General features: G+C 37.7%; 2 protein-coding genes, 1 long non-coding RNA gene, 1 other non-coding gene and 1 pseudogene across 4 annotated transcripts; 3 read left to right on the top strand and 2 right to left on the bottom strand.

Annotated features, from left to right (window-relative positions):
- Positions 1-32,739: 32,739 nt before the first annotated feature.
- On the bottom strand, positions 32,740-34,236 carry LOC133779898 (uncharacterized). The gene is made up of 6 exons (XM_062219796.1): positions 34,153-34,236; positions 33,743-34,068; positions 33,498-33,662; positions 33,165-33,237; positions 32,925-33,026; positions 32,740-32,829 (listed from the first exon to the last, which is right to left on the bottom strand). The coding sequence occupies exons 1-6, from the start codon at positions 34,234-34,236 to the stop codon at positions 32,740-32,742; spliced, it is 840 nt and encodes a 279-aa protein (XP_062075780.1).
- A 7,363-nt stretch (positions 34,237-41,599) lies between these two features.
- Positions 41,600-46,004, top strand: LOC133833938 (serine/threonine-protein phosphatase PP1-like; annotated as a pseudogene).
- A 12,001-nt stretch (positions 46,005-58,005) lies between these two features.
- Positions 58,006-59,334, bottom strand: LOC133833937 (uncharacterized). The gene is made up of 2 exons (XR_009893220.1): positions 58,673-59,334; positions 58,006-58,288 (listed from the first exon to the last, which is right to left on the bottom strand). It is a non-coding gene; the product is annotated as an uncharacterized LOC133833937 (long non-coding RNA).
- A 630-nt stretch (positions 59,335-59,964) lies between these two features.
- LOC133778085 (uncharacterized) lies at positions 59,965-63,527 on the top strand. The gene is made up of 2 exons (XM_062217907.1): positions 59,965-60,687; positions 62,828-63,527. The coding sequence occupies exons 1-2, from the start codon at positions 60,118-60,120 to the stop codon at positions 63,476-63,478; spliced, it is 1,221 nt and encodes a 406-aa protein (XP_062073891.1). The 5' UTR covers positions 59,965-60,117; the 3' UTR covers positions 63,479-63,527.
- A 165-nt stretch (positions 63,528-63,692) lies between these two features.
- Positions 63,693-63,764, top strand: TRNAG-UCC (transfer RNA glycine (anticodon UCC)). The gene has a single exon. It is a non-coding gene; the product is annotated as a tRNA-Gly (tRNA).
- Positions 63,765-72,089: the final 8,325 nt, after the last annotated feature.

Here is a 72,089-nt window from a genome sequence, read left to right as displayed (position 1 = left end):
GTTCTAGTCCTAGGTCTGATTGATACCTGTTCACTACTCCCACTGCACAGCAGATATCTGGTTTAGTATACAACATAGCATACATCAGACTTCCAACTGCAGATGCATAAGGAACTTTTCTCATTGCATCTTCCTCTTCAGGAGTCTGGGGAGACTGCTTCTTTGAAAGATGAATTCCATGGCGAGATGGTAAATGTCCTTTCTTGGAATTTTTCATTGAGAACCGTTCAAGCACTATATCTATGTAAGCTGCTTGAGATATAGCTAAGAGATTGTTCTTTCTATCCCTGATGATCTGCATACCCAAAACATAACTTGCTTCACCCAAATCCTTCATCTAGAATTGAGTGCTAAGTCAATTATTCACATTTGATAATTTCTTAACATTGTTTCCAATGAGTAAGATGTCATCTACATCAAGAACCAGAAATACCACTATTTGATTTGCCTTCAGTTGGTAAACACAAGGCTCATCAATATTTTGTTCAAATCCATAGGTTTTGATTATTTCAAGGCCATAGATTCCAGGAACGAGAAGCTTGATTAAGTCCATAAATGGACCTATTCAACTTGCAAACTTTTCTTTCTTGTCCAGCTACTTTAAATCATTTTGGTTGATCCATATAAATGACTTCGTCAAGCTTTCCATTAAGAAAATTTGTCTTGACATCTATTTTCCAAATCTCATAGTCGAAAGCAGATGTTATGGATAGGAGGATGCGAATGGACTTCAGCATGGATATCGAACTAAAAGTTTCCTCATAGTCCACGCCTTCTCTTTGGGTATAACCCTTTACCACTAATCGAGCTTTATAAGTTTCGATATTTCCATCAACACCTCGTTTCTTCTTGTAGATCCACTTGCACCCAATGGCCCTAAAATCACTAGGTCCTTCCACAAGATCCCAGACGGAATTTGAGTACATGGACTCCATTTCCTGTTTTATGGCTTCGAGCCATAGTTCCTTTTCGGGCCAGCCATTGTCTGTTTAAAAGACAACAGATCATCGTCACTAGTGTTGCCAACAATCATATTGGTTTCACCATCCAAACCATAATGAACTGGGTTCCTAGAAACCCTCCCACTACGATGAGGCTCCATGACTGTTTGCTCAGGAACAGTGGCACTTTCTTCATTTAAATCGACTTGCATCAGTTGGACATGAAGAGTGGGAATTTCATCATCAACTCACGTTGATGATGACGAAACATTGGTTGGAGTCAATTCTTCAACCATCTCCTCTAAAACTACTTTGTTGTGTGGTTTGATGTTTTGGACATAGTCATTTTCCAGAAAAATAGCATTCGTAGAAGTAAACACTTTCTTTTTTGAATGACTATAGAAAAGTCCACCCCGAGTATCTTTAGGATAGCCAACAAACATGCAAACTTCAGTTGACGGTTCTAGCTTTTTTTCCTTTTTTCTTAGGGCGTGGGCGGGACACCCCAGATTCTATAATGGCGTAAACTAGGTTCACGACCATTCCAGTGTTCCAAAGGTGTTTTAGGGATTGATTTAGATGGCACGACATTGAGAATATCATTTACTCTTTCAATTGCATGTCCCCAGAACGAAGTTTGTAGAGTTAAGTAACTAAGCATGCATCTAACCATTTCCAATAAAGTTCTGTTCTGACATTTTGCTACACCATTTTGTTGCGGATTACCCAGGGCAGTAACTTGTTATAAAATCCCAAGTTCAATTAAATGATATTGGAACTGCATATCCAAATATTCTCCACCCTTATCAGATCGTAAGAGCTTTAACATTTTACCTAATTGGTTTTGAGCCATAGCTAAGAATTCTTGAAACTTTGAAAATGTTTCTGATTTCCTATGCATTAGGTAAAGACATGAGTATCTAGAGTAATCGTCAATGAAAGTGAAGAAATACTCAAAACCACTCATGGCTTGTACATTCAAAGGTCCACAAAAATATAAATGCACAATTCCAAGTGGTTTCTTGGCTCTATCACCATTTGCAGAGAATGGACGCTTGGTCATTTTGCCTTCTAGACAAGATTCATAGACAGGTAATTCACCTAAGGTGAGTTCCCTCAAAGATCCATCCTTTGTAAGTCTTTGAATCCTATCATAGCCAATGTGACTTAGTCTCAAATGCCATAAATATGTCATGTTGTCGTTATCGGTCTATTGACGTTTATTGGTCCTAGGTTTAGCTACTTTGAATAAATCATTGTTAAGAGTGAGGGGTTCGTTAGGTTGCAGAATATAAAGCCTGTTTTCCAAACATGCAATACACAATTGTGATCCATTGAAAGAAATAGATATATTAAAATTTGTGAAAATCATAACAAATTGTTCTAATTGCAACATGGAAACTGAAATTAAACTTCTACTAAAATCCAGAATAAAAAATACATCATTTAAAATTAAAAATTTATTTCCAAAATTTAGATGAACTCTTCCTCTAGCTTGGACTGCAACGAACGCTCCGTTCCCAACTCTAAGCTTTAAGCCACCTTCGCCCATTTCATCCCACAATTCAAGAAGCTATAAAGAGTTACAAACATGGTTAGTAGATCCAGAATCAATAATCCAAACAGATTTGTCATTCTCTAAAACACATGTTTCTAAGATAAATGAACTATAATCATTACCTTTGTTTATAAGATAAATGAACTACAATCATTACCTTTGTTTTTTGCTGCTAGAAACTTGGAGCAATCTTGTTTCCAATGCCCTTTCTCTGGAAAACACTTACCTTTACCTTTCTTGATTTTCTTGTTCTTCCCCTTAGGCATCTGTGCACTCGTCTTTGCAGCCTTTGTATACTTGGGGTTGTTTTTTTGTCCACCTTTCCTCTTGTTTCCAGCTTTTGAAAACGAAGCTTGGTTAGCTTCAGCCTTAGTTGGATCAACAACAGTAGTAGTAGTTGTCTTCTTTTCTCCTCCCTTACTCGTTCCACCCATGATAGACTCGAAAGTCTGAAGCTCGTTCATGAGCTGTGTCAGACCATAGTTAAGTTGATCATGAATGTGCGAACACAGTGCCATCTGAGCATTGGCGGTGCCATCACGAACGTGCAGGGACAGTGCTCGTTCTGGGGATTCCTCAGGCCTGATGAACTTGGAGTTGTCACCAATCAACACTACGCTAATGTTCTACTTCCACTTAAGGAAGTTTTCTCCATCGAAAGTTGAGAAAGGATGGGATTAGACACAGCCATACTCTACTTATTATCAATAAAATAGAAATCAATCACTTTTTCTCAATAAAACTTCTATTCACACAAATTTCAAGAAATAGCACAACATATACCAAAATATGTAAGATATGAAAAAAAATATAAAAAACTATCATATCTCTATTTCTTTAGGTTTTTAACTATTCTATGATATCCTTGTCTCGGTTGGCGAGAGTAAAAATACCACTAGTTAAATAAAGTTGTAAACTTATTTAATAATAGACGACTTGAAATAAAGATTTTGGACATAGATACTCCTCGTGTATAAGCCTTAGGTTCTTCAAATTGGTTCCTCTGACATAGACTATTTTCTTTCGTAGTGATTCTATTTATCTAGGTGTTGTAATTTTACTCTCTATTTTATGTCCATTTTTAGATTTTGATTTAATTTTTAAATTTTCAAGATTTGCCTTCATGCTATGCATGTGGTTATTGATTAGTCTCTTGGATTTGTATTATTGAATTAACTCTATTTAATAATTGTTGATTTGAAGTTTGTAAACTATAAATATTAAACAATTTATTTTTAAAATTCTCCTAAAAAATATTTCTAGAACCCTAAAATAAACGTACCTTTAGGACACAACTTTAGGGAATGGTATTCAAACATTTATAGCGCTTGTGTTCGAAGTCGAATCAAAGAATCAAATTTAGGGATTACTTTTGGGATAGTAATATAATAAATTCATTTAAGTTTTTTAAATAAATATTTTATGCTTTGGGTAATTTCTCTAAACGAAAAATGAGATTTATATAAGGACCAATTTTCATGTCATGCACAATTGATGCGGGACATGAAAAAAATTTCTTTCATGTTTTGATTTGTAGGACATGAAAAGTGTTGTGGGACATTATAGATATTTTATTTAATTTGTCCACTGGAATGGGGACGTGAAATGTAAACAAAAATTATGGGTACATTTCACGTCCCCCAATGAATTTCATGTCCCACATTGCAAGACATGAATTGTCTCTTCGATTATAAAAAAAAATGTCCCACATGGTTTAGAAACAAAACAATTCTCCTTTCTCCCTTCGATAAATTCAATACTCACCTATCTTTCCAAACACCATTAAGAAAATAATCAATTAACTATTTCAATTATTATAAAAATAATTAACATAATAAAATGAAGTTTAAAATTTTAATTCTATTAATGATATAATTTAAATATTTTTGTTGACTCATTTTTTCTTGAACTCGTCTAACACCCAAAGAATAATATAAATAAGATTTGTGAGAGCTAAATAAAGCATATGGGATACTTCTAGTACCCATAAATAATGGATAGAGAGACAATTTTATAGTGGTGCAGCCCCAAAAAGATGGTCTATATCCACTTAGTCACTATTATTCATATTGCAAGCCATGTGTTACATTTGTATTTAGCTTTTAGCTATTTGGCTCCATTGAAGATGGAGAGCCCTTTTTGTAAAAATTTGTCGCTCTTCTCTCTCACCCCCTCCTTTTTGGTCCCTACTCCTATTATTTATATTGAGGAGTTAAGGTTATATTTGAGTGGGCTTATGTAATTGGGCTTGGCCGAATAATTAGACAAAGTAACATGTGACTAGGCCTTAGGCATGATCTGGGCTGATGGGTAGTAACACTCCAAAAATGGGTATAACACTTGCCCCCAAGTCAGTCTTCATGCTTGCATAAGGTTGACTTATCGTGTGAACTTTCTTCTTCACGAGGACAAGATCCTTAGGCCTTGGACGTATCATTACTTTACTTTTTCGGTCTTTAAATAATGATTCTGGTGCGCATAGCCTCACAAGTCTTCTTGTAATCCATTTGAAATGCCTCAGACCTGAGCGTGGAAAATAGTGACTACAAAAATATCTAAGCTGCTCATAGGCTATTGAGAGAGCTTTGTCTGAGAAGCCTCATTCTTGAGCTAGGCAAGTGGCACCAAGATCTGAGACAGACGAGACGCCCTACGTACCAAGGACCAAACAAGGCTATTTCTCCAGGTTCCGAGGACCTCAAAGAACCAAGCAAGAGGAATGCTCTAGGTTTCGAGGACCTCAAGGAAACAAGCAAGATTAATGCTCAAGGTTCCGAGGATCTCTAGGAACCGAGCAAGAAGAATGATCAAGGTTCTGAGGACCTCCAGGAACCAAGAAAAATGAATATTCCAGGTTCTGAGGACCTCGAGGAACCAAGCAAAATGAATGCTCCAGGTTGCGAAGACCTTAAGAAACCAAGCAAGATGAAATATCAAGGTTCTGAGGACCTCTAAGAACCTAGCAAAATGAATGCTCCATGTTCCGAGGACCTCGAGGAACCAAGAAAAATGAATGATCAAGGTTCCGAGGTCCTCCGGGAACCAAGCAAAATGAATGCTCTAGGTTTCGAGAACCTCAAGGAACCAAGCAAGAGGAATGCTCAAGGTTTCGAGGACCTCAAGGAATCAAGCAAGACTAAAGCTCAAGGTTTTGAGGACCTCAAGGAACCAAGAAAAATGAATGCTCAAGGTTCTGAGGACCTCAAGGAACCAAGCAAGACTAATGCTCAAGGTTGTGAAGACCTCAAGGAACCAAACAAAATGAATGCTCTAGATTTCGAGGACCTCAAGGAACCAAGCAACAGGAATGCTCAAGGTTGCGAGGACCCCTAGGAACCAAGCAAGATGAATGATCAAGGTTCTGAGGATCTCAAGGAACCAAGAAAGACTAATGCTCAATGTTTCGAGGCCCTCAAGGAAGAAACCAAGACTAATGCTCAAGGTTTCGAGGACCTTTAGGAACCGAGCAAGATGACAACTCCAAGTTCTGAGGTTCTCCAAGAACCAAGAAAGTCTATTGCTCCAGGTTTCGAGGACCTCTAGAAGACAAGAAAGATGAATGCTCTAGGTTTCGATGACCTCAAGGAACCAAGAAAAATGAATGCTCAAGGTTCCGAGGACCTCTAGGAACACAGCAAAAAGAAAGCTCAAGGTTGTGAGGCCTCTAGGAACCAAGCAAAATGAATGCTCCTGGTTTCGAGGACCAAGCAAAATGAATGCTCTAGGTTCCGAGGACCTCAAGGAACCAAGCAAGATGAATGCTCAAGGTATTGAGGATATCTAGGAACCAAGCATGATGAATGCTCCAGGTTCTGAGGACTTCAAGGAACCAAGCAAGAGGAATGCTCAAGGTTTTGAGGACCTTTAGAAACCAAGCAAGACTATTGCTCCAGGTTTTGAGGACCTCTAGGAACCGAGCAAGATGATTGGCCCTGGTTCCGAGGTTCTCCAGGAACCAAGAAAGACTTTTGCTCCAGATTTTTAGGACCTCCATGAACCGAGCAAGATGATTGCTCCAGGTTCTGATGACCTCTAGAAACTAAGCAAGGTTATTGCTCCAGGTTTTGAAGTTCTCCAGGAATCATGCAAGGCTATTGCTCCCTGTTCCGAGATTCTCCAAGAATCAAGCAAGGCTATTGCTCTTGGTTCCGAGGTTCTCTTTAGGAACCAAGCAAGATTTTTGCTCCAGGTTCTGAGGACCTCTAGGAACTAAGCAAAATGATTGCTCCAGGTTCCAAGATTCTCCAGGAACTAAGTGAGACTATTGCTTCATGTTTTGACAACCACTCGGAACCGAGCAAGATGAATGCTCCAAGTTTTGAGGTTCTCCAAGAACCAAGCAAGTCTATTTCTCTAGGTTTCGAGGACCTCTACGAAATGAGCAAGATGATTGCTCCAGGTTCTGAGGTTCTCCAGCAACCAAGCTAGAATATTTCTCTAAGTTCTGAGGACCTCTAGAAACCAAGAAAGATGAGTGCTCCAAGTTATGAGGTTCTCCAGAAATCAAGCAGGACTATTGCTCCAAGTTTCGAGGACCTCTAGGAACCGAGCAAGATGAATGCTCCAGGTTCTGAGGTTCTCTAGGAACCAAGCAAGACTATTTCTCCAGGTTCCGAGGACCTCTAGGTACTGAGCAAGATGAATGCTCCAGGAACCAATCAAGTCTATTGCTACAGGTTTCGAGGACGTCTAGGAACCGAGGAAGATGATTGCTCTAGGTTTCGAGGACCTCTAGGAATCGAACAAGATGAATGCTCCAGGTTCCGAGGTTTTCCATGAACCAAGCAAGACTATCACTCCAGGTTCAGATGACCTCTAGGAACTGAGCAAGATGGATGCTCCAGGTTTTGAGGTTCTCTAGGAACCAAGTAAGACTATTGCTTTAGGTTCTGAGGACCTTTAGGAACCAAACAAGATGAATGCACCAGGTTAACTCCTCCCTTCAAACAATCCTAAGCGACCCTAAACATGTGGTAGATCTTGGGAGTAACATTATGCCTTATGCAGGTTCAAGTACCTGAGCACACCTTTGGGAATGGGTTCCCATATCCGACCTACCTCAGATGTTCATATATGAGGTTATTTGCCAATGTGGGGGAGCTGATGAGCTAGTCCTCCAGCTACTGCAGCGATATGTCTGAGATATCTCCCAACAGAGATGGTTTGGAAAAGCTAGTCGCATGGGTGAATTTTAGTGACACCAATGTCTATTTCCTTGTGTTCAGCTCTCAATGAATGCACCAAAATGTTAACTCATTTTTTCGTTAACTTGTTTAACACCCAAACAATAATATTGAGAAGATTTGTGAGAGCTAAATAAAGCACATGAGATGCTTTTAGTGCCTAGAAATAATGGATAGAGAGGTAATTTTGTAGTGGTTCACCCCTAAAAAGATAGTCTACATCCACTGAGTCACTATTATTCATCTTGCCAGCCATGGGTTACATTTGTATTTAGCTTTTAGCTATCTGGGTCCATTGAAGATGGAGAGCTCTCTCTGTAAAAAGCTTCCACCCTTCTCTCTCACCCCTTCCTTTTTGGTCCCTACTCCTCTTATTTATATTGAGGAGTTATGGTTACATTTGAGTGGACTTAAGTTAGTGTGCTTGGCCCAATAATTAGACAAAGTTAGTGAGGAGTTATGGTTACATTTGACTGGGCCTTAGGCATGATCTGGGCCGATGGGTAGTGACACTCTAAAATTGGGTATAACACTTGCCCCCCAAGTCAGTCTTCATGCTTGCATAAGGCTGACTTATTGTGTTAACTCTCTTCTTCATGAGGACTAGATCTGTAGGCCTTGGACGTATCATTACTTGACTTCGTCAGTCTTTAAATAGTGATTCTGGTGCGCATAGCCTCACGAGTCTTCTTGTAAGCCATTTCAAATGCCTCAGACCTGAGCATGGAAAATAGTGACAAAGTGGATGGATGCCGTCTTTTTGGGGCTGGACCACTATAAAAGTCTCTCTCTATCCATTATTTATGGGCACTAGAAGTATCTCATATGCTTTATTTAGCTCTCACAAATATTCTCAATGTTATTCTTTGGGTGTTAGACGAATTGACGAAAAAATGAGTCAATTTTTTTAAAATTAAATGAACAAATAAATCAATTAAATATATTAATAAATTGAATTAAAATATATAAAAAAACATTTTTATAAATTTTGAAATAAAATAAAATAAAATAAAAAATATTTTTCATGTCTCTCAAAGTGGGACGTGAAAAGTAGGCACTTTTCACAACTCTGGATATCATGACCCGCGCAAGTGGGACGTTTCGTGTCACGTATAGAGAGACTTAAATGACCATTTTTGTAGTAATTTTTGTCTATTCAGTTAATCATTCCATTCCATTTCACAGTCAACCAAACATAAAAATAGCTATTAAGTTATTAATTTCTTAAATCAAATCAAACAATTTCTTTAACATTCTTATTCTATTCCATTAACATTCATTTTCCCAATTCTAATTTTATTCCATTGTTTACATTACCTTCAACAAAACACACTCTTAGAACTAATTAAGGTGGTGTTTGGTTTGAGGTAAGGAAATAAAAGGAAAACAATAAAATGATTTTTATTCTTATGTTTGATGGGTAAAACCAACTTAGGAAAGGCATTCCAAATGAAAGCCCATTCACCTAAATAATAAAATGGGTGGAATTATAATTCCATTCCATATTTTAATTAGTTTTTGTAACATCCTCCTAATCTATGACCATTACACTGTGTAATTAAATAGTGCTTAACTCGCTAAACACGTTTTTTGGACTTAAAACGTGTAAATGAAACTAACCACATGTTTAGTTACTAAAAATTTCGGTCAAATGTCAAACATATCATTAAAAGAGTTTGACTTCAATACATGGGATCCCAATAGAGTTCAAAACTGTTACAAACTCAAAATGTAAACAGAAGCCGACCTAGGTGGCAAAATTAGTGTCCAACCCTAGTTCCAACTAATAACCTCGGCCATGGCGGACAAGCAGGCCACATATGTAGACTCTACCCCTGATGCTCTCAAACTCATGGCTGGTCCATTTTTTCCTTTCCTTTACCTACACCATTTAGCACTCGTGAGCCAAGGCTCAGCAAGAAAACATAATCATGCTCATAAGCAGTAAATCATCAGATCACGGAATCATAATTTGCATGACTAGCAGTAATAACCCTACTCATGCATGCGATCAATCCAACTAAGTGACTATAAATCCACACTAGGGCATATTGCCTAATTCCTCGTATAACCAGCCTTAAAGCTGGCCAAGCGTACCTGACGCTTATTATTTCATGGAGCCTAAAGGTCGTTCAAGCATATATCACGCTTCCTGGTTAGCTTAACCACATCAGTCGGCGTTCAGCACGCTATTACCGCCCTCGACTCATGAGCTGAGCCTTCAAACCCTCGACTTATAAGGTAAGCCTTATATAAACCTTCCACTTATAAGTCGAGCCTTATAAACCTTCGACTTATAGGTCGATTCTTTTAACCAGATATATCCTTGACTAATAAGCCAAGCTTTTCATCAGATATCATAGATGGATCATTGACTTATAAGTCGAGCTTTTAGTGAGATACAATAGATAGAGCCTTGACTTATAAGTCGAGCTTTTCAGTCGAATATAATCAATAAGTTCTCGACTTATAAGCGAAGCCTTCCAATCAGACATAATAGATAACTCTCGACTTATAAGTCGAGCTTTTCAATCAGATATATAGATAAGTAGTTATTACTTAACACAGGTAAACACAACATAATTAACATGTTTAATAAAAAATTCTCGGCATAGTGATAACCATGTACTATAACTAGGCCAAGCCCTAAACACAAATCGGGTGCAGTTTTCTTACCTCTGGTCCAAACACTAGATAAATAGAAATGACCCTCATACACGATCTCTTTCCGAGCCCTAGCGGTACCCTAGTCACAACCATAATAAAAGATATCCATCAATATTGAGTGAATAAAGGCTTCTGAACTGAGTCCTAGCCTCCGGGACCTCGAATTCTACTAAATTAGGTAGTAGAACCCTTCCCGAGCCCTTAGTTTTGAGTCCTCGCATTCAAAAACCCCTTTTGGCTAACTTTCCAACTAGCGTCGCAGCACGCCTTAAGTAAGAGAGCCCCCAGCCTATTTTCCCTGGACACGCGTCGCGGCGCAGCCCACCAAGCATCGCAGCGCCAAGGCGATTCAGGGAACCGCCCTACCCCTTGAGTTCATGTGGGTCGCGATGCTCTAAGAACAGCGCCGTTATGCAACCCTGCAAACCCAGTTTTTCAACATTTTTCCTCCGAGCCAAATCTCTCCAAACTCACCCCAAACGTGAACCAAGGCCAAAATTGAATGCGAAAACCAGTTTAGCATACCTCAAAAAACACAATAACACCACAACCTTAACCAAATCCCTCTTCAAATTCAAAATCATCACATTGAGCCTCAAAGCTCAAGAACACCAGAAACAAGTGAAAACTCAGTAAGTTTAGAGGAAGAAAATCATTACCTCAGCTGGATAAATTGACCCTTAGTTGTACTTCCTCAATTCCCAATTCTATGATCACCTCCAAGCCTTTTAAATTCAAGAGTTCTTCTCAAAATTCAAGCTTCCCCAAAGGGAGAGGGAGAGAGAGTAACAAGAGAGAGATTGAGGACTGCTGAGTGCTCTTACTAATTTCTAAAGGCTTCTACTAGCCTAAGTCCGTCCAACGTTGGGGAAAAGACCATAACACCCATAGCTCTTACTTAGTTCCTTAATGCCTTCAAGGGAAAAATAGTCTTTTGCCACCATTTCCCGCCAATCTCAATTAACACCTCATAATTTCCAAAGTAGTCACCAATTAACTTCCCATTACGCGATAAATCTCGGTAATGTACTAAATTACCAAAATAGCCCTAGGCTCACCCCGAGTCGAGTATTTGACCCTGTTGTGACTAAACTGCTAACTTGCTCACTAGGATCGCCCTGTGCCGACCAACTCAAATATATCCATATAATAATGTGGTCTTAATCCTAAAACACATATATTTACAATTATACCATCAACAGGTCAAAATTACGAAAATGTCATTCTAATAAGAAACGAGCCCACATGCATATTTAATAAACTTAAACATATAAACATAATCATATCATAATATAACTCACATAAATACATAATTAATCCAATTATTTCATATATAAGCATATAACATTCCAATATTGTCCTCCAGTGCCCCCTAATCAAGGTACTAAGCCTTATTAGAAATTTTGGGACGTTACAATAGTTATTCTTTTATTTCATTAATAGTTCAACTGGGAATTGTTATTGTCTAAAATTATACCTACACAAATACTTATGTTAGTTATCTTTAGTATAGCTATATAACAATATATATATATATATATATGTATATGACAATCTTTGATGTCATAAATGTCATTAAAGATAACATTAATGATATGTGCTATAATGTCTCACTTTTTATATATAAAACCACTTTGATAAATATTGAATTCTATGTGGTATTAAAAAAAATTAATCAAAATTCAAACAAAAATTATCCTAGCTAATGTAATTTTAAAATGTCAAATAAATATAAATATTAGATATTTTTTAAATAAAAAATATTAATTAAAATTGTATATCCAAAAATAATTTATGTGAAGTTTTAGTGAAAAAAGTAGTTTTGTATAAATAATATTTAGAAAATTAAATTAGAAAAATATTCATTTTAAGATTAAGGGTATTTTTGTCAAAATATAATTTTCTCGATTCTATTTGACATCTAACCAAATATAAGAATAAGCAGCACCATATTAACACCCTAAAAAATAATTTAAATATATCTTTTTTTATTAACTTACGCTCATTTATTTTTCTTTTTTGTTCATATTCTAAAAAATACATATTAGTAAAATATAATTAAAATATTTAGACATAAAATCAAAACAAAAATATATATGAATTAAAGTAAAAGTTTTAAAAAATTATACATTATTCTTTTAAAAATTATGAAAACAAGAAAAAGATAAAATAATTGAAATTAACAATTAAAGAATATCCCAAAAATATTGAGAAAAAAGGTTAATAATAAATTAAAAAAATAATTTAATTTAATTATTTTTAATAAAAGGGACATATATTATTAGGGTGTAAATATAATCCATCTAAAAATAATTATTTAGCTATTGATTCTCTTGTTCTAACCAAACAACGTAGTCGCTCTATCATTCTTATTCCACCCCATTACCATTCTTATTTCTCATTCTTCATTTCTCTTAACAAATGTATTGTTTTAGTAAATTAAGATATCTATACCATAAGAAATTAATAAAAAAATAACAAGATCAATATATATATATATGCAAAAAATCACTACTACAAAATGAGCCTTCTAAGACCATTTAAAGGGATCATTAAATACTTTTCATGTAACGTCTTGCGTTTTTTGGGCCTTTAAACAACTCGGGTCGGGATTTTTTTCCCCGAGTTAAGAATATTATTTTAAATAATATTATATTTGTTTAGAATTTATTCCATGAGTTATTGCTAGCCAAATTATGAATTTTGTGATTTAAAAATCAAGATAAGACTTTCGGACTTGGACCGACACAAAAACCCTAATCGAGTAAAAATATCAAAAAATAAAATGAAAAACTATGACAAATATATTTTGGGCATAAAATACATTCATAAAAATTAAAGTTTGGTCAAAAAAATAATAAACCTAAGAGAAAATAGAAGTTTTAGGGCATTTTGTGTTAAATGCTTAATTTTACCGAATTGGGGAATTTTATTCAATGAATGGACCTTAGGTTAAACTTTATTATGTGATTAATTAAATTAAATATGAGAGACATTTAATTTAATTATTATGTGTTAAGTTTTATTTTTAAAACTTAATAAGAGTGAAAAAGGTTATACGAAGTCAAATTGGATTTTTCTTCTTAGGAAATATTTATTAACCCTGTAAAAAAAATATAATTACATATATAATTAAAGGGTGGTCGGCCATGTGGGGAATTTATTTGGGTGGACCAAACGGTTTTAAGTTTAATCCCATTTTTAATATAAGGTTAAGGCATCAAGTGGATATTTTAGAGGAGTCTAAACCCTTCCAACCCTCCCCAAAACTGACCACTCTCTCTCAATCACTCTCATCTTTTTTGAAAACTCTCTCTCAAGTTTTCTCTCCATTTTCAACCTCAAGAACACTAAGAAGGCTTGGAAGCTTAAGATTTGGTCTAGGAAGGGTTTCCCTAAGGTAAAGTTTCAAAAAACTAGACTTTTGTAAAGTTTTAACCATAGATTTTTCAATAGCTAATTATATATATTGTTGGGAGAGTTGGTTAAGGTTTTAAAAGGGTTTTGAAAGGGTTTTGAAGGATCCAAAGCTAGTAGAAATATCCAAACTTAAAGCAAGAACAACAAGAGGTAAAAAGTTTACTTTTTCTGGTTGTTATTGTATGGTATTTATTTTTAAGCATTATTTTGTATATTTAATGCTTAAATTTTCTTATTGGTGATGTAATAAGGCTATGGTAATTGCATTATAATTTTTATGATGCTTGTGTGTTGATTTTTGAAAATACGAACCAAAATCCCCAAGGGTTTTGTTGAAAACCCTAAAACAAAAATACAAGTTTTGAGTTGTGACTTCCAAGTGGTCAAGCATCCACTGTATATTGATTTTGTAAAACTTAATTGTGTTGGGATGTTTTTGAGATTGAGTACATAATATTGAGCTTTTGAAACACTCAAAAATGTTTAAAAATGAGTGAGTTATGCTATTTCAAAGTTTAGGTAAAAAACTGTTTTTTCATATTCTTAATTTCCGGGCCAAGTTTGGACAGTCACTGTATAGGGAAAATAAACTCAGTTTTTTTATTAAATTTTTTGGACATATTCTTGGCATAACCTAGTATTCCATTGTAAAATTTGGTAACAAAATACTAAACGGTTTGAAAGTTATTAAGTGCCAAAGTTTGGAAAATTAAGGATTTGAAAATAATGTCATTTTTACCTCATTGTTGGAAAATAATTTCACCAATAAAAAATGCTCCTTTTGTCCTAATATTTTACAAAGACCTAAATGTCATACCAAAAATAGAATTGAAAAATTTTGGTAACAATTGGGTAAGTAAATTTCAAGTTATGACTTAACAAAGTATGTAGTTAAAAATGTGAAAAATAGAGTTTTCACACTTAGTGTAAAAATGAGATTTTGGAACTTAAGGTAAAAAGTAAAATTTTGCTTATTGCAAAATAAAAACTTGGTAAGTCTTGAAAACATATTTTGACCTAAAATACCACTTTGAGTTTAGTGAGAATTGTTTTTATTAAAGAATTTTTATTCTTTCTAAAAATAAAAGAATTAATTTATTAATAAGTTAATAAATTAAAAGAGGGTTTAAAACCCTATATTTTGAGAAAATAATTAAGTGAATTATTTTTCTAGTAAGTAAACTTGATTAATTGACTTTGGAAAAATTAACTAGTCAAGATGAGAGATTTTTAACAGTTTTCCTAATTAAGATAAAATTAGGCTATTTTCTTAAAACTGTTTTTAGAGATTAAAACCTTAAGAAACATAAAAGAAAAATTAAGAGTTTATTTCTTGAAAAATAATTAAGGAATTTAATTAGTATTTTCGGGATATAATACCGGCTAAAATCTTTTATATATTTAATCGACTTGTTGAAAGTACGAGTTAATAGCGATACCTTTAAAGAATACAATTTTTAGCGGATTGTGGGAAAATACTATTGTGATACCTGAGCCTAGGTATCGAGACCATAGGATAGGTCTCCCCGAGACTTAAGGTTTAGTCTCAAATATTTTTGTATGAATTTCCTTAATGGGTTTAAAACCAAATAAGGATCTTTAATCCTTACTAATGATTTTGAAAATGACCAAACTACTCAAAATAATAATAATGAATTATGAGGTGCCATAATTAATCCGAGTATATTGTATGGATAATTACAATATTGGCTAAGCATAACTGGATTATACATTGGAGGGTGAAATCTTGCTGAGCGCAAAGGACTCCAAGTAAGTCAACTTCTATTGTGTGGCCGCAACATGAAACGACTATTGTATTGTATGTTAGTATAGAGACACATGCACATATATACACTATCGTAGAAAGTTTACTTAGAGACGTTAGTCTAGTTGATGCTGATTCAGAAAATATGACCGGTAGATATCCGTCATATTCTAGACGGTTGATCCCCGTCACACTACTTGATTTTATTTATGTCTGATCCATTACCGTGACGAGTGGCCAAGAGGTGAGGATTGCTGGTTTAAACCTAGGGGCGCCAAAATGAATGGGACCTAGGGGCTCTCATGCTTACTTAATCAGTGAACAGTTAGAACTCGAGCAAGTGCTCTGATAAGTTATTCCTGGATGGTAGCCGTGAATATTGGCCATTCAGTGAGAGTGCCTAGAGATACTAGGGGTTGCCAATTTCTAGTGAGGCTGAACACCCTAGGGGCAACTGCTCACCAGCACCATTGATTAACATAGAAGTCTCTGTAAACCCTTGTAACTTCGAATACACTCTTGGATAAGTAGTGATACCCTAGGTAACTTGATGGTTACCCTAGTTAGGGATTTACTCTTGGATAAGTAGCCATGCCCTAGGTAACGCGATAGTTACCCTTGATGGAGATATTTATTGGCTAGATCTTAGTGTTGAGATTCAGATCTCTCATACAGATTAGCATTTATGCTGGAGGGCGTGTTACGCTCGAATTTTTGGAAGGCCCTTGCCCTAAACTCTCCCAAATGGCACCTCTTGCACCTAAGGCATTCAGGATAAGACTTCCAGGCTTCATTACCACCTGGACGACCCATTGAAATACCACGGGGTCGCCTATCAGGACCTGGAACTGGGAAGGTGTCAGTAACCATCCTCTTTTGATCACTGGGGCCTCCATCCCTACTTGAACCCACTAATGGAGGACCTGTCCTCCTGAATTCCTTTCTGGCTGCACTATCTCGCCAGATCTTGTTCTCTGTACTCTCAGCTGTGAGTGCCTTCTCGACCACCTGTGCATAGGTAGTAACCCCAGCAACAGTGGAGATACGTACATCACGGGCTAATATGGGCTGTAGCCCCTGAAGAAATCTCTCTCTTCTGGTCCCATCAGTGGGCACCAGCTCCATGGAAAATTTTGCCAAACGATCAAATTTCAAGGCATACTCAGTGACTGACAAACCTCCCTGAAGTAGCTTAATGAACTCCTCGGCCTTTGCCGCTTTGATAGCATCATTATAATATTTTTCATTAAATAGAGTTTGAAACTCTTCCCAACTCAAGTCATTAACATTTCTGGTCTGGGTAATAACTGTTATATTATTTTATAATATAATGTAAAATTATATTATATTATAATATAATGTTTTAGATTAAATAAATGTGACAAAGAATATCACATATTGTAACATATAATAGAGAGTTACAATATTTAGATATATGGGATATATCCAAATAATGTAACATATTTGGTGTTACAAATTTGTAACTTCCAAATATTACCCTTTATTGTGTAAATTGTTGTTACACAATATTGAGATGAATTTCATAAAGCCATATGTGATATGGCTGTTAGAGATATGATTTTAACCCCAATAATGTGTTTTGGGAGTTACAAAGTTATTTGGGAGGGTTTGGAACCGTTTGGAAAAACAGCATATTTTTAAGTGCTGAAATTGGCCGGTGGCCGCGGCCACTGAATGTTGGTGGCCGCGGCCTGTGGGACAGAGACCAGTGGCCGCAGCCACAGGCCAAAAACTGACCAATTTTTCAGTTTTTTCAACCTTTGTTGAACGGCTCAAAAAACCCAAATAACTCCCAAATCTCTTTTTTAATTCCATATTAATCCAATTAAACATTGGTAACAGCCATGGGGGTTGGTGGAATTTGAAATTCAAAGCGTGCCTCTAAACTCTATAAATAGGAGCCTATAGCTCACTTGTAAGACACAACATTTCTATCCATTAGAGCACTTGGCTAGAAACACCTTGAGGCTTGATAATTCCATAAAGCTTTTCCAATATCTGAGAGAGATCCCTTAGTGCTTGAGTTAGGGGGAAATAAGCTTTTGGACAAAGGTTTTAAACCTTGTTCAAGTTGGTGATCCCCAACCCTCTTCACTTAGGTTGTGTAAGTGAGAGTTTGCTTGTGTTTTTGTTCTTCTTTTTATTCTATTGCTTTTCTTCTTAGTCTCTTGTTCTATTTACTTGTATATTTTGTTTAAGAGTTGTAATATTTTCTTTTGGTCTAAACACTTTATTTTACTTGTAATCTTTTGCTTAGAGTTGTCTTCTCATTATTCTCTTCTTCATCATCAACTTCTTCCTTTTCTTTGTTTATTTGTAATTTTCAGTTATAGAGTTGTAACCTTATTTAATCAATCTATTTTTATTTGTAATATTATTGCTTAGAGTTGTAATATTATAATCATTTCCATTGAGGCAAAACAATTTTTTCCTAACATTCAAAAGCTTATTTCTTTTTTGTTTCAGTGGAAGGGGAGACCATCAAGATTGTGAACCAAGATCTAGTGAGGTTGGATAGGTTTGATGGATCCAATTTCACTAGGTGGCAAGACAAGGTGAAATTTTTTTTGACAACACTCAAGATAGCCTACATCCTTGAGTCATCCTTGGCACCTCTAACTGAGCCATCTGACAAAGACACTCCCGAGGAGGTGGAGAAGAGAAGGAAGAGGGAGGAGGACAACCTTCTTTGTAGGGGTCATATCCTCAACGCCCTATCCGATAAGCTCTATGACCTCTACACCAAGACCAAATCGGCCAAGGAGATATGGGATGCACTTGAGAAAAAGTTTAAGGTGGAAGAGGAAGGTACCAAATTTTTTTTGATATCTCAATACTTCGATTTCAAATTTTTTGGTGATAAACCTATTCTTCCTCAAATTCATGAATTGCAAATATTTGTTAACAAACTGAAAGTTTTAAAGATTGAGCTTCCCGAGGCCTTTCAAGTTGGTGCTATAGTGACTAAATTACCCCCAACTTGGAAGAGCTATAGGAAAAGAATCCTTCATAAAAATGAGGATTATTCTTTGGAGGAGATCCAAAAGCATATTCGAATCGAAGAGGAATCGATATGTAGAGATAAACTTGTGGAGGGGTCTAATGGAGAGACTTCCAAAGCAAATCCAGTGTCACAACCAAAACATCCCAAAAACAAAGGGAAAAAGGGTAATGAGAAACCTTTGGGTCCAAAAACCAACCCAAACAAGTTTAAGGGCAAGAAAGGTCCTTGCTTTGTGTGTGGGAAAAAGGGTCACTATGCTAGAGAGTGTAGGCATAGAAAAGACCAACAAGGACCTAAGGTGAACGCAACTCAAGAGAAAAACATAGTTGCTACCCTTAGTGAGGTGAATGCGGTCCAAGGCAAGGTGAAAGGGTGGTGGTATGAAACATGTGCCACCATCCATGTCACCTATGACAAATCATTGTTCAAGACCTTTGAAGAGTCAAAGGGCAACCATGAGATACAAATGGGCAAGGAGGGCAAATCCAAGGTACTTGGCAAAGGTACTATTGATGTCTACTTCACCTCCGGCAAGAAAGTTACATTAGTGAATGTACTTTATGTTCCCGAAATGAGTAGAAACTTGGTAAGTGGTGATTTTCTTGGCAAGCCCGACATTAAAGCCGTTTTTGAGTCCGGTAAACTTATACTTACCAAATCAAATGTATTTTTGGGAAAGGGGTACTCTTGTGAGGGTATGGTTAAATTGTGCACCAATGATGTAACTTTCAATGTTATCAATAAAAATGCTAATTCCGCCTATATTGTTGAGTATGATTCTTTATTTTTGTGGCATCTTAGACTATCGCATATAGCTTTTTCTACCATGAAAAGAGTAGTAAAATGTGGTATGATTGCATGCAATATTAAAAACTATGGTAAATGTGAAACATGTGTTAAGGCGAAAATGATTAAGAAACCATTTCCTAGTGTAGAAAGATCATCTAATTTACTAGATTTAATCCATAGTGATCTTTGTGAATTAAATGGTGTTTTAACTAGAGGTGGTAAAAGGTATTTTCTTACTTTTATAGATGATTTTAGTAGATATACCTATGTGTTTCTTTTAAAGCATAAAGATGAAACTTTTGATGCTTTTAAATTGTATAAATTAGAAGTTGAAAATCAACTAAATAAAAAGATTAAGGTGCTAAGAAGTGACAGAGGAGGAGAGTACTTCTCTAATGAATTCAATACATTTTGTGAAGAAAATGGTATAATTCATGAGTGCACTGCACCTTATACACCACAACACAATGGTGTTGCCGAAAGGAAAAATAAGACTTATCTAGAGATGATAAATTCTATGTTGGTGATTTCTAGGGTACTTCAAAGTGTGGGGGTGTCTTGCATATTGCAAGAAAAACGAACCTAATAGAACAAAGTTAGGTTCAAGAGCCATAAAGTGTGCTTTTGTTGGTTATGCCAACAATAGTAAAGATTATAGGCTATTAGACTTAGAGTCTAATATTATGATTGAATCTAGAGAAGTAGAATTCTTTGAGAATATATTATGTGACAACAATTCTCAAGCTTCAACATCTCTAAAGGAGAATTTGTTATATGAAAACAATTTTCAAGCTTCTACATCCAAAGTTGATTCTCAAGAGGAGAATTCTCAAAAGGATGTAAAGCAACCCTTTGAACCTAGAAGAAGTCAAAGGCTTAAAAATCATAAAAGTCTAGTAGTGGATGAGATAGATTCTCAACGAATTTCATTCTACATGCTAGAAGGAAATAGAGAGGAAGTCATTAGGAAAATACCTATTGTACTTCTTGTTGAGGATGATCCTAAGACTTATAGCGAAGCTATGCAATCGAGAGATAGTGCATTTTGGAAAGAAGACATCAATGATGAGATGGATTCCATTCTTTCCAATAACACTTGGGAATTGGTAGACCTCCCACCGGGGTCTAAGCCAATTGGGTATAAGTGGGTATTTAGGAGAAAATACAACACTGATGGCACTATCCAAACCTTTAAAGCTAGATTAGTAGCTAAAGGGTGTAGGCAAAAAGAGGGTATCGATTATTTCGATACCTATGCGCCTGTTGCAAGAACAACTTCTATAAGAATTTTGTTCGCTTTAGCTTCTATACACAACTTGTATGTTCATCAAATGGATGTCAAAACGACATTCCTTAATGGTGACCTCAATGAGGAGGTCTTTATGGAACAACCCGAAGGGTTTGTCCTACCAAAATATGAACATAAAGTTTGTAGACTTGTAAAATCCTTATATGGATTGAAACAAGCTCCTAAGAAATGGCATGAGAAATTTGATCAAGCCATCATGTGTAATGGGTTTAGACATAACAATAGAGACAAGTGTTTGTATTCCAAAACTTGTAAGGGATATGTGATCATTGTTTGCTTATATGTGGATGACATGCTTATTCTAAGTAATAGCATGAAAGGGATAGAAGAAACGAAGAGGTTTCTATCATCAACCTTCAAGATGAAAGATCTTGGAGAAGTTGATACCATACTCGGTATCAAAGTAAAGAAACATAGTGGGGGTTTTGCGTTAGGGCAAGCCCACTATGTTGAGAAAGTATTGAAAAAATTTAACCATCTCAAGGTTAAAGATGCCAATACTCCATTCGATCATAGTGTAAAACTAGAGAAGAATGAAGGAAGAGCGGTGGCTCAATTGGAGTATGCTAGTTCTATAGGGAGTCTAATGTACGCTGCCCAGTGTACTAGACCTGATATAGCATTTGCGGTAAGTAAACTTAGTAGGTTTACAAGTAATCTAAGTGTGGATTACTGGAAGGAAATTGGAAGAGTCCTAGGTTATCTTAAGAAAACCAAAGGACTAAGCCTTCACTACTCCAAATTTCATTCGATTTTGGAAGGATATACAGATGCAAGTTGGATATCCAATCTTGGGGACAACTTGTCCGCAACTGGTTGGGTATTTACACTTGGTGGAGGTGCAATTTCTTGGGGTTCCAAGAAACAAACCTTTATATCTCATTCCACTATGGAAGTAGAGTTCATAGCTCTAGCTGCTAGCAAAAAAGAGGCCGAATGGTTAAGGGATCTGTTGATAGAGATTCCCCTAATCAAAGATAATGTATCTACTATATCGATACATTGTGATAGCCAAGCGACATTGGCTAGAGCATACAGCGGAGTGTATAATGGGAAGTCTAGATACATTAGTCTAAGACATGGATATGTAAGAGAATTGATTCAAAGAGGAGTAATCTCAATATCCTATGTGAGAACAAGTGAAAATCTGGCGGATCCTTTCACTAAGCCACTAACGAGGGATTTAGTGGCTGCATCATCTTGAGGGATGGGACTTAAACTCCCTAAAGAGATTCACGATTGATGGTAACCTATCTTAACACTAGTTATTCAACTAGTGTTAGGTTCAATAGGTAATAACAAGTCAATCAAGTGAATATTAGTTGTACTCAAAACAAGTCCCATCTGAGATATTGAGTACTTGTGTGTTACCAAGTGGAGGGTTAAAACCGAAAGGTTTTTTAATAGAATTCAGTCTTGTAAAGACAAGTATTTTTGGTAACGAAATACTGTAAGAATTCTACCTATATGGACCTAGGGGTGGTGCCGCCTCTCATGAGAATTGGGAGTATTCTCAAGAACGTCCATGAATGGAAAGTGCACATGGCCATTAATGGTGCAAAGCGAGACATAGAGGTCTCAAGTGAACATCGCAAAGGTGTGTGTGTTATCACCGATTTGTCATCATGAAAAGATGGTTCAATGCCTAGTGCAACCTAATTTTTGACAAATTTTGAGATAATTACACTATAGTAAAGTTCAAGTTGAAAAACACTTTGCTCTATGCACTAATGCAATGACTCCTATAAGAGAGAGTTCTTATTTAATCAAGTGGGGGATATGTTATATTTCAAAATATGATGATTGATTAAATAAGTGTTACAATAGATAACTATTTAATCTTGTGGGGGAATGTTATATTATTTTATAATATAATGTAAAATTATATTATATTAAAATGTAATGTTTTAGATTAAATAAATGTGACAAAGAGTATCACATATTGTAACATATAATAGAGAATTACAATATTTAGATATATGAGATATATCCAAATAATGTAACATATTTGGTGTTACAAATTTGTAACTTCTAAATATTACCCTTTATTGTGTAAATTGTTGTTACACAATATTGAGATGAATTTCATAAAGCCATATGTGATATGGCTATTAGAGATATGATTTTAACCCTAATAATGTGTTTTGGGAGTCACAAAGTCATTTGGGAGGGTTTGGAACCGTTTGGAAAAACATCACATTTTTAAGTGCTGAAATTGGTCGGTGGCCGCGGCCTGTGGGACAGAGACCAGTGGCTGCGGCCACAGGCCAAAAACTGACCAATTTTTCAGTTTTTTCAATCTTTGTTGAACGGCTCAAAAAACCCAAATAACTCCCAAATCTCTTTTTTAATTCCATATTAATCCAATTAAACATTGGTAACAGCCATGGGGGTTGGTGGAATTTGAAATTCAAAGGGTGTCTCTAAACTCTATAAATAGGAGCCTATAGCTCACTTGTAAGACACAACATTTCTATCCATTAGAGCACTTGGCTAGAAACACCTTGAGGCTTGATAATTCCATAAAGCTTTTCCAATATCTGAGAGAGATCCCTTAGTGCTTGAGTTAGGGGGAAATAAGCTTTTGGACAAAGGTTTTAAACCTTGTTCAAGTTGGTGATCCCCAACCCTCTTCACTTAGGTTGTGTAAGTGAGAGTTTGCTTGTGTTTTTGTTCTTCTTTTTATTCTATTGCTTTTCTTCTTAGTCTCTTGTTCCATTTACTTGTATATTTTGTTTAAGAGTTGTAATCTTTTCTTTTGGTCTAAACACTTTATTTTACTTGTAATATTTTGCTTAGAGTTGTATTCTCACTATTCTCTTCTTCATCATCATCTTCTTCCTTTTCTTTGTTTATTTGTAATTTTCAGTTATAGAGTTGTAACCTTATTTAATCAATCCATTTTTATTTGTAATATTATTGCTTAAAGTTGTAATATTATAATCATTTCCATTGAGGCAAAACAATTTTTTCCTAACAATAACCTCCCACCAAATCTGGGCATCCTCCTGAAACATATAAGTGCCACAGGCCACCCTCTCGTTACTAACCACCCTCATGAAATCTAAGATGGTGGTAATCATACTCATCCATTGCTCTGCCTTGGCAGGATCTGCACTGCCCTCGAATACTGGAGGTTGCTACTTCCTGAACCTTTTATAAAGAGGTTCCCATTTATTTCCAACCTCAGGCAGTTGCCCAGCTGCTGGCACCAACATAGGAGGTGCCTCTAATATATTGGCCACTGCAGGTGCTTGTTGTTGTCTCAGGAGACGAAGTTCCTCTCCCTGTCTCAACACTGTAGCCTGCAGATCGCTAATTATCTGCTACCAGTTTACAGGAATTGGCTGTGGAATCTGTGACTGGTCATTCTTCTGACCCTGATTATTATTATTCTGGCCTTGATCACTCTGGCCAGCTGACATATCTGTCTGCCCTGGATTCATTCTTATCACTTATACCTTGCTGAAATAATAATCAATACGGCTAGTCAGGTAGTAATAACTAAACTTCTTGCCGCCTTACGGTCCAAGAACAAACAGATAACTATCATATTCCACAGTTATGAAAATATACAAGTAGATACATGTTTATAGCATTTAGCACTTAGCATGTATCATATAATAAATCACATTCAACAATACTAATAAGTATGTTTCAGCAATTTCAGTACTATTTAGCCCACGGTTGCTAAAGATGTAATATTTAGGGCACAAGTTTAACATGGTGTCTCATGTATACAAGGAAAGCATTTATACTATATTTAAGCAGTTATGCATATAACTACATAAATAGTTACCAAACCATGAGTCGAGCTTGACTTCAGTGATGAGTGTACATGCCCAGCCAGTCTACAGGAACCCTAACCTTGGCACGCTCTGATACCAAGTTGTAACGCCTTGGTTACCCCAGAACAGTTATGGTGAACCGAAAATTTAACTCGCTACCCAAGTTCTTTAGTTAAAAACGTGCTTCTAGGTGTTATTAACAGGCTAAGGTGGAAAACCAATCCAAAGGAAAAGATATACTTTATTTAAAGCATAAAATTGTTCATGGGCCCATAAAAAGCATTTACAAGTTATTTATAACTCAAAATGGTCATTACTGTTTCAAATTTACAACCCGCCAACCTAAGCGGCAAAAATAGGGTAAACCCCCTAGTTCCTCTGAGAACTCCTTGGCTGTGGTGGTCAAGCGGTCATATATGTATGTTGGGTTTTATGACCTTATAAAACCATGTCGGACATGTAGCACAATTTCATATTATCAATAAAAGTAGTAGAAATCATTTAGTTTGACAACTGTGTTGCTTGCTTGTTTGTTTTATTACATGACTATTGAAATAATACAAACATTTATAAAATCCCGAACATATGGATAGTTACAATTATAGTGACTAGGTCACAGTGGATTATAGTTGTAATTATATGTTCAAAAGAACGAGTCCTAAGATTAGATCAGTGCATTGGATTTTCACTGATTAGGCAATCTACGATATGATCTACTTACACATTCAGGGTGTGATATCTTGTCCAAGGCTTCGACCAAGTAGATAAGATCAGATGTACTTAGTTACACCGGACTAGGACCGATATTGATTATTGATTGATAAATAAGTATCTTTGTTATCAAATCTAATCAATGTCACAACGTTGACCATATATTAAGTCGATCTTAATTTTGAGTGATAATATTCTGCTAATTATATTATTTAAATCTTTTGACTTGTTCGTTACCAGCTTACCCTACGGTCTAGCCCATACTTACATCTTGGAGATTTATTAGTGTAATTGAGTGGGAGTATTATTCATAGATACGAAATCTATAACTTCTGTATGAGAAGTGAAAAGATGATTTCCTTAATTGCTTTGTTCAAAAGGTTAAATGATTGGGATCTCATTTCTGTGATTAAGTTTACGGAAATATCATTTATAAGGAACTTAGTGGGAGTTAAGGATAAAATACTGATGAGGGGTAAAACGGTAATTTGAACCCAGCTCGTTAGTAAGTCATCGATAAAGGATTGACTGATTGTGATGGTTATAACAATGGATAACGTATTTATGGTTTTGAAAATACGTTCTATGAATTCAAGAGTTCAATTCCGAGTCTATAGTGGAGTCACGAGGAATTAATAAGGTAGTGAAATTATTCGTAAATAAATTCACGGTAACTTGTTGGAGCTTGATTTCATGGATCCATGGTCCCCGCATCACCTTTGAGTAAATCATCTAGAATGTCTCAATTAATTGATTTAATTATCAATTAGGATTTTAAAAGTTGACTAGGTCAATTTTGGAAAATTTACAGAGATATGAGATTTAGAAAATAAAAAAGAATCTTTGGGTAAATTTATTAATATTGATAAATTGGTATCAATATAAATAAATAATATTAAATCAAGTTTCAAATTATAATTAGTTAATTTGAATAAGGATTTAATTAATTAATTAAAAAAATAAAAGGTTTTGAATTTAGGCCCAGTTGGGATTTAAATTCAAAACAAAGAGATTGGACCCAAGTCCATTTATGGCAGCCCAAGGCTTTTATTTTTGTTTATTATTTTTAATTAATTTAAATTTAAATAAATCCCATTAAGTTGCCTATATAAGGAATATGATATCTAGGGTTTTCATAAGGGAGTCAGTCTCAGTTGATTTGGGTAAGTGAAAACCTAGACACTCTAATCATTTCTTAGCCACAAACTCTTCTTCTTTTCTAGATCTCTATCTCATGTGTTGAGAACCAGCCCACACTAGTTCTAGGTTGATCAAAGGCTTGGTGAGGAAGACTGTGTTGCTGATCTTGTTCAATCTCTTGATAATACTCTGCTACATAAAGGAATCAAGGGTTAGAGAGATTGAAGGATGGAGTTGTTCCAGTTTCGCTGCGTAATGTAAGTTTGTACTTTACTCTGTATTTGTATCAATTTCATAGGAGCATGTTCTAGGAATTTGCATGTTTGTTTGATAATATGTAAATTGCATGAAAATAAATAAAGATCCTGCAATGAGTTCAGGACGCTTATGCTGTTTCTAACTCTCAGGTCAGTAATATGCGACCAGTGTCGTCCCTGACTAATCAGTACCATACACAAGTAAGCAAGCTCTGGTAAGCATTTAATATGCAATCAATGTCCACATTTAAAAACCAACATGCCTCAACATCAATCATGCATGTCATATACACAGGGTGCAGTTTTCTTACCTCTAATTCGAGCGAGAATGAATAAAAGAACGACCCTTGAGAATGATATGATTTTTAGCCCTTCAGCGGTCACCTAGTCATAACCAAATATGGGACATTATCAATAAAATTAATAACAAAGGTTCCCAAACCAAGATCTAGCCTCTGGGACATCAATCCCCACCAGTCCAGGTAGAAGGAACGATCCCGAGGCCTAAAACCAAGTTCCCGAGGTCAAAACACTCAAATGACCTCAAAACCACCCAAGAGCCGCAACCCTAGAAGCTTGAGTCGCGCCCCCTAGCCACACCAAGAGCAAGGGCCACGGCGCCCAGCAAGGCCAAACACCACCAGCTGCTTCTTCGAGCATAGGCCCCGACGCCCAAGAACAGGGTCGCAGCCCCCCACCCAGAACCAGCCAAGAACCCGATTTCCTTCATCCCAAACATTCCAAAAACATACCTAAACACTGCCAAATCCAAAAATCAAAGTTCCCAAACTTCCCAATGATCCAAAACCATCTAATCCTGAGGCTCAAACAAACCAAAAACTCAACGATTCACAAAAACCAATTCTAAGCTTAGAAACTATAAAAACTCAAAACTTAAAACTTAGATTACCTTTGATTGGTTTGTTTCTCATCAAATCCTTCGGTCAAGAAGCTTCTAATATTTCCTAGGATTGGTATGCATCGATCCTCGCTTGATTCCGACTCCTAGAACTTGAGATTTCTTCGAAATTGCCTCGAACGGTAAAAGGAACTAACGGGAAGAGAGAAAGTGTTTTCTAACGTACGGTTCTATCTGACAAGCTACTTCAAGCTTAAGTAACCTCCAATAAAACCTAGGGCTCGGGGTCCTAAAAACACCCCCGGAACATTATAGTCAAAACTCCCAGAATTTCCTCCTGATCTCAAGAACTCCCAATTCATCATCAAATAGACATTCTCATTATCCAATATCCCAATAAATGACCCCGTTATGACAAAACCGCTAATTTATAATATACGATCGTCTCATGCCGAATAACCCGAATATATCTCCATAATAATGGGATCTCATCCATAAATCACAATATGCACCAAAATACACAATTATGCCCTCAACGGGCCAAATTACCAAAACACCCTAATAATCAAATGTGGATCCACATGCATGCATATAATATCATATTATAATATAATTCACATAAACATGCATATTATCAGTTAATGGCATAATTAAACAGCTATGGCCCTCCCGGCCTACTAATCCAGCCATTAAACCACATTAAGGATTTCGGGGCATTACAACTATCCCCTCCTTACAGAAATTTTGTCCTCGAAATTTTCCTAAACAGCTCGGGGTACTGATTCTGCATATTTGACTCCAGATCCCAGGTCGCTTCCTCGACCTTGCTGTTCCTCCACAATACCTTAACCAAAGGTATTGTCTTATTCCTGAGGACCTTGTCCTTTCTGTCAAGTATCTGGACTGGCTGCTCCTCAAAGGAGAGATCTGCCTCAAGCTCCAGATCTTCATAACTTAAAATATGATTCACATCAGATACATACCTCCGAAGAGTTAAAACATGGAACACATTATGCACGACTGACAACGTCGGAGGCAAGGCCAACCTGTAAGCCACCTGACCAATCCTCTCCAGGATCTGAAATGGACCTACAAACCTAGGGCTCAGCTTTCCCTTCTTCCCAAACGTTCTCACCTCTTTCCATGGCGAGACTCTAAGGAAGACATAGTCTCCCACTTGGAACTCCACGTTCCTGCGCTTGGGATCTGCATAGATCTTCTGTCTACTCTGAGAAGCGAGCATCCGAGCTCTAACCTTCTTAATGGCATCACTGGTCCTCTGAACTGCCTCAGGACCCAAGTATCTCCTTTCATCTATCTCATCCCAATGAATTGGAGATCTGCACTTCCTACCATACAACATCTCATAAGGTGCAACTCCAATGGTAGACTGATAACTATTGTTGTAGGAAAACTCTATCAAAGGTAGATACTTACTCCAAGATCCACCAAAGTCCAGTACACATGCCCGCAGCATGTCATCTAATATCTGTATCGTCCTCTCAGATTGCCCATCTGTCTGAGGATGATAAGCATTATTGAACTTCAATTGCGTACCCATGGCCTTCTGTAAACTCCCCCAGAACTTGGAAGTAAAAGTGGGGTACCGATCTGACACGATCAACCTAGGCGCTCCATGAAGGCACACGATCCCCCTTACATAGAGATCTGCATACTGGTCAACTGTATATGTAGTCCTCACTAGCAAGAAGTGAGATGACTTGGTGTAGCGATCCACTATCACCCAAATGAAATCATGCTGACCAAAATTACTAGGTAAGCCCACAACGAAATCCATCATGATGTCCTCCCACTTCCACTCTGGGATATCCAGAGGCTGCAGTAATCCCACCGGCCTCTGATGCTCAGCCTTAACCTGCTGACATGTCAGGCACTTAGCTACATATTCCACTACATCCTTCTTTATCCTCGACCACCAATACAACAATCTCACATCCTGATACATCTTCGTGGTGCCTGGATGCAAAGAGTAAGGTGTAGTATGAGATTCATCCAGAATCTCTCGCCTCAAAGCAGTGTCTAACGAAACACATATCTGACCCTTGTATCTCAACAAGCCTAAACCAGACACTGAATAATCTCTGGACGCTCCAGCCCAAACATCCTCTCTGATCTTGATCAGCTGTGGATCACTCAACTAACCCTCTTTGATCCTCTCCAACAATGTAGACTGTAGCGTAATATTAGCCAATTGGCCCACCAACAACTCTATACCAGCTTTGGTCATATCATCTACTAACTCTCTGGCTATCAGCCTCGCACCATAAATCTGGCCTGGACCCTTTCGGCTTAAAGCATCAGCTACCACGTTGGCCTTTCCTGGATGATACAAAATCTCACAATCATAATCTTTTACTAACTCCAGCCAACGCCTTAGTCTCATATTCAAGTCTTTTTGAGTGAAGAAGTATTTCAGGCTCTTGTGGTATGTTTAGATCTCACACTTCTCTCCATAAAGATAATGCCTCCATATCTTTAAAGCAAAGACCACTGCCGCCAACTCCAAATCATGAGTGGGATATCTCTTTTCATACTCCTTCAGGTGACATGAAGCATAAGCAATTACCTTCTCTGACTGCATCAGAACACAGCCCAAACCCTGATGAGAAGCATCACAATAAATCATATACTTCTCCTAATCTGTTGGAAGACTCAGAATCGGAGCTGTAATCTATCTCTGCTTCAGTTCCTGGAAGTTGTTCTCACACTTATCTGACCACACAAATTTCTGACTCTTGCGTGTCAGCTCAGTCAATGTAGTAGCAATCTTTGAGAACCCTTCCACAAAAGGCCTATAATAACCTGCCAATCCAAGGAAACTTCTAACTTCCGAAGCATTCTTTGGCCTTGGCCAATCTCTGACCGCTTCAATCTTCGCTGGATCTACCTTAATCCCATTCATACTGACTATGTGCCCAAGAAAGGATACCTGAGATAACCAGATCTCACATTTCTTGAATTTTGCAAATAACATGTGTTCCCTCAGTCTCTATAGAACCAACCTCAGATACTGCTCATGCTCTGACTCAGATTGAGAATAAACCAGGATATCATCGATGAAGACGATCACAAACTGGTCCAGATAATCCTTGAACACTCTGTTCATCAGATCCATAAAAGCAGCAGGACATTAGTCAATCCAAAAGACATAACTAAGAACTCATAATGCCCATACCTGGTACGAAAAGCAATCTTCGATATATCCCCCTCCTTGACCCTCAACTGATGATAACCAGAACGAAGGTCGATCTTTGAGAATACCTTCTTACCTTGCAACTGATCAAACATATCATCTATCCATGGCAAAGGATACTTGTTCTTGATTGTTAACTTATTCAGTTCTCTGTAATCAATACACATCCTCAGAGAACCATATTTCTTCTTAACAAACAGAACTGGCGCACCCCAAGGGGAGAAGCTAGGTCTGATAAAACCAAATCTAACAGCTCTTGCAACTGTACCTTTAATTCTTTTAACTTAGCTGGGGCCATTCTGTAAGCTGCTCTAGACACTGGCTCCGTTTCTGGTGCCAGTTCTATCACGAACTCTATCTCTCTGTGCGGTGGCAACCTTGGCAAATCTTCTGGAAATACATCCAGGAATTCACAAACTAATCTGGTATCTTCTGGTCTCACTGGCACGACCTGAGTGGTATCAACCACACTGGCTAAGAATGCAATACAACCTCCTTGCAATAGATCCCTAGCCCTCAATACAAAAATCAATGGTATGCGAGGTCCATGAACAGTACCAACAAACACAAAAGGATCCTCACCTTCAGGCTCAAAGGTGACCATCTTCCTTCTGCAATTAATGGTTGCCCCATACTTTGCCAACCAATCCATACCCAATATCATATCAAAGTCAGTCATAACCAACTCTATCAAATCTACTGATAATTCTCTGCCCTCCACTGTCACTGGCAAAGATCTGATCCATCTCCTGGATACCACTAACTCTCCAGTGGGTAATAAAGTTCCAAACCCCACAGCATAAAAATCACAGGGTCTACACAGCCTATCAATAATACTACTAGCAACAAAAGAATGTGTAGCACCAGAATCAATCAAAACATTATAAGGGGTTCCAACACTAAGAAGCTGACCTGTAACAACTGAGGGAGAAGCCTCGGCTTCTGCTTGAGTCAATGCGAACACTCGAGTTGGGGCCGAGCTGTCCGCTTTCCTGGGTTCCTCTTTTCTTGCCTTAGGGCAATCCTTCTTGAGATGACCCACTGCTCCACATGAGAAGCAGGCCCTTGCCCTACACTCTCCCAAATCACTACAAGAAATCATGTTCTTAGCTACCAAATATTTTTGGTAGCAGTTAATTACCATTTGCTACTCAATTTTGGTATCAAAATGATTTAGTAGTAAATTCTAATCATACAACACCAAATATTACTGCTACCAAATATTTTGGAAGCATATTTATATTTTCAGCTACCAATGTTCTTTAGTAGCTAATATTATTGGCACCAATGAATAAATTTGCTACTAAATTTTGGTAGTAAAATGATTTAGTAACAAATTATAATTAAATGATACTAAATACGTCTGCTACCAAAATATTTGGTAGCATATTTATATTGTCAGCTACCAATATTTTTTGGAAGCTAAAATTAAATATTAACACCAAATATAAAATTGATGCATTTTATATGATTTTATCTTTGCTTTTTTCCCATTTAGTGATCAATTCTTTGATAATAGAAATAAATTTATTGCTACTAAATTATATCATATTTTGGTACTAGCAAATAAAATATTTCTAGTAGTAGTATTTTTGCTACAAAAGTATTGGTAGAGAAAGTACACAATAAAATTATAATGTAAAAAGTATATAAGAATACCAAACATAAAGTAATTAAATTTAGATTTGTGTTATGGACTCTCAACAAATTAATAATATTTTAATTCGTAAAATAATTTTATTTTTTAAAAAATAAGATCAAGGTAAAAAAAAACTAACTAAATGTATATGGACAAAACCAAAAGATAAAATTAAAAATATCATAAGTACAATAACAAACTCGAAGGAAAATAAAAGTAAGAAACTACATAAGCCATGTATAGGGATGCATATAACTTTCCTAAAACAAAGATATTGCATTGAACCTATGGTGAGCCTCAGTTAAAAAACGCAAAATGGAAAATCCAATGGGAAAAAGCCTCTTGGGGGAAAAAAGATCATAGTGACTATAAAACTATTCAAAATAAATAAAAAACTAGAACCACAAAACTCTTTGGATACAACTTTTGAAAATGAAACAATTGGAGAAGGAACTATAGTATTGCTCATTGGAATTAGTCAACCAATTCTATGAATTCGTCAGCCCACTCCACTCGGATTTGATCAATATTTTGTTTTGTGTAATCTTTCATCTTCTCTTTGCACTGTAATAAATAAATGTAAGTAATAATGAATATTAGTCAATTGTATACTATAATAACAAAATATTCTATTTCAATAGTATTTATATACATCTTACATGAGTAATTAACCAATTGATAGGTCTAGAATTCATGCAAAAGCCACGCATATATCTCATTACATAATATCCACACTCAATATTCGATGGTTGTTGAGGACACTGCACAAATTCATAAAATGTAAATGACAAGATAAAAAGATATTGATAATTTAAATTTTCAATACAATATTATATTGTAATATTTTAAAGTAACTATCAAATGTAATCTATATTATGTGATATTATTTTATAACTTACCTTTATAGATTTCCATGTAATACCAGACTCTTTTGGTTGCCTATTTGTGGAGGTATTGTAGTAATCAAAAGTCCTAATAAACAAATAAAATATTTAATAATAAATTTAAAGTAAAAATTAAATAAGACTAATCCATATCACTATTTAACTTACATTGCCATTAGACTTTTAATTTCGTTACGTGGGGGTAGTCTAATTGGATCAGCCAATAACATGTATCACGCAATGGATCAATTATTACTAGCATCGAATGATATCTGTTGACCATAAAATACGATATTGTATATAAATTAAGATATTTATAATGTAATTAGTTAAATAAATAAATCTTACCCAATATGAATAGGAAGCAACCAAAATTGTCCTGTTTCTGTGTCTTCCAAGTGATTTGCCATTGATATTACATTTTGTGTTTGACACGAATCCAAAGCCAAAGTTGGATGAAAGAAACGAAAATATTGTGCTCGATTTGCTTTTTCCAACTTTCGATGTAAGATCCTAAATATTACAATTGAATTTGTAAGACAAATAATGTTATTTTGTGCATGAGAATTATGTGAAAGGTATTTCTTTTTTACCTGATCCAAAATGTTATACAAGGAGCTCCAATCTCTGTCATGGTGCCTAGGTGAATCACATCTTCAGGTGAAATAAATAAGTATTGATCACTATCCAAAATTTCTGGGTCCATGGCAATCTGAAATGTGTGTGAAGGTTCATAAAGTCTAACAGCTAGTAATACAGCTTTTACACTCTTTGGAGCATCCTTGGGCATCTCAAATTGAATTGGAGATTTTTGCACTTCCTTTAAACTTGTGGAGGATGTACTGAGAGTTTGTGAAGAAGAAGGTTGATCTTTTCCTTTACATGGCTCCAGTTGCGGTGAAAGACTATGTTGTTTATTCTGAAACAAAATATAAAATTAATAATTGATTAGAAAAAAACATCATAAATTATATGTAATATTGGATTTAAAATTTAATGAAACCATTGATGGAGGAGGTGTGATTTGTGACTCTAATGCTCTTTGTTCTAATAATTGACTTTGTTGTGATTCATAGAACTTCTCCATATTCTCTTAAACATTTCTTGCAATGTTTTTATTTTGTTCGTTTTTAAGATCTTCACCGATTTTCTCTAATTTCTTCAAACGTTCATCTTCAATCTCTTCACGTTTGGATGATAACTGGGTTGACATCTTCTTTCCGGGTATAGGACCAAAACCTCGTAACCAACCATATTTTTCTTCGCCTAAAACTTGCCTGTATATAGCAGCCTCATCCACTACTAGTAACAATCCATCTTCAAATTGAATGAGTTTCTCTTTTCGTAACTCTACCATTTCCTTCTACAATAACAACAAAATAATAGTGTAATAGTTTTACAAAATTTAGAAGGTAAAAATTCATAATTTTTAAAAGTCGAACATACATATTTGTCCTCGGCTATTCTGTGGGTCCACTCATTCTTAATTGTACAATGAGTTTTTCGAAACATTTCAATCTCTCCAAACTTCATTGTTTCTTGTTGTACTTTGTCATCCATTATTTGTTTTGATTTCTGTAATGCATTTAAATAATTAATAACATTAAATATAATAAAATTACAATGATATTATGCCAAAAATATGTTTACCTCCTCATGGAAATACTGAATAAATGACTTAGTTCCACCAGAATGCATAAAAGAAACACTTGATCTATTTTTTGACCATGCAATTGACTTTTTCTACAAAATACTTTTCATGTGAGTTTTAAGAATTAAAAATTATGAAATGTGTACAAATAATTCAAGAAATGTAGGATACCTTCCATTCTTCGTTAGAGAAACATTTATTGCACATCCATTGCCAATCTTCATCTCTTAGCACCAATTTCACAGGCCGATTTTCTAATGGATTCTTACCTTCTTTGATGATATTCTTGTACTCTCTGTGACAATTATTACGATAATCTTTATAGCGCTCTGAACAATAGTGATTGCAAATAGTTTCAAGATATGGATCTTTTTTAAAATCCATCTCGAATACATCCTGCAAAAAGAATTTCAAAAAATAAATTGTCATGCAAAAAATACTATAAAATAAGTATGGTAACATAAACATACCATGATACGAGCATATACGACTTTCTTATCTTCTGGAGGAACTTTAGCCCAGCCACTATACTGAAGTGGAGCATGATGGCGTACATTTACACCAACAATGTTCGCAAATGCAGTGGCATGCGTCCCATGAACTCGAAGCTCACCTTTTTATAGGAAATCTTTAACTTACTTGCATCATCCTTTAATAAGCGTCCGACACCATCCCCACGAGTAGGGCCACGAGTTCTCTTCCATGATTCTGTCAAATAATTTTTATATTACTTATAATCCTAACTATTTTCATAAATTTTTAATGTATATACTATCATATTATCATAAGTTGTACATAAACCATTTATACCTTCTAAGGACTTGTGTGTTTCATCATTTAATGGTGTTATTGAATCATCATTGGAAGAACATGGCAAATGAGGAGGAGACTGTGTAGATGATGAAGAGTTAATATGTGTCCTCTTACAGCCAAAAACCATTCTAGTAGTTATTGGTGGATCGAGAGACTTCTCATTTGTCATGATTAAAAATCTAAAAAATATAAATTTTTTATTAGCATATAATAAATTTGCATATTCAAAACTTTACAAAAAATAAAAATAATAACACACTTTATACTTAATCAATTTCATCACTCAAAGTTATATCTTCAGAATCATCGAGTAAAGCTTCTTCATCGGTATGTTCACTGTTTATATCCCTTTGAACTTGATCATTATGATTGAACAATTGATGATTATCACATTATATATCTTCAATATCATCCCGAATAAGATTAGTATCATTTGTCGTTGAATCAAAATTCACGCCAATGTCATTCGAAGATTCTTCTTGATATGCTTCAGAACTGTTGATAGTTGGATCTTCATCATCAACTTCACCATTTATTGGCTTTGATGGTATATCCTAGATGTGATGATGATTTACTTTTTGTACCACTTTCCAATCTTTATTATCTTTACTAGTAAAGTTATATTCAGAGTACATTCTATCACTTCCATTGGTATTGTACCAAGAGCATTTGAACAATATAACTTTGTTCAAATAGAGGTAATGTACTTCCCAAATTTCATTGATGACACCATAAAAATCACATATATTTCCATCATATTCTGCTTCAATGTGAACACCGTAGTTTTGAGTTAAAAGTCTTTCATCTCGACTTTTTGTATGGTATCGAACTCCATTAACGATACAACCAGCATATGTACAAACCAAAAAACTTGGTTGCATTGCAATTGCATACAAATCTTCCTGTGCTTTACCAGATATTGTTTCATTCATTTTTTTTATCTGTGATGGCAGATAAAATTATAAATGTAAGATCAAGACAAATAAAAAATTTAGAATATCAAACATTGATATTTAAACTTACTTTATTTTCAAACCATGTTGAAAATTCATTTTTTTGCACTTGATTGATATCTAGAATTCCTTGAGATTGTAAGAATAATCTATGTTCTCTGTGTTCACAATAAGTACTATGAAAGATTATTTTTATGCTAAAACCTAAATGCTGTTAGAATTTAAAAAATAAAATTATAAACTTACGTTAAATATGGTTCCAACTCAGGACAATTATTCAAAATGTACCATTGAACTTGGGTTCGTTGATCTTGAGTTAGTGTGATAGATGATTGTCTTCCAAATGGTCTTGTAGGCATGTTGAATATTGACAATGTCGATTGTTTTCTAATTCCAAGGTAATCAGGATTGTGCTCAGGACGATTAAAGCGTGTTTCCATTCCACGAAGATACATTGAACAAAAGTTTAGTGCCTCAGTAATAATGTATCCTTCAGCAATAGAACCTTCAGGTCGAGCTTTGTTTTTCACATATTTTTTCAAATGACCTAATTCCCTGAAATTAATTATGTTTTCAATATATAGTAATAAAGAATTGTATGCAATGATTATTTAATTTTTTAAACTTAAGTTATAGATTTTGTTACCTTTCGATTGAATACATCCATCGCATTTGTACTCGACCACCTAACTTAGCTTCTAATGGCAAGTGAACCATAAGATGAATCATCACATCAAAGAAGGCAGGAGGAAAGATACTTTCCAATTTACACAGCGTGAGTACAACGCCCTTTTCCAATTCGTCTAAGTCTTTCACATATAATGTCCTCGCACATAACTTTTTGAAGAATAACGACAGCTCAGCAATAGCATCCATTACTTTCTTTTTCAAATATGGCCTTAAACCAATAGGTAACAACCTCTGTAATAAAATATGACAATCATGACTTTTCAACCCAAATAATTTTCCATCTTTCATGTTAACATTCCGAGAAATATTTGCAGCATATCCATCAGGAAATTTTACAGACTTTATGAACGTACAAAATTCTTGTCGTTCCTTCGCTGATAATGTATAGCATGCTACTGGTTTGAACCATTTGTTCCCCTTCTTTTTCATGTGTAGCTGCTTACGAATATTTAAATCTTGTAAATCAAGTCTTGCCTTTTCAGTATCTTTAGACTTCCCATCAATACTAAATATTGTACCAACTACACTATCACATATATTTTTCTCAATATGCATCACATCCAAATTAAGTCTTAGTTTTAATTTAGGCCAATATTCTAACTCCCAAAAAATACTTTTTCGCCTCCAGTTCCTGTTATTTTCATAACATGCATCCTTCATTTGTTGCTTATCGTTCTTAATGATCTTATCATTTTTACCTACCCTACATTTCCATACACCTTTTAATTTATCTAAGATTTCATATCTTGTTAAAATTCTTGGAGGTGAACGCCGTTCGATTGTACCATCATACTCCATATCATTGCGCCATTGGTGGTTCGGACACAAATATCGACGATGACCCATGCAACATGTTTTTTCCTCTTATTCGAAATGAAGATGTGTCATCTTCACAAACAAGACAAGCTTTATAACCTTGAGTGCTATACCTAGATACAATACCATATGCTGGAAAATCATGGATCGTCCACAATATTGCTGCAGGCATTGTAAAATATTCTTTATCAATAATATCAAAAGTACGTACACCATTTTCCAATAGTTCTTTCAGCTCATCGATTAGAGGTGACATCTATGTCTTTTCCTGGAGCACGACGTCCCGGAATCAATAATGCCATCATTAAGAGTTCTCGTTTCATGCATCTCCATGGTGGCATGTTATATGGCATTAGTAACACTGGCCACATACTGTATGAGTTTGATAAATCACCGAATGGATTGAACCCATCTGTTGCAAATCCAAGCCTGACAATTCTAGATTCTTTTGCAAAATCTGGATATTGTCTATCAAAATCCTTCCAAACCTTTGCGTCTGTCGGGTGTCTAAGTACACCTTCTGTATCAACATGTTCTTCCTTATGCCACATCATATCAAATGATGTATGGCGTGACATAAAAAGTCTCTGTAGTCGTGGAGTTATAGGAAAATATTGCATCTTTTTGTGTGGAATCTTCTTGCCTTTAATTCCTTGGAATTTGTATCATTCATGACCACATATAGGACATCTTTCAGCATTTTTATTCTTTTTCCAAAATAAAGCACAATCATACTCACATACATGAATAGTTTCGTACCCTAAACCAAGATCACGCAACATTTTCTTAGCGTCATAATAAGATCGTGGAATTTTATTGTCTTTGGGAAATGCTTTCGAAAGTAAGTCGAGCAACAAATCAAATGATTTGTTACTCCAACCACACATCACTTTAATGTGCATTAGATTAACAATAAATGTTAAGATTGAGAGCGTTGTACATCCAAAGTATAACTCCTTTTCTGCTTCTGCAAATAATTCAGGCAATGTATTCCTTTCATCATTGTGCTCATTTGAATCTCCAAGGTTCACAAAATCACTCTTCCTATGATATTGACTAGCTAAATCTTCTAATTCTGGTATCATATCGTCATTGTCTTCATCATCATCACTGTCATATGGTATGTCTTCTTCACTGTTTGATTCTACTTCTTCTTGATCTTTGTTTACTTCTGTGATATCTTCCCCGTGAAACTCCCACATAACATATTTGGTATAAAATCCTTTTACGAATATATGACGCTCAATTGTCTCTAAGTCATGATAATATAAGTTCATACATGAAACACATGGACATCGAATCTTATTTTCACCATTTAAATGCAAAGTTGATAACTTAATAAAACTCTTAAGTCCATCAAAATACTCCACTGATAATCTATTCTTTTGGAAAATCCAACTTTTATCCATCATTTCTCTATTATCTTTCGAACAAGTAGACGATGGACTATACTACATTGAGAAAAATAAAATACTTAATTTGAATTGTAGTTATAGGGTATGATAGAGTTATGGTACAAAAAACATGTATTCGATGCACGTATAGAGTAGGATATTAGTATAAGTGTTTCTTATCCTACTCGATTACATGCATATTTTTTTTTTATAAATGTGTTTAATTTAAGTGCCAAATAGACACATATGTATAAGTCTTTAATTGGTACATGCCATTATTTTTTTATGTTTTATTTAAAAAATTCATTCAAATATTAAAAAATTATTTAAAATCTAATAAAAAAATTAAAAATCATTTAACAAAATTTTTAAAATTTTCTTTTTTAAGGAATAAATACTAAATTTATTATTCATGAAACAAATTTAATTACAAAAGTAAAATAAAAATAAGAAACCAAAAAACTTTAGAAAATCCTACTATAAATTCAAATTTAAAATAATTAAATATATAGAATTATAAGGTTCAATGATACTAAAACCAAAATAATAAGCTTAAACCCATCAAGGGAATTTTATTGTAATCAGACACTAATGAGCTTAATCCTCTCAACTGCCTATAAATAGGGTTAGAGTATCACTTAGTGCATGCAAAAATGCGACCTAATAAATCTCTAAAGAACTTAAGTTTTGCAAGTTCTTATTTCTCAATACAATTAACTCGTGCACTAGGACTAATTAATAACCTAAATCCCATACATATCATGTGTTTGATTCTTTTTATGCTTTATTGGTGTAATTGAAATTAAAAAAAAAATCAGTCAACAAGTATTAAATCTATCTCAATCCCAGAATGAGTGACTACTATCTCAGTTTTTGGATGCGTGAGTAGTTTCAACGAAAAAAATCTTGAATACTTATTCTAATAAAAAAAATATTGGGTAATTTCGCTGCCAATTTTTTTTACAGAAACTAGAAGATTTCTTAAATTCCAACTTTAATTAAAAAAAATGATCAAAAAGAAATGAAAAATTAATAGAATGTCTGACAATAGTAAAGTTGATAAAGTTTGTACACAATATAAAATACTTTTTTAGAAAAATTAATAATAAAGAAGCTCATTCCACAATAAAAAAAACATACTACCACATAATTAACTTTGAAATTTTACGAATTCAAACGAGGTATTTCTATCAATGGAATATAAAGTGTGTTATGTTATCATGGCAAATAAATAATTTTATTAAATTAATATTAAATCAGTAAGTGGCCATTCTCCTTTCTCTAAGTATTTTATTTTTCTTTTTAATTTTATTTCTAAATTAAAATGAAGTAGAAGATAAAATCATTACTAACAATATTTTAAAATTATAATACATTTTTTAAGCAATATTTTAGATTTTAAATAGTTTCAGTATTTTTCCTTACTGTTGGGGTTTTTGTTTGTTCCGTACTTAATCCCTTTCTCTCTCACCCTTTCTCACGGCTTCAGCCAATAAACCTGATCCGAAAACCCCCATTTCGTTTTCTTCTTTATATTCCCCTATACACTCACAAATCCCTAGCTCCATCTCACTCTAATCTCTCTATCTCTCAGTTGAAATCAAACCCCAGACCCCATTATTCTTCCCCCCTCTCTCTCTCGTATTCCTGTCTCCCTCTCACTCTAGCTCTCTTTGTGTCTCTGATTCAAAGTTTTATTCTTCTAATCCCTCTCTCTCTCACCCTTTCGCACAGCTACCATAGCCAATAAAGCTGAAAAGAAAAGCCCCATTTCATTTTCTTCTTCATATTCCCCTATACACTCTCAAATCCCTAGCTCCCTCTCACTGAATTGAAATTAAACCCAGACCCCATTATTCTTCCCCTCTCTCTCATATTCCTATCTCCCTCTCACTCTAGCTCTCTCTATCTCTCTCATTCGAAGTTAAGGGTCCTTGACTGATTTGATAATGGTGAGATGAAAAGGGTACTTTCGGGTTGTCGGATTTGATGAAGGATGTAGCGGAGGTGCTTGGTAATGGCGAGTTAGGGCCAGCCTATAAGGTCGCCATGGTCATTTGGGCTGTCTGTGGAGTTTGACGTCGAGATGAGGCAGTTCAGTGAAGAGAGGAGAAACTGTTAGTCTCCGAGTACATTCCTAAAGGTAGCTTTTATGCACGGTAAGAGAAATCTCCACATACACACACAAACTCAAAATCATATTCTTTCACAGTCATTAATTTATTAATATACTCGTTCTAAACTAATCCAAGGAATCGCCAGGGGATCCTCTATACAGAGTTCTCAAACTACGATGGGGAAATCTCAAGTCCAGCAATGTCCTCTTGAACCACAACCACGAACCAGTGCTCTGTATGCTTTTCACCCTCTGATGAGCCCCAGCAACGCAGCTTCATGATGAGCCCCAGCGATCTTCACACAGGTAAAGCTTGGTTTTTTTTTCTTGTTCTGTTCTTGGGTAGGCTTGAATTGGGTTTTTTTTTTTTCTGATCTGTTCTAGTCATAGAGAACTAAAAAAGCCATAGAAGTGTCTCTAGATAGCAGTAATAATTGACATTTTATTATATATATATATATATTTATAAACATATATATATGCTCTGTACAGACAGATTTAAGAAATGAAGTTTCAATGATTTTTGTATACTATTTTACTATAATTGTGATAATGTACTAGTGTATTGACTAGCTAGTGCACTGTTAGTAATATTTGCAACTTACATATTCATGATGATAGAGTGAAATAAAATTATAAATATTTAACTCATTTTTTTTAAATAAATTCAATTTAGAAAAATAGATATGTCTATGATGCTTGTTATTGAGTAATTGATTTCAATGGATATTGTTTTAGTAAAAAAAATATAGCAGGGAGTTCAAACCTGATATTGATATTTGGTACTAGTTCCTTCTATATTTGTTGTAATTGAAGCACCAAAAACTCTCCTTCTATCTCTATATCTCAGTTGAAGCACCTGAAATAGAAAGAAATAAATAAATTTTAAATAAGCAAGCATATCATATAAGATAGGTGAACTAGTTACTTGTTCTTTGTATTTTTTTTTCTTTGATTATAGATTTCCATCAAAGAGTGTTTGATTTGTGTAATCAAAATGTCAGAAACACCTAATGAATCTTCAAGAAAGTATAACAACATTCATAAGAAAAAAGAGATGTATATGTCTATGATCAATGTTTTTATTTCCAAGTTAATTTCAATGCATATTGTTTTAGTGAAATATGGTAGAGAGAATAAAAACCTATTTGTCAATACCTTCTCCTTACACCAAGTTGAAGCACCTAAAGAAAAAATTTTAATTAAACAATCTAAACAATATAGCCATGATATTTAATCAGTATATGACATACATACCTCAACAAAATATCGATGAACTAGTGAAAAAAAAAGAGATACTTACTATATATATTAATTTTCTTAGATAGTATCCTCCTTGAAAAACTAAAATTTAAATTTTAAACTAGTTATTTGTAATTTTTTTAATTAATACTTTTATTTTCTATATTTGTGCCTGATTATACGTATATAGAGATATGTATATTTTATGAAATAAAAATTTGAAAATATTAAATTGTTTTTTTATAATTAATTTTTATTATATTTCCTACTTTACACCGTTAGGAAAAATTAAAACTAAATTTACATTTTATAATTAATGGTTGTTGTTTCCTAAATATGTGGTTATAGTTAAGTAAAATATTTTTTAATTATTAAAAAACTGAATATGCATATATATAATATGTTAGTTTTTTAAATTATGTCAAAGATATTTGTATTATTGACCCATACATAGGAATCAGTTTTGCTGAGTAATATATTTGAATTTGGCTGTAATCACTCTAATCCACCAAAGCAAAACTTGATCGAAACATAAGCAAAAATCATGCACTCAAGCCTTATCCCAACATTATTCACATACAATTCAAACCAACAAACATGTACACAACACAGAAACATCCTTGATTTCCTTAGTGTATACATATTATATACACATATATATATGTGTGTTTATATATTGGTTAAAGGTGGGAACTTGGTAAGTAAAGTGATCGAATGTTTGGGGTCCCATATGTTTGATTGTTAAAACTCTAACCTTCTTGGCGCCTCAGTTTCAAAGCACTCAAAATTTTTTTTGTAAAAGAACGATCAGCCAATGTTGATTTGTATGATGCCACATGAGTCTTCTTCGCCATTATCTTTGAGGGTTTTTTTTCTTTCTTATTTTTCTTCTTTCTTTGGGTCCGCATTTTCCACAGGGAACCCACTTTAGGCTTTAGCCCACTCTCTCTCTCTCTCTTGATCATCTTCTTACTGAGCTCTCTTTCTTTGTTTGTGGAGAGAGTCACTCTCCCTATGGTTTCTCTCTCAAAAATAATATATTCTTTGCTTTATAGTTTTTAGTAGGTGGGTTTGATTTTTTTATCTCTAAAGCTCCAAAGAAGATGCCAAAGTTCCCCTCCAACTCCAGGCCATTAAACTCAAATTCCCATTTGATTTAAAGCACTATCTTTTTTTTCTTTTCTTTTCTTTCTCTATCTCACACTCAAAAATCTTGAAGCTTGAGAAGAAGAACAAAGTATTCTTCTTCTTTATGCTTCTTACTTAGTCTTTTTGTGCTATTTTTTTTGGTTCTCTAGTGTTGTGTAAGTTAAATAGACTTGATTTTTTAGGTTCACCATCATCATCAGAAGGAGAAGACCATAAAAGAAAATGAATGGTTCGGTTCTTGATGGTATAATTAATAGGCTTCTTGAAGTTAGAACAAATCCTGGGAAGCAAGTCCAGCTTTCAGAGACTGAGATTAAGCAGCTTTGCTTTGTTTCTAGAGATATTTTCTTGAGACAGCCCATTCTCTTGGAGCTTGAAGCACCTGTTAAAATTTGTGGTACGTTAACTACTACTTTTACTTGTTTACACGTGAAATTCTCTTCTTGGTATTCTTTAATTTTTCATGTTCATATGTTTATCTCATGATCAAGTTAATTAGAAATTTGTTTTGTTATGTGATTTTCTTGAATTTACTTTTGGGTGTTCTGTTCTGGTTTTATGTGTACTTTGTTGAAACTTGGTCGGACAAGAATAAAGTGACTGCACTGAGTGCATTTATGTTGGAATTTTTTTAAGTTATGGGGTGTCTTTTAGGTCCAATTTTTCTTCATATGAAGTTGAGTAGTTGGATAGAAAATAGGCTATATGTGTTCTGTTTTTATACGATTGGGATAATAATTTTGAGCCAATTAGACTTTATTTTAAATTCTAATTCAAGGATTAGTAGAGATTCTGTTCAATTTTGGTGTATTCCCATTAATGCGTAAACCTGTTTAAGTATAGATAATTAAGCATGGATGACAGTAGATTACCTTAATTAATCTTCAAAGTTTGATGCTTATAGCAGTAGAGGGTCTGGTTTATGGTGTTAAGAAAGAACTTGTTATATAAATATATATGTGAGAATTATCATCTATATATGGATTAGATCTTCATGGATCATTACAATGCTCAACATGTAAATGTGTGTATATGTATGCATAATTGATCTTGTTTTTTCAAGTGCAAAACCAAGAGAAACTTATTGAGAAAAACTGCCTTAAGAGATGACTTTTCAAGAATTTCAAACTTCAAACACTTTTCTTTGTGATTCAGGTGACATTCTTGGACAATAGATTAACTTAATTGACATTTTCTTTGTGTAAATGTGTGTCTATATATATATGCATAATCCATGTTTGTTTTCAAGTGAAAAACCAAGAGCCACTTACTGAGAAGAATTGCTTTAAGAGATGAATTTTCACCACAATAATTGTTCAAACACGATTCTTTCATTGTGATCCAGGTGATATTCTTGGGGGATTATGTAGACAAAGGAAAGCAAAGCATGGAAACAATATGCCTTCTTCTAGCATACAAAATCAAATACCCTGAGAATTTTTTCCTCCTTAGAGGCAACCATGGATGCGCCTCAATAAACCGCATATACTGGTTTTATGATGAGTGCACGAGAAGGTTCAATGTTAGACTCTGGAGAATATTCACAGACTGTTTCAACTGCCTTCCTGTGGCAGCCCTCATAGATGAAAAGATACTATGTATGCATGGAGGGCTTTCTCCTGATTTGAACAACTTGAACCAGATAAGAATGATACAAAGGCCTACTGATGTACCAAAACATGGCTTGTTGTGTGATCTTCTATGGTCTAATCCTAGCAAAGACATTCAAGGTTGGGGCCCAAATGAAAGGGGTGTTTCTTTCACATTTGGTGCTGATAGAGTAACTGAATTTCTGCGAAAGCAGGATCTTGACTTGATCTGCAGAGCTCATCAGGTTTGAGATCTTTTTAAGCTCAAAAACTAGTGATGATGTTATGTTATGACAACCCTTTAGAGCCTAAATATATGCTGATTTTGCAGGTTGTGGAAGATGGATATGAGTTCTTTGCTAACCGAAAACTTATGACGCTATTCTCAGCGCCTAACTACTGTGGCGAGTTTGACAATGCTGGTGCCATGATGAGAGCTTAATGTGTTCTTTCCAGATTTTAAAACCAGCTGATAAGAAGCCAAAGTTTGGATTTGGCAGTGCTGCAGCTATTACTAGGCCAAGTCCTCCTAGTAAAGTGAAGGAACTAACAATTGTCTTTACAGAGAGCTTTTTGTCTAATAATGATATTAAATGTACTTTGTTACATTGTATTTGTCACTCTGATAGAAATTGATCATAATGCACAGTTACATTGTATTTATTATTAGAAATGCTATAATAATAAATTAACAAAAAAAATTTAAAATAATAATACATTAGATTAAAAAGCATAATTTAATTTATATTAATTTTGCTACCAAGTTTTAGTAGCAAAATTACTATATTTTTAAAGTATTTAGGCATTATTTGCTACTAAAATTTGGTAGTCAAATCATTTTTGTTGGATTTTAAAATTTTAATGGCATTTTTTTTGCTACCAATTTAAAAGAAATTTTCTACAAAATTGTAGTAGCAAAAAAAATTTAGTAGTCCCAAAAAGTAATTATTTTGCTACTAGATTTAACATTTTTTGCTACTAAAAATTTAGTAGCAAATTAAAACTATTAGCTACAAAAAAATTTGGTAGCAAAATACTTTTAGCGACGGGGTTTAAGCTTCGAGGTCGCTACTAAAAAATTTGGTAGCTAAAATTGTATCAGCTACCAAATATAAATCATTTGCTACCAAATTTTTAGTAGCTAAAAATCTTTTTTCTTGTAGTGAATGGCGCCTCTTGCACCTAGGGCATTCAGGATAAACTTCCAGGCTTCATTACCACCTGGACGACCCATTGAAATACCACGGGGCCGCCTATCAGCACCTGGAACTGGGAAGATGTCAGGAACCTTCCTCTTCTGATCACTGGGGCCTCCACCCCTACTTGAACCCACTAATGGAGGACTTGTCCTCCTAAATTCCTTACTAGCTACACTATCTCGCCAGATCTTGTTCTCTGTAACGCCCTACCACCTTAGAGCCGTTACTAAATGAGTTTAAAATGTGCAATTAACTCGCTAATTGAGGTTTTAGGACAAAAGTGTAATCAAACTATAATCAAAGTCATAAACTTGAAAATAAACCATTCATTGAAAATTATAAAGTGTTTGACATTTGGGATCCCAAAATGTTGGTTCGAAATATTTACAACTCAAAAATATAATAAGAGTCGACTAAACGACAAAATCTAGGTTTTGTACAATCTTTCCCCAAAAGCACCCCTGACCGTGGCAGCCAGGCAGACCGGACATGTACACGCCGTTCATCACGCTCACCATACTCAAGGCTGATCAACTTTTCCCTTGCCTTTACCTATACCATAGAGCACCCGTGAGCCGAAGCCCAGCAAGAAAACCCTCACAAGTAGATAATATATGCATATCAAACACTTAACATAAAATCAAGCCATCATCAGGTTATACACGTACAGCAATGCCGTCCCAAGCGCTTTACCAAGCCCTGGGTTCGCGGTCTATACCGTAAGGATATCCCAGGTATCCTTTAAGGTTTCGCCCTAGCAACTCGCACTCAGCGTGCTAAACGCTGCTCCCGGCCCCTTTCCGTTCTCGGTCTTCGCCATTCCCGACCATCGTTGTTCCATCATTTATATACACACATAGTATAACTAAACAGATATCAAAACATATATAAATTCAATCAAAGGGCCACGCCCTGCAACACAGTCATATAGGGCCAAGCCCTGCAACTCATTCATATAGGGCCGAGCCCTGCAACACAAGCTCTATGGGAATAGTAGTTTTCTTTCCTGTGTCCCGAGCTTTCCAAGCACCGATGTCCCGAGCATAGTTCCCTAGTCCGAGCCTCGCCGAAACCCTAGTCACAACGCATTAACAATTTCCACTCATCATTTTCTAATCCATTAAATAACTTTAGATTATGGTTCTAGTCTCCGAGACATTGAATTCTATCAATCCAGGTGATGAAATCCATCCCGAGCCTTAACTATGGAATTCCCGAGCCTAAAACCTCTTAACACCCAAAAATGCACTAAGCATCGCGACCCTAGGGACTCATGCCGCGACCCCCAGCTCAACCCGAGGCCCTGCCTCAAAATAGCCTACATGCACCGTGGCCCTTCCTAAAGGGCATCGTGGCGCGCCTTCAATTCCAGACGCCCCAAGTTCTAAGGGGCCGCGGCTCAGCAAGAACAACGCCGCGGTCCGCCCCCTCGAGCCCAGAAAAACTCACCATTTTCACCTCAAAAACCAGTCCAATTATCCCCAAAATCAAGCCAACATTCCAAACTAATCATCACAGAGGTTATACTACAGATTCAGCTACAAAACCCAACAAGAACTCAAGCCAAAACCCTTATCAAACTCAAAGTCAATTCCTTCACTCAACACACATGCATACTCTAAGAAAATCAGCAGTTACCCAACACAATTCACTGAAATTAAAGCTTACCTTATGATGAAATGAGTCCTCAAATCAGTTCTCTAAGCTCCAAGCCTCTAGCTCCCAAAATCCCAGCTGAAATTCCCTAGTTTTCATACTAGTTTCCTCCAAGATGTCACTTGGCCTCCAAGCTTCCAAGGAAAAAGATGAGAGAGGGGAGATAGAATGAGTGGGTCAGTTCCTATATTATGAGGGTTTGCTTATTTTGTTTTATTCAACTTAAGCTTCTAAGGTTACCTCAAAGCTCGGGGTGCCAAAAACGTCCCCGAGGGCAAAATGGTAAATTTCCCCAATATTCCCTCCTAAACATTCTAACCTCAAATATATCTCCAAATATTTATTTCCATAACCCGATAACCCCATAAAACGACTAATACCCAAAATACCCCTCGACTCATCCCAAGTCGGATTTTCGACCCCATTGTGACTTTCTAGCTAACTGCTCCCTATAACTTTCTTGGATCATGCAACACAGACATATCACAAATATATCACAATTACCATATTTATACCCTCAACTGGCTAAAATTACATTTATGCCCCTAATAACCAGACGGGGCCCACATGCATATTTAATTCACCTAAACATGCATCACTAATCACATATTCACACAAATTCACATATTATATCAATAGTTCACTTATTGCCCTCCAGGCACACTAATCAAGGCCCTAAACCTTATTAGCAAATTTGGGTCGTTACAACTATCCTTTCCTTACAGAGATTTCGTCCTTGAAATTACCTAAATATCTCAGGATACCTTTCCCGCATCTCTGATTCCAGTTCCCAAGTTGCCTCCTCAACCTTGCTGTTCCTCCACAGCACTTTCACCAAGGCGATGGTCTTGCTCCGCAAGACTTTTTCCTTCCGGTCGAGAATTTGAACTAGTTTCTCCTTATAAGACAAATCCTAATCCAGCTCCAAATTCTCATAACTCAGAACATGTGTCGAATCAGGCACATACTTCCGGAGCATGGACACGTAGAATACATCATGAGGCCCTGACAAGGCTGGTGGCTTCGCCAATCTATAAGCTACCTCTCCAACCCGTTCTAGAACCTCAAAGGGGCCAACAAATCTAGGGCTCAGCTTGCCTCAAACACCAAACATTTTCACTCCCCTCAAAGGTAAAACCCTAAGGAATGCATGGTCACCAACCTGAAATTCCACGCTCCTGCGCTTCAGGTCTGAGTAACTCTTCTGGCGACTCTGGGAGGCGAGCGTTCGAGCTCTAGTCTTCTCAACCGCCTCATTGGTCCTCTGAACCATATCAGGACCTAAGTTCCTCCTCTCACCGATCTCATCCCAATGGATAGGTGATCTGCACTTCCTCCCATAAAGCATCTCATACGGAGCCACTCCGATAGTCGCCTGATAACTGTTGTTGTACGATAACTCAATCAAAGGAAGATACTTACTCCAAGATCCCCCAAAATCTAGCACACAGGCTCGCAGCATGTCCTCCAATATTTGAATCATCCTCTCAGTCTGTCCATCTATCTGAGGATGATAAGTGGTACTAAACCGCAACTGTGTGCCCATAGCCTTCTGTAGACTTTCCCAGAACTTGGAAGTAAAGGTGGGGTCCCTGTTGAATACTATCGACCTCGGAGCCCCATGCAGTTGGACAATCTCCTTCACATATAGCTTAGTATAGTGCTCCACATTATAAGTCATCCTAACTGGTAAAAAGTGGGCGGACTTGGTGTACCTATCCACAGTCACCCACACCGAATCATGTTGTCCCACGGTCTTTGGCAACCCAACCACGAAGTCCATGGCGAAATCTTCCCACTTCCACTCTGGAATCCCTAAAGGTTGCAACAACCCTGCTGGCCTCTGATGTCCAGCCTTGACCTACTGACAAGTTAAGCACTTGGCCACATAATCCACCACATCCCTCTTCATGCCTGTCCACCAATACAAAGCTCTTAGATCCTGGTACATCTTCGTTGTACCTGGATGCAAGGAATAAGGAGTGGTATGCAGTTCATCTAAAATCTCTCGTCGAACAATAGAATCCATTGGAACACATATCCAACTCTTATACTTCAGTAATCCCATCTCTGAGATAGAAAAGTCCTTAGCCGCGCCCCGACTAAGACATTCTCCCTATAACCCCTCAACTGGGAATCATTTCCTTGTGCCTCCTTGATCCTCTCAAGGAGCGTAGACTGAAGAGTGATGTTGGCTAATCGACCAACCACTAACTCTATACCTGCTCTAGTCATCTCCTCCGCTAGCTTCTTAGATATCTGTCTCGAACTGAACAGCTGTCCTGGGCCCTTCCGGCTCAATGCATCAGCAACTACATTAGCCTTCCCAGGATGGTATAGGATATCACAATCGTAATCCTTAACCAACTCCAACCACCGTCTCTGGCGCATATTCAGATCCTTCTGGGTAAAGAAGTACTTCAAACTTTTTATGGTCGGTGTATATCTCGCATTTCTCACCATATAGATAATGTCTCCAAATCTTAAGTGCGAACACCACCACTGCCAATTCTAGATCATGCGTGGGATATCTCTGCTCATACTCCTTTAACTGTCTCGATGCGTAAGCTATCACTTTCCCAACTTTCATCAACACACACCCCAAACCCTATCTAGAAGCATCACAATAAACCACGAACTTCTCATTGTCCGTCGGCAGACTCAACACTGGCCCGGTGATCAGTCACCGCTTCAACTATTTGAAACTATTCTCACATTTGTCTGTCCAAACATACTTTGTCTTCTTCTTTGTCAATTCTGTCAACGACGTAGCTATCCTCGAGAACCCCTCAACAAACCGCCGATAATACCCTGCCAAACCTAGAAACTCCTCACTTCAGGAACACTGCTCGGTCTAGGCCAATCTCTCGCTGCTTCTATCTTACTTGGGTCAACCAGAATCCCCTCCTTACTAACAATATGGCCCAGAAATGTAACTTATGGTAACTAGAACTCGCACTTGCTAAACTTGGCATATAACCTATGTTCCCTTAACTGCTGCAACACCAAATGTAGATGTTGTTCGTGCCCTGTCTCTGACCGTGAGTACACTAGAATGTCATCGATGAACACAATCACAAACTTGTCCAAATAGTCCTTGAAAACCCTATTCATCATGTCCATAAAAGCTGTTGGGGCATTGGTTAATCCAAAGGACATAACCAGGAATTCATAGTGTCCATACCTCGTGCGAAAAGCGGTCTTTGGTATGTCCTCCTCTTTGATCCTTAACTGATGGTAACCGGATCGGAGATCTATCTTAGAAAACACTGTCTTTCCCTGTAGCTGGTCAAATAAATCATCAATCCTAGGCAGTGGATACTTATTCTTAATGGTCAACTTGTTCAGCTCCCTGTAGTCAATACACATCCTAAGAGATCCATCCTTCTTCTTGACAAACAACACTAGAGCACCCCATGGCAAGAAACTCGGTCTAATGAACCCCAAATCCAGTAACTCCTGCAATTGAATCTTCAACTCCTTCAACTCTACCGGAGCCATTCTATAAGGTGTCCTTGATACTGGCTCCGCTCCTGGTACCAACTCTATAGCAAAATCAATCTCCCGTTGCGGCGGCAGCCCTGGCAAATCTGCTGGAAATAAATCTGGAAACTCACATACCAATCTGGTCTCCCCTGGTCCAATCGACACAACCTTAGAGGTATCCACAACACTCACTAGGAATCCTATGCAACCTCCCTGCATCAGGTCTCTAGCCTTCAGTGCTGAAATCATAGGTACCCACGGTCCACGAGCTGTTCCCACAAATACAAAGGGCACCTCCCCTTCTGGTTTAAAAGCCACCATCCTGCGCTTTCAGTCAATCGTCGCCCCATACTTCGATAACCAATCCATCCCTAGGATCATATCGAAGTCATCCATCGCAAGCTCAATTAGATCTGCAAACAATTCCCTACCATCTACCTCTACTAGTAAAGCTTTAATTCACCTCCTAGAGACTACTAGTTCCCCATTTGGCAACAAAGTCTGAAAACCCCTAGCATATAAAACACTAGGTCTACACAACTGATCCATCACTCTAACAGACACAAACGAATGAGTAGCTCCTGAATCAAACAATGCAGTATAAAAAGAACCAGCACTAGAGATCTGACCTATCACAACTGAGGGGCTAGCCTCCGCCTCAGTCTGAGTCAAAGTAAACACCCTGGCAGGAGCGAGACCGTCACCCTGCTTTGGCTCCTCCTTCCTGGGTTGTGGGCAGTCCTTCTTCAGATGATTGGCACTCCCACAGACAAAGAAAGCCCTAATCCTGCACTCACCCTGATGTCGTCGTCTGCATCGAGGACACACTGGAAAACTCCTCTAGTTGTCACTTCTACCCTGACGGCCACTAAAACCACCCCACGCCCTCCTATCTGAACTGGGAGGAACAAAGGAATCGGGGCCTTCCTTTTCTGTTCACTGGAGCCACTACCCCAACTGGATCCAATAAAAGGAAGCACTGTCCTCCTGGCATCGCTCTTGACAGCGATCTCTCTCCAAATCTGGTCCTCGGCCCCCTCAGCAATAAGGGCCTTGTCTACAACATGAGCATAGGTAGTAGTCTCTTGATCCAAGGTGATCTTCACATCACGGGCGATCATAACATTCAATCCCCATATGAATCTGTCTCTTCTTGCCGCATCTGTCGACACTAAATCTAGCGCAAACTTCGCCAACCGGTCAAATTTCAGAGCATACTCTGTCACAGTCAACCGGTTCTGGGCCAGGTTGATAAACTCATTGACCTTCGCAGCTCGGACTGCAACAGTGTAATACTTCTCGTTGAAAATGTTCCTGAACTCTTCCCAAGTCATAGCTGTCACATTTCTCCTCTAAACTTCTACATCCCACCAAATGCGAGCATCCTCTCTGAACATGTAGCTTGCACAAGCTACCCTCTCGTTCCCCTCAACCCTCATAAAGTCGAGAATAGAGGAGATCATATTCATCCACTGCTCTGCCCGCAGTGGGTTTGGTCCACCCTCAAAGGTGGGAGGATGCTGCTTTTTGAACCTCTCATACACAGGTTCCCACTTGTTCTCCACAACAGGTTGGACTGGCACTAACGCCATAACCTGCTGAATTGGCAGCCCAGTGACCTGTGGAGGGGCTTGTTGCCTCAACTGTCGAAGTTCTTCTTCTGTACGCTGCAGTCTTGCTTCCATCTCGACAAACATCTGCTGCCAATTCTGTGGGGCAGGTGGAGGGTCCTGACCCTGGTTAACATACTCGGCCCAACTACCGTGGAGTCTAGATGATTGACGAGGCATCTCAACAAATATGCCTACAATCAATGACGCCGCTCATCAGGCATGACAACAACATCCAAAACCACCTCCCAATCACATCAGTCAACCATGAGCAACAATCCACACAACGCATAGTTAGCATATAACACACAACGGGCCATGCCCTATTATCATGCATACATTAAATCATTCATCTTGCTCTATATGGAAATAAGCAGGCAAACATGGCATTTAAGCACATAATCAAACATACAATTCAATTATTACCAACCAACCCTGAGTCGCGCTTGCCACTGACAGTGAGCGTACATGTTCAGTCATTCTCTAGAAACCATAAACCTTGGCTCGCTCTGATACCAAGTTGTAACGCCCTACCGCCTTAGAGCCGTTACTAAGTGAGTTTAAAATGTGCAATTAACTCGCCAATCGAGGTTTTAGGACAAAAGTGTAATCAAACTATAATCAGAGTCATAAACTTGAAAATAAACCATTCATTGAAAATTATAAAGCGTTTGACATTTGGGATCCCAAAATGTTGGTTAGAAATATTTACAACTCAAAAATATAATCAGAGTCGACTAAACGACAAAATCTAGGTTTTGTTCAATCTTTCCCCAAAAGCACCCCTGGTTGTGGCAGCTAGGCAGATTGGACATGTACACGCCACTCGTCACCCTCACCATACTCAAGGTTGATCAACTTTTCCCTTGACTTTACCTGTACCATAGAGCACCCGTGAGCCGAAGCCCAGCAAGAAAACCCTCACAAGCAGATAATATATGCATATCAAACACTTAACATAAAATCAAGCCATCATTAGGTTATACACGTACGGCCATGCCGTCCCAGGCGCTTTACCAGGCCCTGGGTTCGCGGTCTATACCGTAAGGATATCCCAGGTATCCTTTAGGGTCTCGCCTTGGCAACTCGCACTCCGCGTGCTAAATGCTGCTCCTGGCCCCTTGTCGTTCTCGGCCTTCGTCGTTCCTGGCCTTCGCCATTCCCGGCCTTCGCCGTTCCCGGCCATCGCCGTTCCATCATTTATATACACACATAGTATAACTAAACAGATATCAAAACATATATAAATTCAATCAAAGGGCCACGCCCTGCAACACAGTCATATAGGGCCAAGCCCTGCAACTCAATCATATAGGGCCGAGCCCTGCAACACAAGCTCTATGGGAATAGTAGTTTTCTTTCCTGTGTCCCGAGCTTTCCAAGCACCGATGTCCCGAGCATAGTTCCCTAGTCCGAGCCTCGCCGAAACCCTAGTCATAACGCATTAACAATTTCCACTCATCAAGTTCTAATCCATTAAATAACTTTAGATTATGGTTCTAGTCTCTGAGACATTGAATTCTATCAATCCATGTGATAAAATCCATCCCGAGCCTTAACTATTGAATTCCTGAGCCTAAAACCTCTTAAAACCCCAAAAATGCACTAAGCGTCGCGGCCCTAGGGACTCATGCCGCGGACCCTAGCTCAACCCGAGGCCCTGCCTCAAAACAGCCTACACGTGTCGCGGCCCTTCCTAAAGGGCACCGTGGTGCGCCTTCAATTCCAGACGCCCCAAGTTCTAAGGGGCCGCGGCTCAGCAAGAACAGCGTCACGGCCTGACCCCTCGAGCCCAGGAAAACTCACCATTTTCACCTCAAAAACCAGTCCAATTATCCCCAGAATCAAGCCAACAATCCAAACTAATCATCATAGAGGTTATACTACAGATTCAGCTACAAAACCCAACAAGAACTCAAGCCAAAAACCTTATCAAACTCAAAGTCAATTCCTTCACTCAACACACATGCATACTCTAAGAAAACCAGCATTTACCCAACACAATTCACTGAAATTAAAGCTTACCTTATGCTGAAATGAGTCCCCAAATCAGTTCTCTAAGCTCTAAGCCTCTAGCTCCCAAAATCCCAGCTGAAATTCCCTAGTTTTCTTGACTAATTTCCTCCAAGATGTCACTAGGCCTCCAAGCTTCCAAGGAAAAAGATGAGAGAGGGAGATAGAATGAGTGGGTCGGTTCCTATATTCTGAGGGTTTCCTTAACTTTGTTTTATTCAACTTAAGCTTCTAAGGTTACCTCAAAGCTCGGGGTGCCAAAAACGTCCCCGAGGGCAAAATGATAAATTTCCCCAATATTCCCTCCTAAACATTCTAACCTCAAATATATCTCCAAATATTTATTTCCATAACCCAATAACCCCATAAAAAGGCTAATACCCAAAATACCCCTCAACTCGTCCCAAGTCAGATTTTCGACCCCCGCTGTGACTTTCTAGCTAACCGCTCCCTAGAACTGTCTCGGATTGTGCAACACAAATATATCACAATTATCATATTTATACCATCAACGGGCTAAAATTACATTTATGCCCCTTATAACCAGACGGGGCCTACATGCATATTAAATTCACCTAAACATGCATCACTAATCACATATTCACACAAATTCTCATATTATATCAATAATTCACTTATTTCCCTCCAGGCACACTAATCAAGGGTCGAAGCCTTATTAGCAAATTTGGGTCGTTACAGCACCCATGAGCCAAAGCCCAGCAAGAAAACACAATATAGCATGAATATAATATCAACAATGATCATAATAATCATTCAGGACTTTCAGTCCAAAATAGACGAGTGACAGTTGCAAGAGTCACTAAGGTGGGTTCCGTTCCCTCTAGCCATGTGACGATAGGGTCACCGGGGCTTTACAAATAAGTGATCCTTTCACTAGCTTAACACAAGATAGGTGCTTGATGAACTAGTCACCAACATAACCTACCTCATGACCATAGAGTCATAACCATGGGATTCCGCACCCTAGCCATGTGACAAGCAGTCACCTAGGCCTTAGGCCTTGGCTCTGAGTAACTAGTCCTAGACTAGTCAAGCGCTTATAAGTTTCATCGACCTTAGGGTTGATCCAGCATTAATGTCCCTAGATTCATTCAACACTGATATCAATTAGATCTAATCTTTTATCGGCCCTGCGTTCAAGACGCTTATGTCGTTTCTGACTCTCAAGTCAATAATATGCGACCAGTGCCGTCCTTGACTAATCAGTACCATACACAAGTAAGCAAGCTCTGCTAAGCATTTAATATGCAATCAATGTCCACATTTAACAACCAACATGCCTCAACATCAATCATGCATGTCATATACACAGGGTGCAGTTTTCTTACCTCTGATTCGAGCGAGAATGAATAAAAGAACGACCCTTGAGAATGATCTGACTTTTAGCCCTTTAGCGGTCACCTAGTCATAACCAAATATGGTACACCATAAATAAAATGATTAAAAAAGGTTCCCAAACCAAGATCTAGCCTCCGGGACATCAATCCCCACTAATGCAGGTAGTAGGAACGATCCCGAGGCCTAAAACCAAGTTCCCGAGGTCAAAACACTCAAACGACCTCAAAACCACCCAAGAGCCGCGGCCCTAGAAGCTTGAGTCGTGCCCCCCAACCACACCAGGAGCAAGGGTCGTGGTGCCCACTACCCAGTGCTGCGGCGCCCAGCAAGGCCAAACACCACCAGCTGCTTCTTTGAGCTTGGGCCACGGCGCCCAAGAACAGGGCCGCAGCCCCCCACCCAGAACCAGCCAAGAACCTGATTTCCTTCATCCCAAACCTTCCAAAAACATACCTAAACACTCCCAAATCCAAAAATCAAAGTTCCCAAACTTTCCAATGATCCAAAACCATCTAATCCCGAGGCTCAAACGAACCAAAAATCAACGATTCACAAAAACCAATTCTAAGCTTAGAAACTCTAAAAACTCAAAACTTAAAACTTAGATTACATTTGATTGGGTTGTTTCTTGTCAAATCCTTCGGTCAAGAAGCTTCTAATCTTTCCTAGGATCGCTATTCCTCGATCCTCGCTTGATTCCGACTCCTAGAAATCGAGATTTCTTCGAAATTGTCTCGAACGGTAAAAGGAACTAACGAGAAGAGAGAAAGTGTTTTCTAACGTATGGTTCTATCTAACAAGCTACTTCAAGCTTAAGTAACCTCAAATAAAGCCTAGGGCTTGCGGTCCCGAAAACACCCCCGGAACATTATAGTCAAAACTCCCAGAATTTTCTCCTGATCTCAATAACTCCCAATTTATCATCAAATAAACATTCTCATTATCTAATATCCCAATAAATGACCCCGTTATGACAAAATCGCTAATTTATAATATACGACGTCTTATGCCGAATAACCCAAATATATCTCCTTAATAATGGGATCTCATCCATAAATCACAATATGCACCAAAATACACAATTATGCCCTCAATGGGCCAAATTACCAAAACACCCTAATAATCAAATGTGGACCCACATGCATGCATATAACATCATATTATAATATAATTCACATAAACATCATATTATCAGTTAATGGCATAATTAAACAGTAATGGCCCTCCCGGCCTACTAATCCAGCCATTAAACCGCATTAAGGATTTCGGGACATTACAATAGTCAATATTTGTAAGAAATAAAACAAATACAAATAATGATTTTGAACTAATAGTATCATATCCTATACTCATTCTTGTTTCATCTCATCAAGTTGTTCTTCAATATATCTGCATTTGTTGAGCTGCAAAAAATAAAGTTAAAATATATTAATGAAATTAATTATTAATTAATATTAAAATCAACGATTTCACGTAAGCAGTTAACCATCTCAACAATAGTAACTTAGCATACATTCAGGTAGAATTTTTTATTAACTATCCAAGACTCCATAACCAAAATAAAATCTGACAGGATAACAACTATAAAATAGACATACCCAAATTTTAAAAACCTGCATATACCACATATAAACATTTCCAGAGTAGACAAATAAATCACATAACAATATAACCCATCAATACAGTCCATAACAAACAATTAGACAAAAAATCGCACAATAATTTTCCTAAATCCCATTTAATTTTTAAAACTCAAATTAATAAAATTTTGGGATTAGAATTTATACCAGCTCAGGAGAGTGATACAAGCTCGATGGTGAGCTTTGGAGCTCGGAATGAACTCCGGAACACCAAATATGGTGGTTGGCTAAGACCAACGGCCGGACTCTGGCGCAGCGCCACCACTCCAAAGTGGTGGTTCGGGAAAACAACTACTAGGCTTCAAAGACCAAGTCTTTGGGAGGCTATGAGGGTCATCTCCACTCCATTTGGCCGAGCTCGTCTTCGTGCCGAGACTCCGACGAGCTATGTGCGACAGCTCCAGTGGTCTTTAACCCAAATCTAAGGGTGGTTCGAGCTCCTCTCAGTATCCAGAGCTCAACCGTCCTGCCCAACATGCGAGGCGAGTTCAGAGCTCATTGGAGAAGGGCTTTGAAGCCACGACAGCGCTACCTTCGGGGAACCAGTTGCGGCTGATGACAGCGAGTATGGAGGAGAGCTCGCAGGGTTGGGAGTCTCAGTAGCCTGCGAAGCCGCCTGTGTGGCGCTTGTCGTCATCGAAGAGTCGAACGACGGCCATCGCGCCTGACAAAGGTGAGACGCGAGAGAGAGAGAGAGAAGGTGAATCTGAGAAATAGAGGACTTTTAGGGTTTTATAATTTTCTTTATAATTTAAATTTTTTTATTTAACTAATTAATAAGGAACTCATTTTTAATATAAAACTTACTTTTTAATAGCTGTCAGGTATTTTATTTTTTAAATATGTTTCATGTCCCATTAGATGGGTCATGAAAACTCACTTTTTGTGTCCCATTAGATGGAACCACTCTTCAGGTCCCTTTGAAGTGCAGAAAATAAATAAATTACTTTTCATGACCATTTTTAGATTTCATGCCCCACTAAAAGGGATTTAGTCAAATACATTTCATGACCAAAAAAAATGGCATGAAATAAATTATAAACTTTTTAATGATCCACTTTTAATTATGGGTTATGAAAGAGAGTCATGCTATCTATATATTGTAGTAGTGAATAAAATAAGTAAGCAGAAATAATCAAGATAAATAAAATAATAATGAAAAATGATTAAGAATGAAATTATAAGTGAAATCATTCGAAGAGATAATAATTTTTTCGCTGCAATAATATATCTCTAAGTTTGACCACTTTTTTTTTATTTAACTCAAGGATAAATTTGTTTTGAATTGAATTATATTGGAAGATTTTGCTGTTTTCCAAAAATTACTATTATATTGGACTGTGATAATTAGAGAAAATGGAGGAATAGATTTTGTTATTTTGTCTCTCTAAGTCATAATAAATTTAATGATGATCACATTATCAATCAACTACATTTTCATATCTTTATATTTATGATCGCCTACCGTCTTCATTATTATCTCAACTTGAGAAAGGGTATATATAGGTACGGGTTTGCCGTGTGTGGTACCGCCCTAAAGCAGTACATACATACATATACAAATATCATCCCTTAAAAGAGATATCACGTACATGTATTCACAAGCTCAAAACATGGATACTAGAGCTGGTGATCGAGTGATTCTTAGATCAGAAATCGAAGCGGTTCAGACGGTGCCACCATCAAAGATTACGGCTCCAAGAAAGGTGCGCCAAGTGTCATGGTCACCGGCGGCGGCCATGGGGTCGGACAACGTTTGGGGTTATTGGGGAGGGTGTTTTCACATGGTCCTTTACTACAAGAAGCACCATCTGGGTGTGTCAGGAGAGGACTCTGGCTCGATTCACGCAGGCTGGATTAAGGAGTCTCTCGCCACAGCTCTCTCCCACCAACCCTTACTCTCTGGAAGGCTTCAAAAATCAGAGAGATCAATATTAGAAAATGGTGACGGTGATGAAGAAGGAGAAGTTGTTCATGAAATTGTTGCAAATGATGCCGGAGCCAGATTGATCGAGGCTCGACTTCCGGTGACTATATCGGAGTTTTTACTTGATCTTGACTCTTCATCGAAGAGCTATAGTTCTAAAAAGGAGGCTGAGCTTGTCTTTTGGAAAGACGTTGATGAAACAGATCCTCGGTTTTGTCCTCTATTTTATGTTCAGGTATGTTTTTTTTTGGTACATACAATTTTGGTCCCTTTAATTTTTATAATAGTAATTTGGATATTCCGTTTTAAATAATTACAAGTATTCTATTTAATAAAATGATAAAAAAAAAAGTTATTTTTGGCTCAACAGTTTACTCTCTTTCCTTCTTACTTTTTCTCTTTCTAGTCTCACAAATTTAGTCATCTATTAAGTTTATTGTTAACTAAATTTGAGCTGAGGTACTAATTTTTTTTTTATCGAGTTATATTTGTATTTGTTTAAAACAAATGGTACAAAATAATATTAAATAAAATAGAGAGACTCAAATTAGTATAAATTCTTATATTTTATTTTATATTTTTTTAGCAAATATAAATCGTACTAATTGTTTAGGAAAATTATGATAGAAAATTGTGTAATTTTTTTTTAAAAGTTGTGCATGGATTTAAAATTTTGAATTAGTTTTTCTCACTAGAATGATATATTTAAGTTCTTTTATTTTTAATTTTACTAAAAAGCAATAAAGTGTAAGATTTTATCCAACATTTATAAGCATACAAAAGTTTTGGGTCTATATTAATTTTGACAAATGTGACATGATAATTACCCAATTATTAAATGAGATTACTCAAAGTTCGGTAAGTTTGCCCACCCAAATAGTTAGAGAATTACTAAAGGATACCAGTAGTGTCCAATTCCACAAGAAAGTGGCATATCACTATTGATGCATTGTAATATCAAGTCTTACTTATTTGAATTTAATAAGTATTATGAAATATCGCTAACTAAACATAAGATACAATCTCATATAATTTTAAACACATTAAAATATCAAATATCAACACTCTTATAGATATTAAGATCAAGTGGTTGATATACATTAATTACGGAGTTAGGTTACATTATCTGTAGATATAACACATGTATGGCGTGGATGTTATAATGATATTTTTTAAGATATGGTGGGAACTCAATTTTCAAAATGTCAATAAACTTGAGGTGGATTAACTCGCCCCTTTTGTCTTGTTCTGTTTTTGTTTTTGAAATCGGGTGTTATATTTTGTACTTGTCATGCATTTTACTCACTCACCCGTTTTGTCTTGTTCTGTTTTTGCTCTTAAAATGGGGTTTATATATTGTTGCTACAAACAAAAAAGGACTGGGATTCAAACTATATAAATAGAGAAATAGTAAAGCATATTTTAGTGTCCAAGACTTAGGATTAGACTTAACATTGTTGGTGTAAATAAATATCTTACATATTCTAATTCAATTAAATAAAATGTATATTATAATATATGAGTTTCATACCATATTACACTAATACTAATATAGTGTTTATGAAAAATATTTTTTTAAAAAATTATTTTGCATTTTTGTCTAGTTTTAATAATTTGTTGGCCTCTGATAATTCAGACAGTTGGTCGAAAAATAAATTTAACAAATAAGCACACTGATGCACCCTATTGTGTTTTAGGTCCGTGAATAGTTTTTTATGATTTTTTTTTATGACCGTGTACATTTTTAGTTATTTAGAGCATTCAGAAAAATTTCAGAAAATTAATAATAATTTAAAGTACCGAAAATAATGTTCAAACAAATTGTTGCACGTGTGACTAATTTTTTTATGCGCATGAAAAATAGCATGTTTTAACATTATTTTTAGTATTGTAAATTATTCAAAAAAATTCAAAAATTTGCAGGATGCTCTAAATAACTACAATGTATATGCTCATAAAAAAATTACACTGAAAATTGTTTACATACGAAAAATACCAAAGATTTGTACCGGTACGCCTCACTAATATATATATATATTAATTTATAAATTATAGCTCATACATATAGCTAAGAAAAATATAAAAATATATTGGTAGTTTTTTTAACCGTGATGCATTTAAAAATTAACATATATATATATATTTATAGTTATTTTTTTTAATTATTAAAAAAACAAAAGTGAGGAATTTCTTTTTTTTTATTTGGCTTGAACTGACATGAAAATGAGGCAAATGATAAGTGATAGGCCAAGTGGATACAAATGCAAAACATAAGAGTTAAATGACAACTCTTGACAAATGATGGGGGTTATAGGATTGTTTGTCCTAAAAATTATGATACGAATAAAATAATAATTGATCTGTTTGTTTCTCAGGTGACAAAATTTGTATGTGGTGGATACTCTTTCGGGATAAGTTGTAGTCTTCTTTTGGTAGACCTTTTATTCAAGGAAAATTTTCTCAAAAAATGGGCTGACATCCACAAAAATTTGGTGTCCAAAGAGAGGCCTTTGTTTTACCTCCCAAATATAAAATACACTCCTGCGTCAGATATCACCGATGTTATTAGCTCTAGAGCTAGCCAAGACTCTGGTCAAACCATCATCTTTAATGTCACATATTCAAATGAAGACAACCCTAGTATTACAACTACACTTGCATTGCTTTGCGTTGAGGAGGCTGGGAACAAGCTTGGTACCAAAATGGATTTGGAGTTTTCCTTGTCTTACCACTCTTACGTGAAAGAGCCCAGCAAAAATAATATGGTGATGAAGCTAGAAAAATGTTCAAAGTATGATCAACTTGCATCTAAGAAAAATCTAAGCCTCAAGAATCGAATCAATAATGCAAGTTGGGACGATTTCGGAACCAAGGAGTTGGAATTTCGTAATGGGAATGAGCCGCTTAGTGTTTCTAATTGGATTGGATCCGTAACAAAAAGATTTGTCGTGACAATTCCATATTATTATGATAATCATGGAAATATTTCTGGTGTAAAAGTGATAGTTAAGATGGATTCTAAATAATTAGAAGCCAATTAAAACTAAATAAATAAATATGTTATTATTATGATCACCATCATGTATGTTTTTAAACTGATAAGTTGATTTATTAGCAATAATATATGGAATATTCTTGTTAACTATTGATTTTTTCCCATCTGATTTTTTAAAAAAAAAAAAGAAATTCGAAAATAAAAAACTGTTTATGTAATAAAACTAATTTCTCAAAGACATAGAAGCGTTTGTAGTCCAACGGTTAGGATAATTGCCTTCCAAGCAATAGACCCGGGTTCGACTCCCGGCAGACGCATATCTGTAATTAATTATTCATCGAAAACACAATGACTTTGACCAATTAAGCAAAGTATCGACTGAAAGCAATGAATGGATTATGAGACAATTATATTTTAAGTCATAGCACTGCCGACACTCCATCCCAGTAATGCTCTGTACCACCAACTCGATTATCTATGATTTGTGTTAGTAACAAATAATACAAATACATAATTTTAATTTAATTAATAAGTAAAAAAATTATTTTAATAAATATTTTAATATGTGTTAATGAACAAATTTTTATTTTACTAATTTTATGTAATATATTTTTTTTTTCTTTAAAAATAAGTAATATATATTTTTCAATTCATTATTTAAATTAATTTATATTTTTTATTAATTAAATACAATTTTATTTTACTTTTATAATTTTAAAATCAATTAGAATAATTTTTTAAAATAATTAATGAGTCTTGAAGAATTATGTACACCAATATGTTAAGATAAGTAACTTTTGCCTTCAAAAAAGATTATGGGCTTAAATGCTACTTTTATCAAGAGATCAATGACTTTTGGCTTCCAAAAAAAAAAGATTAGGAACTTAAATGCTACTATCTTAAAAATCAGGAATTTTTTTGTCGCTAATAACCCAATGATAAATATAGTTGAGTTGTGTCACACAAAAAAAAAGCATTGACTATTAAGAAATATTTTCTCTTGTGACCCTTCAAATAGAATACCCCAAAGATTTGGGCATCTACTATTACAAATTGGAAAAATTACGCGCATCACCGTATGTGACAAAAAATGTTTGAAATATACAGTATCTTATATTTATACGGTTCCATATTTCAAATATATAGTATTTAAATTTTTTTTTATACAGTTTCTTTTTAAAACTAAATTTAGAAAAAGAAAATTTCGTTATACAATAGAATCCAACCTTTTGCAACTCCCAGGGTCTCCATATTAAGAGAGGGCACCTGGGAGTTGGTAAGCGAGGTCATCCCGTGACCTTCTGACCCATCATGTCACTTCTGTGACATTCATGATTAATTCCTAAAACTTGACAAATGAAGTGTGGTCTGATCAATAGGTAAGGGGGATAATGGGCCACACGGCCCAACCCAGTCGTGGGTGCCTGGACACGCATGTTCCTGCTGCGTGTCCGAGAATTCAGGGATATATCAGACATGTGATGTCTGATATATGCACGTTTATATTGCGTGGTTGACTTTATAAAGGGTCACAGCTTCCAACTCCAGCTCGTGCCTCGAGCTGGACGCCTTCTTGACCTGCGGTCTTTATTTTCCTGACTCAGCCCTTAAATAATCTTGGTAAACCTTTGGTTACCTCGAGATAAATAGGTAGGACCTGACGACAGCAGCTCCGGCCACGTGGTATCCACGTGGCTGATATAATTATGTCATATCTCAGCTCGCTAATAGCCCGTGGAAAATTAGGGCGTACATTTGCCCCCCAAGCCCCTGCTCGTGGCACCCGGCACCATCTAGGGCCACAGTGGGGGCTTTTAGGCTTCTCCATGGACTCTCCATATTCCACCTATTACGCAGGCGCCGAATACGTGGAGTATCGTGGTTGGTGACGGTACGTCTTCCGAGAACCGCATTAAATGGCCTAGCCTATACTCAGCCGTCGCTTCGCCTTTCGAGTGGAGAGCCTCGGATCCCACATCAGGGCAATCCAACGGCCCTCCTCACATGGCCTTTCACGTATATAAAAAGGGTGGCCACCTTACGCATGGGCCACCCGTTTATTTGAAAATTTTTAAATTTCCCATCTTCTTCTCTCTTCTCACCCTAAAAAAACCCTCTTTTTCTCCCGGTTACCGTTCCCAGCATTCCAGAAGATCAGGTGCAAGAGCTCCTTTGAGGTTTTGGTACCAGTCATCCCATCGAGGCCCCAACCCAGACAGCCCCTTCATCTCCCCCACAGCAAAATATTTCGTAAGTTTTCTGACTGTGCATGCTTTAAATTTTCTTTTCACAGTAGCCTAGGTAAATAGTTACTGTAGCTGCATGCAATATTCTGCTGGTTTTTGAGAGTATGGAGGGTGCAGGTTTTTATTTTAGGGCATCGATTGTAGAAGAAAACCATTTAGGAGCATGGTTCATAGGGTGCGTTTTATGGGGAAATCTTCTGGGTAGGATTTTGTTTTGGTATGCTTGTTTAAAATATCCAACATTTTGGGTGCAAAACCGGGTAGCTTAGGGGACACGCTTCACAGGCGGTTTTGCACTTCTTGCTTACTGAAACTTTCCTTCCAAGGCAAACTTTTATCCTGACCCTCCTGACACACAAATTCCGAGTAATCGGGAATCTGTTGGGAGCACAGGCGCATGTTCACAGAACCGCGTGGTCTCACTCTCCACGGGCTGAGCTTACCTCAGCCCGTGCAAAGGAAACACTTCTCTTCAGATTCTCTCTTATGTTTAGGTCGCCCTTTCTAAAATTTCTTCTTTTGTTCGCTAGGCGACCAGATGGGACCTAAGAAGAACGCTCCTAAGAAGACCGCAGGCAGCTCGTCCTCCCAACAATCCAAAGGAAAGGAGGTGATGACAGACTCCCCAATCCCCGTCTTCGGGCCGGCCGTGGAGCAGGAGCTCGAGGTGGCTCCCGATGCTTTCTTCGAGGCCGAGAGGATAGTCTTGAAGATCACCGACCAGGGGAAAGTGAATAAAATATTCCTTTCCCACAACATCGAGCTAGGGAGGGGCGCCCTGATCGCCCGACCTCCCGCAGAAGGTGAGCGGAGCTGCGCGCCACTCGACGAGGAATATGCGGCTTGGAGTGACGAGCACTTCAAGGCTGGGGCCTTCCTCCCGCTGGACCAATACTTCGCCGACTTCCTAAACTACATGAATTTGGCTCCTTTCCAGCTCCCCCCCAACTCCTACCGTTTGTTGGCGGGGTTGAGATATCTGTTCCTAATACAGAAATGGGAGGTCCCCACTCCGGCGAACAACTTATATTTTTTCTGCCTCAAGGCTAGCCCGGAGCAGCGGGGGCGAGGCAACAGGTTCTACTACCTGACCCGCTTCCCAAACACGGCTGCGGTCATCGAGCTGCCCAGCCACCCCAATGACTTCAAAGACCAGTTCTTTATGTCCAAGGGGTTTCGCAACTGCGAACTTCATTACTTCAATCATCCTCATAAGTACCTTTTACTCTTAGCTCGTAAGTTAAGTATTGATTGGCTCCCCTTTATCAGTTTCTAACTTAGAACAATTCTGCAGCCATTTTTGCGAGGACAGACAAGTCTGTGATCCTCGGGAGTCAGTACGAGACACTGGCGGGTCTGCCCCCCCAGTGAAAAGGACTATCGCCAGCTTGTAATAGACGAGACGATGTTGGCATGCAAACTGATCTCTCCAGGCTAGACTTTGGCCCTGAGGAGACCCCGGGGGCTTCCCCCAGCTCGCGAGATGAGGCCCATCCCTGAGGAGGAGGCCGCGGGGGAAGGAGAGGATGAGGACGAGGAGGACGAGGTGCCCCTCCTAAGGATGAGGAGGAAGCGGGCACTGGAGGTCGCCCAAGGAACGGACGAAGAGAGGATCCGGTCCGGAGCAGCCGCAGGTCCCTCTGGGCAAGGTAATCCTTACATGTTCAGGGGCTTAGATAGGGCCACTGCTGATCCTCGGTTAGCTATGTTTAATCCCAACCAGCCCGTCCAACGCCATCGAAATGACCCAGACCTCGACGTAACCATACTCCAGTGTGTCGACCGGCTCGTGCTGGATTACGAGAGTAGCCGCCCTAGGGGTACTGTAGTCGTAGACAACACCTTAGCCTTTAGGTCGGCCCTCTTTGAGGAGTATGGGACTAATCTCCGGTCGTGGCCCTCTCTTCGGGAGGGTACTGTAGCTCCGGGTCTTAGGCAGTATGTAGAAGAGTCTAGTCCCGAACCAGATTCGGACCCAGAACCTGTTCCAGCTCACGAAGTCATTGTCTTAGATTCCCCTGCAGGAGCTCCGGGGCCGATGGTCGTGACCATAGATTCCTTTTCTAGCTCGGGGGGTAGGATCCCTTTCAATATATATACTTGAGTTCCGCTTTTTCCCCCTTATTTTTGTTGTTCTTGCATAAATGCTTACTTGTATACTAATGTTGTCTTTGTTTTGCCAGAGGAAATGTCTCAGCCCGGGAACAAAGACCTGCGAGCTATGTTCACCAGAGGGAACTCCTCTGCTGGGGCCTCTGGGCCCAAAATGAAGAAGCTTCGGGTGGCGAAGAAAGCCACTGGGACACCATCCAAGTCCCCTGCAAAGGGGAAAGACCAGACCCTAGCTGCCCAGGCCAAGGTACCTCCACCAACTGCCGCAGTGGAGAAGATGCCCTCGCCCCCTCCACGAGCTCCCGCCTTTGTTCGGGATATGGGAGCGGAGCCCAGGATTTTGGCAACTGCAGTCCCCGAGGTGCGCATTCTGGTGGACCCCCAGGCCTTGGAGAAAATTCCTGACGTCTTTCGGGGGACGGTGTACGAGACGGCGACCTACACCGTCGACCACTACTACAGCGCCACCGAAAGGGACCTGCGGGCGATCGAAACAAGAAGCCCGGAGAGCGTGATGGAGTCTTCACTGGGAATGGCTCTAATGGTAAGCTGGCTTTACATTTTGTACTCTTTGGTTACCATGCATCGCACGTTCTTTCTTTTTTTTTTTGCTAAGGCAGTTGCCTATTTGCTTTGCAGGGTGCCTTGGCTCTTCACTGGAGCATATCCAGGTCCAAGGCTCGCCTCGAGAACATGAGGGGCGAGCATCAGGCTATTTTGGCTGCCCAGAAGAATACCTTGGCCGCCTTGAAAACTGCCCAAAAGCAGGAACAGGAGGCCAAGGATGCCTTGGCGGCCGCGCGGGCTGAGCTGGACGCGTCCCGCCCCAAGCTGGAAGAGGTCGAGGCTAACAAGGCCGCCCTAGCCGCTGTAACGGCCGAACTCGAGGAGGCTAGGACTGCCCGGGCCGCGCTAGATTTTGCAAAAACCGAGGCCGAGGAGGCTAAGGCCGCCTTGGAAAAGGAGAAGGCGGCTTCCAGCTCCGCCATGGAGGACATGCTATACCACTGCTGGGTCTTCAACCCGGATGGCGACTTCTCCTTCCTAGGAGCGGATGTCTGGGAGCCCTTCCTGGAGGGGTTTGAAGCTCGCCTTCAGCAAGAGGCGCCCTCTGAGACTAGGGAGACCTCCATAGCGGTCGAGCAGGAGGGCGAGACGGCAACCTCAACGGAGCAGCCCGGTGGGGCCTAGGGCATTTCTTTTTCGAACACTTTTATTATTATTTTTTTTGTAACTTTTGTATGAGGTTTTTCCACCTCGAGACAATTGGCTTTATCCATTTTTGCTTCTATACACTTCGGTAATAGTCTTGGTTTGTTTTTCTTTTTGTTGGTGCTATGATTGCTGCTTTTATACTTTTCTTAGGAAAAACATGTTAACCAATCTTGACCCAACTTCTAAGATAAGTCCCGGTTGCATTTCGGACATTGCATTAAAAACTTAGTTCACATTAACTTCTTATTGATATCTCGTGCTTTTTAAGAAAAACAACGATCAATTAATTTGAATTAACTTCTAAGTTTTATGACCTGGTTATGTCCAGGACGTTAGTTTGAAAACTTAGTTCGCGTTAATTTTTATCAATATCTCGTGCTTTTTAAGAAAAACAACGATCAATCAATTTGAATTAACTTCTAAGTTTTATGACCTGGTTATGTCCAGGACGTTAGTTTGAAAACTTAGTTCGTGTTAATTCTTGACTAATATCTTGTGCTTTTTAAGAAAAACACCGATTAATCAATTTGAATCAACTTCTAAGTTTTGAACCGACCTGGTTATATCCAGGATAGGACTTCGTTCACGTTAATCCTTTATTAATATCTCGTGTTTTTTAAGAAAAACATCGATCAATCGATTTGAATCAACTTCTAAGCCTTTAAGGCGACCTGGTTATATCCAGGCACCATATGCCCCCCCCCAAGTAACTAGGAAATGGTCTTTCGTGGTTACTTGAGATTACACCCACAAATATACATAATAATAAACAAAGATTTAATTTTCATTGCTAAAAAAAAAAAAGTGGCCTTTAAGCCTTACAAGGGTGCTATTGATAATATTTCTTCAAATGGATGGCGTTCCAAGTTCGTGGGACTACTTCCCCATTGAGCCGAGCTAATTTGTAAGTTCCTTCCTTAATGACCTCGGTGATTTGATATGGCCCTTCCCAGTTCGGTCCCAATACTCCATCTTTGGGATCTTTACCGGCTAAGAAGACTCTCCTGAGGACCAGGTCGCCAATGCTAAAGGTGCGTTTTTTGATCTTTGAGTTGAAATAACGAGTGATTTTTTGCTGGTAATGCGCGAGCTGAAGCTGCGAATCTTCTCGTCTTTCATCAATCAGGTCGAGGGAGGCGCAAAGTAGTTCGTGGTTGCAGTCCTGGTCATATGCCTGGACTCAATGCGAAGATACCTTAATCTCAACAGGGAGGACTGCCTCACTCCCAAAAGTCAGGGAGAAAGGAGTATGACCCGTAGGAGTCCGATGCGAGGTCCGGTATGCCCACAGAACCTGGGGGAGCTGTTCTGGCCAGACCCCCTTGGCTTCTTCTAGTCTCTTCTTAAGGCTCGCCTTTAGCATCTTATTGACAGCCTCGACCTGGCCATTTGCCTGGGGATAGGCCACGGATGAGAAGCTTTTCACAATTCCGTACCTTTCACAAAATTTGGTGAAGAGGTCGCTGTCGAACTGAGTCCCATTGTCAGATACGATTTTCTTGGGCAGCCCGAATCGGCAGATAATGCTCTTGACCACGAAGTCGAGGACTTTCTTGGAAGTTATTGTTGCCAAAGGTTCTGCCTCAGCCCACTCGTGAAGTAGTCGATAGCCACCACGGCGTAGCGGACCCCGCCCTTTCCCGTGGGGAGGGCGTCGACCAAGTCGATTCCCCAAACCGCAAATGGCCACGGGGACGAGATCATCTTCAGCTCGACTGGGGGAGCTCGGGCAACTGTGGCGAATCGCTGTCACTTGTCACATTTCTTGACGTATGAGATCGAGTCCTTTGATAGAGTGGGCCAGTAATACCCTTGCCTTAAGACTTTTAGGGCCAAGCTTTGCCCCCCAGTGTGATCTCCGCAAAAACCCTCGTGCACTTCCTGCAGGATGGCCTTTGCTTCCCCTGGCAAAACACATCGTAGGAGAGGTAGGGAATGCCCACGTCGGTACAACACCCCATCTACCATCGTATACCTTGGAGCCTGGTACAGTACCCTCCGTGCGTCATTACGCCCCTCGGGTAACTTTCCTTTGGTGAGATACTCGAGGAGGGGGGTCACCTAGGTCGGTCTGGCGTCAATCATCTCGACCTCCGCCCCGACCTCTTCTATGCTTGGTTTCTCCAGGAACTCTCCCGGTACTAACCCCAAAGCCTCCGTCTCCCCAGAGGTAGCGAGCTTGGCGAGGGCGTCTGCGTTAGCGTTCTGCTCGATCGAGCCTCGTTCAAACGTGGACAGTTCGACTTTTACCTTGGCCAAGTAAGCAACCATCTTGGCTCCCCGTGCTTGATACTCACCTAGCACCTAGTTTACCACGAGCTGGGAATCGCTGAAGCACTGAACGGATCTAGCCTTCAGCTCCTGGGCTATCCTTAGCCCGGCCAGCAAAGCTTCGTATTCGGCCTCGTTGTTGGAGGCCTTGAATCTGAATCTCAAAGCCGAGTGGAATCTATGCCCTTCTGGGGATATCAAAATGATTCCAGCCCCGGAGCCATTCTCATTAGATGAGCCATCCACGAAGATCTTCCATGACGCCTGGGTCGAGGTGACCCTTCCACAGGATCCTCCCTGAATCCTGTGCACTCTGCCACAAAATCGGCCAGGGCCTGACTCTTTATAGCAGTTCGTGGGGTGTACAAAATCTCGATCTGACTGAGTTTGATAGCCCATTTCAACAGGCGTCCCGATGCTTCAGGTTTTTGCAAAACCTGCCTTAAAGGTTGATCGGTCATGACGTGTATTGAGTGGGACTAGAAATACGGCCTGAGCTTCCGGGAGGCCGTGATAAGACAGAACGCCAACTTTTCCATCAACAGGTATCAGGATTCGGCCCCGAGAAGTCTCTTGCTGATGTAGTAGACCGGCTTCTGAACCCGGTCTTCTTCACGGACCAATATGGCACTAGCTGCATCTTCTGTGACAGCTAGGTAAAGGAAAATAGGCTCTCCTGCCTTTGGTTTGGACAATACGGGCGGCTCGGCCAGATGTGCCTTCAGGTCGAGGAAAGCACTTTCGCACTCCTCTGTCCATTCGAATTTCTTATTTCCTCGGAGCAGGTTGTAGAATGGC

The sequence above is a fragment of the Humulus lupulus genome, chromosome 5 (genome assembly GCF_963169125.1).
Source record: "Humulus lupulus chromosome 5, drHumLupu1.1, whole genome shotgun sequence".
In the NCBI taxonomy this organism is placed as follows: Eukaryota; Viridiplantae; Streptophyta; class Magnoliopsida; order Rosales; family Cannabaceae; genus Humulus; species Humulus lupulus.
Note: the sequence above shows the minus strand (reverse complement) of the source record. Positions and strands in the feature narration are given on the sequence as shown.

Coding starts and splice junctions, on each gene's coding strand:
- LOC133778085 (XM_062217907.1), top strand. CDS start 60,118: ATGTATTCACAAGCTCAAAACATGGATACTAGAGCTGGTGATCGAGTG. Junction 60,688..62,827: donor GTCCTCTATTTTATGTTCAG/GTATGTTTTTTT, acceptor TTTGTTTCTCAG/GTGACAAAATTTGTATGTGG.
- LOC133779898 (XM_062219796.1), bottom strand. CDS start 34,236: ATGGAGAAGTTCTATGAATCACAACAAAGTCAATTATTAGAACAAAGA. Junction 33,238..33,497: donor TTGCTTCCTATTCATATTGG/GTAAGATTTATT, acceptor TTTGTTTATTAG/GACTTTTGATTACTACAATA. Junction 33,027..33,164: donor TTACATGGAAATCTATAAAG/GTAAGTTATAAA, acceptor GAATTTGTGCAG/TGTCCTCAACAACCATCGAA.